Source organism: Oncorhynchus mykiss, chromosome 4, assembly GCF_013265735.2.
Source record: "Oncorhynchus mykiss isolate Arlee chromosome 4, USDA_OmykA_1.1, whole genome shotgun sequence".
In the NCBI taxonomy this organism is placed as follows: domain Eukaryota; kingdom Metazoa; phylum Chordata; class Actinopteri; order Salmoniformes; family Salmonidae; genus Oncorhynchus; species Oncorhynchus mykiss.
Window position 1 is genome coordinate 4043492 of NC_048568.1, and position 70864 is coordinate 4114355.

At 40.7% G+C, this 70864-nt stretch overlaps 1 protein-coding gene across 1 annotated transcript; it reads left to right on the forward strand.

Annotated features, from left to right (window-relative positions):
* Positions 1-48209: 48209 nt before the first annotated feature.
* On the forward strand, positions 48210-57778 carry LOC118964421 (zinc finger protein 664-like). The gene is made up of 2 exons (XM_036975492.1): positions 48210-48782; positions 53833-57778. Exons 1-2 carry the CDS (start codon positions 48455-48457, stop codon positions 54717-54719), a joined length of 1215 nt encoding a protein of 404 aa, XP_036831387.1. The 5' UTR covers positions 48210-48454; the 3' UTR covers positions 54720-57778.
* Positions 57779-70864: the final 13086 nt, after the last annotated feature.

The window sequence follows — 70864 nt, forward strand, 5'->3', positions numbered from 1 at the left end:
TTAACATAGTCTCGGCCTAAGGGACTTCAGGTAAACATTGATTTGATCCTTTGGGATTAATATATCAGACAGGTGCTTCACTTTACCTCAGGAGCAATGCGACAACCTATTACCAGCAAGTGTTGACACATGGTCGCCTCAGCAATGCCCTTTATATTCTGTTAAATATGATCCAGAGGGATTTCTGTCTCTTCTGGGACATATTGTCTTATCTTTTAATAAAATCCAGCCATACGTTTGTGTCATACAGGGATAGTTGTCTGTAGTTAAGGATAATCAAGGCAAATACTTTTATGTGTCAGTTTGGAGTGAGAAATGGCAAGGACCTCATGATACTATATTGTCACGGTACGTACGCGCCGATATGATATGTATTGCGATTCGATGTTCCAAACATGTTGCTGCTGCACAGGGACAAGAGACAAGATTTTAATCAGTCAAGGAAATAAAAAAAAACTTTTTAAAAGAAGATGGAGAACAAGCTATATGTTGAGAAATAAGAGGTTTTGGCACAGGTACTGCGGACTAGCACTAGCTAATGTTAACTACCGTGTTTTCTTTCTTCGAATGAATACTTGGAGTCAGAGCATCTATATAGAATAGTCAAAACTAATATCGCAATACTCTACTGTATCGATTTAAACATTTTCTCCCCATCACTAGTGTTGGTATAAAATAACTGCATAGATTGATTCAGTAACAAGAGGGTCCTGGTAAGCATACAATATGCCCCTTAAATACCCAGTGCAACCATTTCTCAAAATCAAAACATTTTGGGTAACAATTAAAGTTACTTAATAACCAGGTTTCCCTCCAACCGTTTTATGCAAGTAAAGTATATGTCGGACCAAAAATGTAATGTCAGGCCTGATGGAAACCTTTCAAATGTCGACGAATCACAATAAGCTAGACAAGGTGGGGTCTTGTTGTGTCGGTAAAATGAATTATGCTAGATGTTGGTGTCATGCGCAAATATTAATATAATGACCATCATATCGAAGTAAACTTGGAGTCACGCGATGACGTTGTGTGGTCTTCCCACTACGACTCGTCGGGAAAGCATGCAGTTTATTAGGCTACAGATGAAATAAGTTACGATGAACTTCACAGGGTGGTGAAAGTGTAAGATGATGAGCTTGATGCTCCTTTCCAATAAATATCAAGGGTCTTATTCTGGCGACGTGATAATTGGCTGCCGCTCAAAAAATATCTTGCTCTTTTGTCCTTAATAATCTCATACATGCGCTCTAGCCAATAGTGAGCAGATGGCGCTGTTGGCTAGAGTGCATGTGCCAATACCAGATTGGGCATACTCGCTATATAACACAATTTTTTTTGTGAAAAAACCGTCAGTAGAGTTGAAAATGCGATAGAAACCCATTTAACTTGTATTTTTTATGCTGTGCATGAGAAATTAACCGCAAAATGTATTTTTATGTGCACTACATCACGCGCAGCCTTTTATCTATAGCAAGTACATTTGATGGAAGCATCTTTGGTGGGTAATTGATTTTATCCGTATTTTAGAATATTTGCATGAAAATCTGTCGCCAATTGGATGGAAACCTAGTTAATGTAATAGTTTTCCATTAAAATGGTTGAAAAGAAAGAAAGCAAAAAAAGACAGTCCCACAAAAGACGGTCTGAAAATGGGACAGTCCCACACAGTCCCATTTTGCTGGGACTGTCTGGGCGTTGTCTATATGTGACCTGAAAACTAGCTGTTATTGGCAGAGATTTTAATGTATTTGTATTTATTAGGGATCCCCATTAGCTGCGGCTAAGGCAGCTGCTACTCTTCCTGTGGTCCAAACGCATTAAGGCACTTCGCCAGCATGCACACCGCCCTGCATACCACTGCTGGCTTGCTTCTGAAGCTAAGCAGGGAAGGTCCTGGTCAGTCCCAGGATGGGAAACCAGATGCTGCTGAAAGTGATGTTGGAGGGCCAATAGGAGGCACCCTTTCCTCTGGTCTAAAATTTTTCACAATCGCCCAGGGCAAAGATTGGGGACATTGACCTGTGTAGGGTGCCATCTTTTGGATGAGAAGTTAAACGGGTCACTCTCTTTGGTCAGTAAAAGATCCCATGGCACTTATTGTAAGAGTAGGGGTGTTAACCCTGGTTTCCTGGCCAAATTCATGGTCACTGAATCATCCCCAGTTTACAATTGGTTCATGCATCCCTGTAACTACCTCCCCAGATTGTTGCTGTAAATGAGAATGTGTTCTCAGTCAACTTATCTGTAAATAAAATGAAATCACACAAAAGATACAATTTATAATATCTATAGTGTACCTGTGTTCCTCTCTTCACAATATCGGCTGTTCCATAAAGTGTATTTTTGATTATACTGCTTGCATCAGTTGCCTGATGTGGTATAGCTCTTTGTAATACTGTGCACCTCCTATAGTCTGTTCTGGACTTGGATTGTGAAGAGACCTCTGGTGGCACGTCCTGTGGGATATGCATGGGTGTCCGAGCTGTGTGCTAGTAGTTTCAGCAGACAGCTAGGTGCATTATGTCTCTATCAGTTTTGCACAGAGAGATTTTTTCCCATTCCTCCTTGCAAAACAGCTCGAGCTCAGTGAGGTTGGTTGGAGAGCATTTGTGAACAGCAGTTTTCAGTTCTTTCCACAGATTCTCGATTGGATTCAGGTCTGGACTTTGACTTGGCCATTCTAACACCTGGATATGTTTATTTTTGAACCATTCCATTGTAGATTTTGCTTTATGTTTTAGATCATTGTCTTGTTGGAAGACAAATCTCCGTCCCAGTCTCAGGTCTTTTGCAGACTCCATCAGATTTTCTTCCAGAATGGTCCTGTATTTGGCTCCATCCATCTTCCCATCAATTTTAACCATTTTCCCTGTCCCTGCTGAAGAAAAGCAGGCCCAAACCATGATGCTGCCACCACCATGTTTGACAGTGGGGATGGTGTGTTCAGGGTGATGAGCTGTGTTGCTTTTACGCCAAACATAACGTTTTGCATTGTTGCCAAAAAGTTCAATTTTGGTTTCATCTGACCAGAGCACCTTCTTCCACATGTTTGGTGTGTCTCCCAGGTGGCTTGTGCCAAACTTTAAACAACACTTTTTATGGATATCTTTAAGAAATGGCTTTCTTCTTGCCACTCTTCCATAAAGGCCAGATTTATGCAATATGCGACTGATTGTTGTCCTATGGACAGAGTCTCCCACCTCAGCTGTAGATCTCTGCAGTTCATCCAGAGTGATCATGGGCCTCTTGGCTGCATCTCTGATCAGTCTTCTCCTTGTATGAGCTGAAAGTTTAGAGGGACGGCCAGGTCTTGGTAGATTTGCAGTGGTCTGATACTCCTTCCATTTAAATATTATCGCTTGCACAGTGCTCCTTGGGATGTTTAAAGCTTGGGAAATCTTTTTGTATCCAAATCCGGCTTTAAACTTCTTCACAACAGTATCTCGGACCTGCCTGGTGTGTTCCTTGCTCTTCATGATGCTCTCTGCGCTTTTAACGGACCTCTGAGACTATCACAGTGCAGGTGCATTTATACGGAGACTTGATTACACACAGGTGGATTGTATTTATCATCATTAGTCATTTAGCTCAACATTGGATCATTCAGAGATCCTCACTGAACTTCTGGAGAGAGTTTGCTGCACTGAAAGTAAAGGGGCTGAATAATTTTGCACGCCCAATTTTTCAGTTTTTGATTTGTTAAAAAAGTTTGAAATATCCAATAAATGTCGTTCCACTTCATGATTGTGTCCCACTTGTTGTTGATTCTTCACAAAAAAATACATATACATTTATATCTTTATGTTTGAAGCCTGAAATGTGGCAAAAGGTCGCAAAGTTCAAGGGGGCCGAATACTTTCGCAAGGCACTGTACCTTGCAACCTTTATAAATACGCCTGACGGCAGAGACAATAAGAAGACACAGTGGCAGAATCACTGTATCACATCCGGCCATGATTGAGAGTCCCATAGGGCAGCACACAATTGGCCCAGCAATGTCCAGGTTTGGCCGGGGTAGGCCATCATTGTAAATAAGAAGAGTTAAATAAAGTAAAAAAAATAGAGAGCAACCTCTTTCCGGTGAAATCCACAAAGCATATTGCATGTACTAAACATGACCTACAGCATGGTCAAGAAAGGCAATATTTCCGACATTTTCTGGCAACTAAACTGCTATTGATTTAGAACTATGGAGAGTTACCTCAAGTCACAAAGAAAACAGGAGCTACCTCCACTATTTCTGTCTTTGCTAGGTAAAGCCCCGCCTTATCTCAGCTCACTGGTCACCATAGCAACACCCACCCGTAGCACACGCTCCAGCAGGTATATTTCACCGGTCATCCCTAAAGCCAACGCTTCCTTTGGCCGGCTTCCTTCCAGTTCTCTTCTGCCAATGACTGGAACAAATTGCAAAAATCACTGAAGCTTATATCTCTCTCTCTAACTTTAAGCATCAGCTGTCAGAGCAGCTACCAATCACTGTACCTGTACACATCCAATCTGTAAATAGCACACCCAACTACCTCATCCCCATATTGTTACTTATCCTCTTGCTGTTTTGCAGCCCAGTATCTCTACTTGCACATCATCATCTGCACATCTATCACTCCAGTGTTAATGCTAAATTGTAATTATTATTTTGCCTCTATGGCCTATTTATCACTTCACCTACCTACTCTTCTATATTTGCACACACTGTACATAGATTTTTCTATTGTGTTAATGACTGTACTTTTGTTTATGTTTTTTGTCACACTGCTTTGCTTTATCTTGGCCAGGTCGCAGTTGTAAATGAGAACTTGTTCTCAACTGGCCTAACTGGTTAAATAAAGGTGAAATAAAAAAAATTAAATAAAAAATCCAGCACCATTTCAACATCGTCAAATCACCTTTGCTTTGTCTAATACAGTGACAACTAAAAGATACCAAAGCAATTTAGTCCAATCAACGTAAGCTAAATATTATGTGGCTGTCCATGGTACTGACTTCTGTGTGCGTGTGTGCATACAAGTAGAAAAAACATGTTGACTCATCCTCCTCTCTTTCAAGTTGAGAATATGAAGTATGAAGTCCAAATCTCCATCCATGGCTGATTTAGGAAATGGCCAATTTTAGCTCGCTAGCTAGCTATCCATTGGAGGACAACACAACATGATGCAACAATTCAAGTTGTTTCTGTCAATGATGTATCCTCTCAATGCGATTTGATAGGAGTGACGCCAAATCCAAACTGTCTTCCCTTAACACTTAAAAAAATAAATAATCACAATTGAGCGCACTCACTATAGCTCCATGCTGATAGGCTATTTTTTTTTTTTTATATCGAGGGAGGCCAAATGCTGGCTCGCTTCCCTTTAATTCAATGCTACGGGGACAACAATGTCATACTCTTTTGGACCAGACAGAGATGGCTTACACATGCGGTTTCACATGCTCAGATGCTTTCTCTGGTGAGATACATTCAGCCTATTGTGAATTGAAGGGAAATTATGAAACACGGAGTGACGAAAGATAAATTATTTTATGTTTTTTTCTTGGTACATTTTTTGGGGAAGTCTGGCTTCCCTTGGCATCCATGAACACACTCCACTGGGTGGCAGCCTCATGCAATAGGTATGTTTGTCATCAGCAGGGACTATGGAGTTTTTCCAGGACCAAATAAATATGAAAGGTCTTTTGAATAGTTTTTATTTTTCATTGTGACAATTTCACACAGTTTAAGACTAAGACAACGGGATGGCTTTTCAAGAGATGTTGAGTGTTCCTACGTGATCCAGTCTCAGTGCTGACATAAATCTGTTCAAAAATCGAAGATATGACTTGAATATTGCTGTCCATCAATGATCCCCAACCAAATTGACTGCGCATGAGATATTTTGCCAAAAACAATGTGCCTTCAGAAAGTATTCATACCCCTTGACTTTTTGAGTACAAGGTGGGATTAAAATTTATTTAATTGTCTTTTTTTTGTCAATGTTCTACACAAAATACTATGATGTCAAAGGATAAAAAATTCAAACATTTGTAAAAAAGAATCGTGAAAAATTACATATATCTTGATTAGATAAGTATTAAACCCCCTGAGTCAATACTTGCTAGAATCACCTTTGTCAGCTATTACAGCTGTGAGTCGTTCTGGGTAAGTCTTTAAGAGCGTTCCACACCTGGATTGTGTAACATTTGCCCATTATTATTTTCAAAATTCTTCAACCTCTGTCAAATTGGTTGTTGATCATTGCTAGACATTCATTTTCAGGTCTTGCCATAGATTTTCAAGCAGATTTAAGTCAAAACTACAACTCCAGAACATTCACTGTCTTCTTGGTAAGCTTCAGTGTACATTTGGCCTTGTGTTTTAGGTTATTGTCCTACTGAGAGGTGAATTCATCTCTCAGTGTCTGGTGGAAAGCAGACAACCAGGTATTCCTCTAGGATTTTGCCTGTTCTTAGCTCCATTCATTTTCTTGTTTATCTTCTTTCGGATCAGTGGGACGCTAGCGTCCCACCTCGACAACATCCAGTGAAACTGCAGAGCGCCAAAATCAAATATTTATAAATATTTAACTTTCATAAATCACAAGTGCAATATATCAAAATAAAGCTTAACTTGTTGTTAATCCAGCCGCCGTGTCAGATTTCCAAACATAAACCAATTTCTAAGGACTGTTGACATCTAGTGGAAACCATAGGAACTGCAACCAGGTTCCTCATAAATATAGTTTCCCATAGAAAACCAATTGAATACACACTGACCTCAAATTGTTTTTTTCCTGGATGGTTTGTCCTCGGGGTTTCACCTGCCAAATAAGTTCTGTTATACTCACAGACAGAATTTTAACAGTTTTAGAAACTTTTGTGTTTTCCATCTAAATCTACCAATTATATGCATATCCTAGCTTCTTGGCCTGAGAAACAGGCAGTTTACTTTGGGCACGCTTTTTATCCGGACGTGAAAATACTGCCCCCTATCCCAATGAAGTTATCCTGAACAACTCCCCAGTACCTAACGATTACAAGCATACCCATAACATAATGCAACCACCACTATTCTTGAACATATGGAGAGTGGTACTCAGTGATGTGCTTTATTGGATTTGTCCCAAACATAACCCTTTTTTTTCAGGAAAAAAAGTGAATTGCTTAGACACAGTTTTTGCAGTATGACTTTATTGCCTTGTTGTAAACAGGATGCATGTTTTCACTCTGTCAACTAGGTTAGTATTGTGGAGTTAGTGCCAGCTGTAGACTTTTTTAAAAGTGAGATTTGGTTAGGGTGACCCCCACCAAGAGAGCAATTTTTTTAGTGCCCCCCCCCTCTTGATGGCAGACAGAAAGATGTACTTTTGAAAGTGTATTTATTACACATGGGCTGTAGAGAACATTTTGTAGTTTTAAATAAAGTTTTCTGCAGCTCTACTCATTTTGCCATGGGGCAGAGAGACATTTTTTCCAACTAATTTCATTTTGTCACTAGCTATACTTTTCTCATTGCCTTCAATCACCTTTTCTGGAACACTGAATGATCTGTCATTTTTCCTGATAGTTAAGGATAAGAGACTAATGGTTCCTAACTTAAAATAAGGACAATTTTCACATCCCAAACATTTATAACCTCTGAAAATGTTATGTAAGACTGCTCTCTTTTGTCATCCATTTCTCCTCTTGGCACAGTTTGTAGGTGGCACATTACCAGGGCCACTATAATTTGTCTTGGTCCAGATTTACTTAAGGTTTGCGGGGCTGCATAGCCTGTTTTGGATGTAGAGCTGAATTTTAATACATTTTAATACTGTCGAAGGAAATCCCCAGCTCCCGACACCTCAAGGTACTCACAGATAGAGAGCTGCAGGTTAGCACTGGGTAGCTTCCTATACCTCTAGTCTCTTAATAGAAAATCAATGGGCCTCTAGTCAGTGGTGCCGCCTTCTGCTCTCTGTCTGCAAGTCCCTTCCGTTTGACCGCAATTTCTACTGATGCGATTAATGGTCACCCTCGGCCGTGCAAAACTAGTCTGACTGCAGGTTGACAATAATCTCGGAAGAAATTGGATAAAAAGTAATCTGACTGCTCCAAACTCGAATTCACTTATAAACAATGGTACTTTGTTATCCTGTGTGTCCCCAATGTATATTTACCTTTAGATAACACCTATGGTGAATTACTAAACATTTACTACCATAATTTACTGCATATAAAACCAGCAATATGTTTTTGCATTTTGGGAGGCAGGAGCGCAAAATAATAGGAGAGTATGCGGAGATGTTTTACACTACTGCAACTGGTTTATCAACGTTTTGTAACATTGTTTGCCCATGTTATTTAAGATGTGGAAAAGGTCTTAAAATCATGGACATGGCTTCTATTCTATAAACTGCATAATCAAATGAACAACTCGCATCAGTGCTCATTTGCATGTTGGTTCTTAGTAGATCAACCGCAAAATGTATAGTTACTGGCCGCAAATGTTTGGCACTGGCAAGTCATTGCACCCCTCTTCAAAAATCTGGGCCCTTGACTGCTAAACCCACCCCTATACATACCCACGAGTCATACTTCACATAGCAGATTTAATTAGCCACATATTTTTGGATTGATTAGAAGTCTAGTTTTAATGTGGCACATTATTGTTTTCATTATTCGCCTCCATTTTTTGTAATTGAAATTGTAGTGATGTTATAGTTACTCACCTAGCCTATAGAATAGAAAATCAACAATGAAATGATGAAAAATCATCATGTTCTGCTTTAGACATGGCTAGTGTCACACCCTGATCTGTTTCACCTGTCCTCGTTATTGTCTCCACCCCCTCCAGGTTTAGCTTGTTTTCCCCAGTGTATTTATCCCTGTGTTTCCTGTCTCTCTGTTCTAGTTCATCTTCTATGTCAAAGCCTACCAGTGGTTTTTCCTGTTTCCTGCTTTGCCTTGTCTCCTTTTTCTAGTCCTCCCGGTGTTGGCCTTTGCCTGTTCTGCACTCTGTACCTGCCTGCCTGACCATTCTTCCTGCCCTGACCTCGAGCCTACCTGCCACTCTGTACCTCCTGGACTCTGATCTGGTTATGACCTTTTGCCTGGCCTCGACCATTCTCTTGCCTAGTCCCTTTGGATTAATAAACATCTTAATCTCCAACCATCTGCCTCCTGTGTCTGCATTTGGGTCTCGGCTAGTGTCACGATAGCTAGGTTCTAAATATCTGAGTAAGGATCGAACAGCTGAACAGACAAAAACATATTTCCACCAGTGGTAGTATTATATATCCCAACTTGGGTGGTCTCCTCCTTCTCTCTAAACATTACATCTTTATTGCTAGGCAGGTTGTTAATTTATATGGGCAATAAACTGTTCCTTCTCCATCGACCCCGTTAAAAACTTGTTGGGGCAAGGAGTTCACCCCCCCGTTCAGCTGAAACAAGTCCAATACCTCAAATGAAAGATAGACATCTTGTTCATCTACCCATATTGTCAGATTTTTTAAATGTTTTACAGCGAAAACACAATATATATTTATGTTAGACCACCACCAAACCAAAGAAAAAACGCAGCCATTTTTTCCAGCCAAAGATAAAATCACAAAAGCAGGATTAGAAATAAAATGAATCACTAACCTCTTGAAAATCTTCATCAGATGATATGACATGTTTCACAATACATTTATGTTTTGTTCGATAATATGCATTTTTATATCCACAAATCTAGGTTTACATTGACGCCATGTTCAGAAATTCCTCCAAAATATCCGGAGAAATTATAGAAAGCTACGCCAGATAACAGAAATACTCATCATAAACTTTGACTAAAGATACATGTTATACATAAAATTAAAGATACACTGGTTCTTAATGCAACCGCTGTGTAAGATTTTTTTTAAACTTTACGGAAAAAGCCTAACATTGCAATAATCTGAGATGGCGCTCAGACGTAACCGCCATGTTGGAGTCAACAGAAATACGAAATTACAACATGACTATTCCCTTACCTTTGATGATCTTTCATCAGAATGTAGTGCAAGGAGTCCTAGTTCCACAATAAATCATTGTTTTGTTCCATAATGTCCAATACTAGTGTCCAATTAGCTGCATTTGCTATCACTTTCAGCTCACGTGCCCAAAAACTGACTGCTGGTCCAAGATAACTCGCACGAAAACTTACAAAATATATATTCCAGGTTGAATAAACTGGTCAAACTAAGTAGAGAATCAATCTTCAGGATGTTGTTATCATATATATCCAATAACGTTCCAACCGGATCATATGTTTTCATCTGGGGCCGAATGGAACAGCCGTAGCACCCACAGAGAAATGCGCCACAGCAAAATGGCATTCTGTCGGGACACTGACTATTTTCCCTCCCATTAGGTCAAAGTTCACAGCAAATGCTCCATTACATTTTCTACTAAATGAGGACATCTAGTGGAAGGTGTAGGAAGTGCTTCCAGATCCATATCTTGTTGGGAAAGGAGGGGGCAATGAAGTCAAAGTTGCCCCAACTTTCAGAATTTCACTTCTTGTTTGGAAGATTGCCTGCCCTATGAGTTCTGTTATACTCACAGAAATAATTCAAACAGTTTTAGAAACTTCAGAGTGTTTTCTATCCAATAGTAATAATAATAAGCATATATTAGCAATCTAGGACAGAGTTTGATGCAGTTCACTATGGGCATGCAATTCATCCAAAGTGAAAATACTGCCTCCTATCCTCAACAAGTTAACCTCTTGGTACTAGGGAGCAGTATTTTCATTTTTTGAAAAAAACGTTCCCGTTTTAAACGGGATATTTTGTCAGGACAAGATGATAGAATATGTATATAATTGACAGCTTTGGATAGAAAACACTCTAACGTTTCCAAAACTGTAAATATATTGTCTGTGAGTAAAACAGAACTGATGTTGCAGGCGAAAGCATGAGAAAAATCCAATCCGGAAGTGCCCCAGGTTTTGAAAGTGCTGAGTTCCAATGACTCCCTATTTGGCTGTGAATGTACCATCAACAAGCTTACGCTTTCTACGTATTCCCCAAGGTGTCTACAGCATTGTGACGTAGTTTTACGCATTTCTGTTGAAGAATAGCCGTAGGCGGCCACATTGCGTAAGTGGTCACATGGTGGCTCCGAGAGAGATTCTCGCGTAAAATACAGAGGTAGCCATTATTCCAATCGGTCCTCCTGAAAAACGAATTGTCCCGACGGATATATTATCGAATAGATATTAGAAAAACACCTTGAGGATTGATTATAAACAACGTTTGCCATGTTTCTTTCGATATTATGGAGCTAATTTGGAATATTTTTCGGCGTTGTGGTGACCGCAATTTCCGGGCGATTTCTCAACCAAACGTGAAGAACAAACGGAGCTATTTCACTACAAAAATAATATTTTGAAAAAAAATGAACTTTGGCTGTCTACCTGGGAGTCTCGTGAGTGAAAAAATCCAAAGTTCATCAAAGGTAAATGATTTAATTTGATTGCTTTTCTGATTTCCGTGACAAGGTTGCCTGCTGCTAGCAAGGCATAATGTTTGTCTAGCATTGGCTGTAAAGCATAATTTGAAAATCTGAGATGGCAGGGTGATTAACAAAAGGCTAAACTGTGTCTCAATATATTTCATTTGTGATTTTCATGAATAGGAATATTTTCTAGGGATATTTATGTCCGTTGCGTTATGCTAATTAGTTTCAGGCGATGATTACGCTCCCGCATGCGGGTTGGGGAGTCACAAAAGGTCATTGAAATAATTCTTAATTCAACCTGAAAAGTTATGAAATTAAAAGCTATTTTATCATGCATACTTGCATGCCTTTGGTATGTCATAGAATAAAGCAAAGAAGCTGTAAAAAGAGATGAATTATTGTTTATTCTACAAAGATATTCTAAAGTGGCCAGGGCACATTTTTTGGTACCCTTTATAAAAGAGAATAAATAATTTGATTTATAGTGATATTTCAAACTATTTAGTTTCTTTAATTCGTTTCACATGTTTCCAATCTTGTAATCAGTCATTCAGCCTATTTAAATGGAGAAAAGTAGTCACTGTGCTGTTTGGTATCATTGTGTGCACCACACTTAACATGGACCAGAGAAAGCAAAGGAGAGATTTGTCTGAGGAGATCAGAAAGAAAATAATAGACAAGCATGGTAAAGGTAAATGCTACAACACCATATCCAAGCAGGTTGATGTTCCTGTGACAACAGTTGCAAATATTATTAAGAAGTTTAAGATCCATGGAACTGTAGCCAACCTCCCTGGGCAAGAGGAAAATCGACCCAGATTGAACAGAAGGATAGTGTGAATGGTAAAAAAAGAACCAAGGATAACTGCCAAAGAGATACAAGCTGAACTCCAAGGTGAAGGTACGTCAGATTATGATCGCACCATTCGTCGCTTTTTGAGCAAAAGTGGGCTCCATATAAGAATATCCAGGAGGACTCCACTTTTGAAAGAAAAACATATAAAAGCCAGACTGGAATTTGCTCAAATTCATATCGACAAGCCACAATCCACCTGGGAGAATGTCCTTTAGACAGATAAGTCAAAAGTGGAGCTTTTTGGCAAGTCACATCAGCTCTATGTTCACAGATGAAAAAAATGTAGCTTTCAAAGAAAATAACACCATACCTACAGTGAAACATGGAGGAGGCTTGGTTATGTTTTGGGGCTGTTTTGCTGCACCTGGCACAGGGTGCCTTGAATCTGTGCAGGGCACAAATAAATATCAAGAATATCAAGGAATTCTGGAGCAAAACGTACTGCCCAGTGTCAGAAAGCTCTGTCTAGGTCACAGGTCATGGGTCCTCCAACAGGATGACCCAAAACACACAGGTAAAAGCACCTAAGAATGGATAAGAACAAAACATTGGACTATTCTGAAGTGGCCTTCTATGAGTCCTGATCTGAACCCTATCGAACTTCTACGGTAAGAGCTGAAACTTGCAGTCTGGAGAAGGCACCCATCAAACCTGAGACAGCTGGAGCAGTTTGCTCAGGAAGAGTGGGCCAAACTACCTGTTAAGGGTAACAACAAATTTGAGCACGTCTGTACTATCCAAAAAGAAGACATCTCCTTAAAATGTTAATATTTGATAGCATTCTTAATTCAATATACGGTTAGTCTACGAATTAATGATTAATATGTTGGATTCACGTCTCCATCTCAACCCAGAAGAATCGAAGTAAAAAAATAGCACTAAGTCAAATCAAACTTTAAATGCACTTCAAATAAAGTTAGATTTTAATTTAATCCTATTCAAATTAGATTTTTGGTTGAGATGGAGAGGTGAATACAACATTAACAATTTGAAGATTAAATTTGAACTCAACCAAACATCCTTACAACCAAGGTTATTCGTTTTGATGATACCAACATAAACAAGTATACCATCTACATGTACGGAGGGGTAAATACTTGTAACAACATTTGTGGAACTATCTTCCAGAGTTTGGTGGTTTTGTAGAGTCGTTCTGATATTGTTCAGTGGTGTACCTGTCACAATCGTCGTAGTGAGGAGACCAAAGCGCAGCGTGATGTGAAGACATCTTTTAATGAAAAGACAGAAAAACACGAAGTACACTAAACAAACAAACAAAATAACAAGACGAACGTGACCGCTATCAAAACTGAGTGCAAACATGCAACATCACATAGACAATAACGGCTCAGGACAGACGGGAGACTCTAGCAGCTCAGGACAGATGGGAGACTCTAGCAGCTCAAGACAGACGGGAGACTCTAGCAGCTCAAGACAGACGGGAGACTCTAGCAGCTCAAGACAGACGGGAGACTCTAGCAGCTCAGGACAGATGAGAGACTCTAGCAGCTCAGGACAGGAGGAAGGCTCTGGCAGCGCTGGACAGGCGGAAGCACCTGTAGGCAGAAGACGGAGAGACAGCCTGGTGCGGGGGGGCTGCCACCAGGGGGCTGGTGCGGGGGGCTGCCACCAGGGGGCTGGTGCAGGGGGCTGCCACCAGGGGGCTGGTGCGTGGAAGTGGCAATGGATAGACCGAACCGTGCAGGCACACTGGAGCTCTTGAGCACCGAGCCTGCCCAACCTTACCTGGTTGAATGCTCCCGGTAGCCAGGCCAGTGCGGCAAGGTGGAATAGCCCGCACTGGGCTGTGCTGGCAAACCGGGGACACCATGTGTAAGGCTGGTGCCATGTACGCCGGCCCGAGAAGACGCACTGGAGACCAGATGCGTAAAGCCGGCTTCATGGCACCAGGCTTGATGCCAACTCTAGCCCGACCGATATGAGGAGCACATGCACTGGGGAGACTATGTTCTCCACTCGTATAACATGGTGCCTGCCTGGTCCCTCTCTCTCTCCGGTAAGCACGGGAAGTTGGCGCAGGTCTCCTACCTGGCTTCACCACACTCCCCGTGTGCCAAGTTCCAATAAATTTTTGGGGCTGACTCTCGGTGCTGCCTCCTCATACCAGCACCTCTCTGCCTTCGCTGCCTCCAGCTCTGCCTTGGGACGGCGAAATTCCCCTGGCTGTTTCTAGGGTCCTTCGCCGTCTAGAATCTCCTCCCAAATCCATGAGTCCTGCGTTCTTTGCCACTGCTGCTGCTGGCCATTACCACACTGCTTGGTCCATTGTTGGTGGGTTATTCTGTCACGATCGTCGTAGTGAGTAGACCAAAGCGCAGCGTGATGTGAATACATATTTTTATGAAAAGACGGAAAAACACGAAGTACACTAAACAAACAAACAAAATAACAAGACGAATGTGACCGCTATCAAAACTGAGTGCAAACATGCAACATCACATAGACAATAACCCACGAAATATCCAAAGAAGATGGCTGCCTGAATATGGTTCCCAATCAGAGACAACGATAAACAGCTGCCTCTGATTGAGAACCAATCTAGGCAACCATAGACATACATAAACACCTAGATGGTAAACAACATCATAAACCTACAAAACTCCTAGACAGTACAAAAACACATACATCACCCATGTCACACCCTGACCTAACCAAAATATATAAAGAAAACAAAGAATACTCAGGTCAGGGCGTGACAGTACCACTAATGGTAATATAATGGTAATATAATAAACAAAGCCCGTGGGCTCCTAAGCCTGTGGCCTCCTCCCTTCCAGCCAGCTGTTCTTTAGTGCAATTGGTCTATTATTTACTAATACGTGTGGAGCTGTAACAGCCTTCCCTCTGGGCACACACTGGTTGAATCAACATTGTTTCAACGTAATTTGTCAACGTATTGTGACATGGAATTGATGCAAAAAATGAATTGGATAACAAAAAAGTCATCAACCAGTACTCTTTTCATTTGATTTCAACCAGTGGTCTAAACATTGAAATGAGTGTGAACCTTCAACTTAATACATTGATTTAACCTAACTAGCAGATTATTGCATTAATCTAATTTCAACATAAGCAAAGGAACTATGTATATATTGAATTTGTGTTGAAAATTCACAAATATTCTTATATTCACTGGGTGGTGGAAATTATGTTGAATTTTATATTTGATAAGACATTTTATTTGACCTTGTTTCAATGTTTATAGCAAAATGGTATGTTTTGAATCAACATTATTGTTTCAACGTCATGCCATCAACCTAAAAAAATAGTTATATTGAAAATAAAATGTGAAGCGGCAGTCCAACGATTCCTGCCTGAACAGTGATTCTTGCTAGTATATGAGGGGTAATGCACTCCAGTGAGAGTCTAGTATGGAAGTTGACATTGATCAGCTTCCATACTCATCTGCGTAGACTACCTAAATAACATTGAATAGTTGAAAGTAACTAACTTTTCTTACCCAAGCTGTATGTGAAAGTAAATTAGGAGGTTGGGTCTACAATGACATTTGATTTGCCCAACAAAGGACACCATCATTTCAACGTGTAACTAGGTATATTATTATTCATCCATGGTTGGTTGGATCTTTGGAAGTTTAGAAGTCATTATTACACTTTTAGTCATTTTACCTTTGATCATTACTATTGTATTCTTGATGTTATACCTTTCAATGTCCATTGCTGGTTTCTGTCCCATAATCTTGTTGTGCTCCGTAACTGCAAAGTGTGTCTGCTCCCTCATGCTTGTGTACCCAAAATGCCTCGACTTTGGGATTTTTTCAACAGGGCACTGCGGAATGACTCCAGATAACCTACGTTTTACAAAAAGAAAAGGTAAAAAGAGAAGAGGGGTAGACTAAATTGATGACATGGTCTGGAAGGTACTCTGTGGTCCTCAGGCTACCTCTAACCACCTGTAACCCCATAACACAAACACAAACCACACAAATATAACCCAATTCATGTTTATGCCATGCTTATTGTAAACTGAGCTATAAATATTAGCAGTCAGCTTGTTAATATTTTGGCCAACTTACCTTCACCAAGTGCAGAGCTAGGGGTTGGAAGCGCATGTTGGTGGAATCAGATTCTGTGCCACCTACAACAAAATACAGAACAATGCACAATTTAACCAACCCACTAATTGTATTGATCTCCTATTAGACTGGCTAGCTAAGCATACCTAACACGGACATTTCAATATTGTCAGCTTGCGATTAGCTAACTATCAACACTAAATTGGCAGCAAGATTGCTAGCGAGCTGGCTGGGAACCAACTTACCAATCATTTTCAATTTATAGACATTCATTATTGCTACCAACACACAAACAGAGTGAGTTAGATATCTTGCCAATTCTATTTTTAGTAACAGAGTGTTTTCCAGACAAAGGTGTAATAGATATCTACCAAATGGAGATACCAAATAAGAGTAACGTGTAACATTAGCTAGCTTACATTAGCTAATGTCAGTGAAAGATAGAACAAACAAACATGTTCCCAATCAGTTCTGCCTGAAAATCCCTTTGATAATCTTTGGTTACTGCATCATTCTTAGCTGCAAGCCACTAGCAGAATCGGGGGGAATCTCTGGTAGGTAGAACGGTGAAAGGTAAGACATTTCCATATTTGTTTTAATTAGCACAGCCAGGCACAGAACCACACGGCATGATGACAAACATTAGTGACGAACAAACGCTTTCAAAAAAATCTTGCCTAGAGAAGTTCTGAGATTACTGATTATTATTGAAGTTTGTGTGCATGCCCCTTCTACCTAGCGGGCGGTATCAGCATTCACTAGGAATGCCGGACTTTGTGGTTCACAGCAGACCAATAGACAGTGACTCGAAACTTCATGATCCTACCAGTGAAATTAAAATGTGCAAGTTCTAGCTTGTGGTTTGGGTAATTGTAATGTTTATGACAAAAAGGTAATGTTGTTAATATAGTAATGACTATATGGCAGAGCCAGGGGGAAATTCCCCTTTAAGGCATTTATCCTACCAGCACAAATATGTCCCAGGAAGTTTGCCACAGAATCAAATGTTTGGTTGGTATTGTCATTAGACCCTGCAACAGTGCGAACGTAAGCCCTGGTATTTACAACAAGTAACTAGCTAGCTAACTACGTTAAATATGAAGTTGTCGCTCAACAGCAAGCTTACCAGGTATCAGCTGTTAACCCTGTAGCTAATGTTACTGTTCGGACAATCAGCTATGACTCCAAGTCCTCCTAAAGCTCTTAGCTATTTAGCTAAAGGTACGGCAGGCTGCAAATAAAAAACTGTTTTCAAAGATGTACAATTAAATAGTCAATAATTTTAAGGAGAACAAAAAGCTACTTCAAATAAATGTTTGTTCACTTTCAGAGAGAACTATCAAATCTTGAAGAAGCCATTTTATCCGGTTCAAATCAAAATTGCACCGAATACAACCTTACAGTGAAATGCTTTCTTACGAGCCCCTAACCAACAGTGCAGTTTCAAAAAATATGGATAAGAATAAGAGATAAAAGTAACAAGTAATTAAAGAGCAGCAGTAAAAAAAATAACTATATACAGAGGGGTGTCGGTACAGAGTCAATGTGCGGGGGCACCGGTTAGTTGAGGTAATATCTACATGTAGGTAGAGTTATTAAAGTGACTATGCATAGATGATAACAACAAAGAGTAGCAGCAGTGTAAAAGAGGGGGGAATGCAAATAGTCTGGGTAGCCATTTGATTAGATGTTCAGGAGTCTTATGGCTTGGGGGTAGAAGCTGTAGACTTGGTGCTCTGGTACTGCTTGCCGGGCGGTAGCAAAGACAACAGTATGACTAGGGTGGCTGGAGTCTAACAATTTTTGGGGCATTCCTTTGACACCGCCTGGTATAGAGGTCCTGGATGGCAGGAAGCTTGACCCCAGTGATGTACTGGGCCGTTCGCATTACCCTCTGTAGTGGCTTGCGGTCAGAGGCCGAGCAGTTGCCAAACCAGGCAGTGATGCAACCAGTCAGGATAATGTCGATGGTGCAGATGTATAATATCCTTTTAAGGATCTGAGGACCCATGACAAATATTTTCAGTCTCCTGAGGGGGAATATGTTTTGTCATGCCCCCTTCACGACTGTCATGGTGTGCTTGGACCATTTTAGTTTGATGGTGATGTGGACACCAAGGAACTTGAAGGTCTCAACCTGCTCCACTGCAGCCCCGTCGATGAGAATGGGGGCATGCTCGGTCTTCTCTTTCCTGTAGTCCACATGCATCTCCTTTGTCTTGATCACATTGAGGGAGAGGTTGCTGTCCTGGCACCACACGGCCAGGTCTCTGACCTCCTCCCTATAGGCTGTCTCGTTTTTGTCGGTGATCAGGCCTACCACTGTTGTGTTATCAGCAAACTTAATGATGGTGTTGGAGTTGTGCCTGGCCATGCAGTCATGAGTGAACAGGGGGAACAAGAGGGGGCTGAGCATGCACCCCTGAGGGGTCCCCGTGTTGAGGATCAGCGTGGCGGATGTGTTAATACCTATCCCTACCACCTGGCGGCGGCCCGTCAGGAAGTCCAGGATCCAGTTGCAGAGGGAGGTGTTTATTCCTTAGCTTATTGATGAGCTTTGAGGACACTATGGCGTTGAACGCTGAGCTGTAGTCAATGAATAGCATTTTCACATAGGTGTTCCTTTTGTCCAGGTGGGAAAGGGCAGTGTGGAGTGCAATAGAGACTGCATCATCTGTGGATCTGTTGGGGCGGTATGCAAATTGGAGTGGGTCTAGGGTTTCTGGGATGATGGTGTTGATGTGAGTCATGACCAGCCTTTCAAAGCACTTCATGGCTACATACATGAGTGCTATGGGTCAGTAGTCATTTAGGCAGGTTACCTTAGTGTTCTTGGGCACAGGCACTATGGTGGTCTGCTTAAAACATGTTGGTATTACAGACTCGGACAGGGAGAGGTTGAAAATGTCAGTGAAGACACTTGCTAGTCGGTCAGCGCATGCTCGCAGTACACGTCCTGGTAATTTGTCTGGCCCTGCGGCCTTGTGAATGTTGACCAGTCTAAAGGTCTTACTCACATCGGCTGTGGAGAGCATGATCACACAGTCTTCCGTTACAGCTGGTGCTCTCATGCATGTTTCAGTGTTATTTGCCTCGAAGCAAGCATAGAAGTAGTTTGGCTCATCCGGTAGGCTCGTGTCACTGGGCAGCTCTCGGCTATGCTTTCCTTTGTAGTCTGTAATGATTTGCAAGCCCTGCCACATCCGATGAGCACCAGAGACGGTGTAGTACGACTCGATCTTAGTCCTGTGTTGATGCTTTGCCTGTTTGATGGTTTGTCAGAGGGCATAGCGGGATTTCTTATAAGCTTCCGGGTTAGAGTCCCGCTCCTTGAAAGCGGCTGCTCTAGACTTTAGCTCAGTGCGGATACTGCCTGTAATCCATGGCTTCTGGTTGGGGAATGTACGTACGGTCACTGTGGGGACGACGTCATCAACGCACTTATTGATGAAACCAATGACAGATGTGGGGTACTCCTCAATGCCATTGGAGGAATCCCGAAACATATTCCTGTCTGTGATAGCAAAACAGTCCTGTACCTTAGCATCTGCTTCCTCTGACCACTTTTTAATTTATCTAGTCACTGGTGCTTCCTGCTTTAATTTTTCCAGTGCATTGTGTCTGTAATATTCCCGAAATGTGCACAGTGTGTAGCAAATTCTATTAGATGAAAAGCCAAAATTACTATGATATCCGGACATTTAAACCATGCTTGATTTTCAAAAATGTACATACTATAAAACGTTATATTTTTGCATACGCAAACAGCTTACACATTAGGACATATAGGCTCACCCATACTTAGAATGCGTCATCTAACGCACGATTGCATTGTTTCCTGCAATTAATTTATCGGTAGCACATCCCCATATCTTATTATCAGCTGAATTACAGCTCTTGTCAGACACACAAGGGTCTCAAAACACATTCTCTTCCTCAATAGTCTGACGAGAATTCTACTAGATGAACATCCGAAATGAGTATGATATCCTGGCATTTAAAGCATACTACATTTTTGAAATGTCAAACTATAAAAATAAAAAAATACGTACCCAAATTCCGTACTATTTAGAATGCAATATTCTACTAGATGAAAAGCCAAAATGAGTATGACATCCTGACAATATCGCAAGTAGTTATAAAATAAAAATAATTCCACATTTGTAGTATTTAATATGTAGCATAGTTTCATGCTGTACAACACCCTTGATTTACTTTACCACTAGGCTACTCATAAAATGTGCTTATGGGATAGGGTTATGCAAGCATTCAAACTGATTACCCTGGAATTCAGAATCCTGTACGTTTTATTTACTTCAAGTCCCTTCCAACAATTCTTATAAATGTCTTGATGAAAAAGGTAAATATTGGCAGGAATTATTTTTATTATCCATGTGATAATAGCATGTCCTTTTACGGTGCAAAACAGCCATTTACCCCCACCAGTCAACCTAATACAACTCTGCTGTATCCATCTGGCCCTGACTGTAGCCATCTGGTGTAGATTGCAGGCTCCCACTGTCACAGGAACATTGATATGGATTGTTTTATGAAGACCTCTGTGCCATGGAGAGGGCAGTGAACCGTAAAAAATTAAAGGTCCCACCTACTGCTAATTTATTTAAACAGAGGCTTTAGCTCCCGGTGCTGCATTAAGTCCATCTGTTCTGGGGGCAGGTAATGTCTGGAGAGAGAGCGCTAATCACTGTACCATTCAAAGTCATTACAGCCAGGATTGATTATGGCTCAACATGCAGCAATACACAGATGTGGGGGCTAATGTTTATGCATGCTAGGAGAGACCTGAAATATCTGGGTAAGGTTGTCAAGCATTTCTATATGAATGAACAGACCTACAATTAAGATTCATTGATAAGCATGTGGAATGTGTCGTAGAGACATTTTGATTCTAAGATACTAATGATCGCGAAAGATACCAATGCTATTACATTGTGTTACAGCCTGAATTCAACATGTATTAAATATATTTTTATTTTCACCCCCCCTACACACAATGAAAACATGGTTTTAGACATTTTTGCAAATGTATTGAAATGAAATGCAGAAATATCTAATTTACATAAGTATTCACACCACCTAGTCAATACATGTTGGAATCCCCTTTGGCAGCGATTACAGTTGTGAGTCTCTAAGAGCTTTGCACATCACCAAATTGGTTGTAGATCAATGCTAGCCATAGATTTTCAAGCAGATTTTAGTAAAAAGTCAAAAAAAGTGTACATTTGTCCGTGTTTTAAGTTACTGTCCTGCTGAAAGTTGAATTCATCTCCCAGTGTCTGGTGGAAAGCAGACACAGGTTTTCCTCTAGGATAACATGATGCAGCCACATCTATGCTTTGAAAATATGTAGAGTGGTACTCAGTAATGTGTTGTATTGGATAAGCAGTACCTTGTTGCAAACAGGATACATGTTTTGGAATATTTGTATTCTGTACAGTCTTCCTTCTTTTCACTCAGTCAAATAGGTTAGTATTGTGAGGATCGACGCTGGAGACGAGAAGCAGGTACAGGGAGTGAACATTTAATAAACGGAACAGGAACAGCATCTGGACAGGGAAAATAAAGACATCAATGATGACACAGGGAACAAACTGAAGAGCAGACAGATATAGAGGGGATAATCAGCAAAGTAATGGAGTCCAGGTGAGTCCAATATTGCTCAGCTGCGTGTAATGATGGTGACAGGTGTGCGTAATGAAGGGCAGCCTGCTGCCATCGAGCACCAGAGAGGGAGAGCGGGAGCAGGCTTGACAGTGCCCCTCCCTCTAGGGTGCCACCCGGCGTACCACCTGGGCAGAACTGACGAGCCGGCCGGCTGAGGCATGGGCACTGGACAAGCTGGCTGACGTGTAGAAGCCCTATGACCCAGCAGAGGCGTGGGAGCCTGGCGAGCCGGCTGAGGCGTGGGAGCCAGACAAACCCACTGAGGTGTGGGAGCCTGACAGGCTGGCTGAAGCATAACGTGGGGGGGGCACCTGCCGAACCAACCCAAGGTAAGAAGTCCTCTCAAATCAGCTAAGGTCAGGAAGCCAGATGAGTTAGCTGAGGCACCCGTGGTTCCATCGGCAACAGCACCCAGACCCGAGACCACCAACCAAAACAAAAGCTCCTTGATGCTTCCTTAAGTGGTGTCAACATTCTGTGAGGATCTACGCTGGAGACTAGAAGCAGGTACAGGGAGTGAACATTTAATAAACTACGGACATGAAACAGAACAGGAACAGCGTCTGGAGGGAGAAAAAATAGCGACATCAATGCTGACACAGGTAACAAACTGAGGAGCAGACAGATATAGAGGGGTAATCAATAAAGCAATGGAGTCCAGGTGAGTCCAATATCGCACAGCTGCACGTAATGATGGCTTTATTTTTTTTTTTTACCCATCTACCAAATAGGTGCCCTTCTTTGCGAGACATTGGAAAAGATCCCTGGGTTTTGTTGTCTTCAGAAATCATGTTAAACACTATTATTGCACAAATTGTCACATCCTGACCTTAGTTCCTTTTTTATGTCCCTATTTTAGTTTGGTCAGAGCATGAGTTGGGGTGGGCATTCTATGTTTTTGTTCTATGTTGTGTATTTCTGGTTTTGGCCTGGTATGGTACCCAAACAGAGGCAGCTGTCAATCGTTGTCTCTGATTGAGAACCATACTTTGGGCAGCCTGTTTTCTCATTATGGGTTGTTTATTTTTTATTTTTTTATTTTTTTATTTCACCTTTATTTAACCAGGTAGGCTAGTTGAGAACAAGTTCTCATTTGCAACTGCGACCTGGCCAAGATAAAGCATAGCAGTGTGAACAGACAACACAGAGTTACACATGGAGTAAACAATTAACAATTAACAAGTCAAAAAACACAGTAGAAAAAAAAGAGTCTATATACATTGTGTGCAAAAGGCATGAGGAGGTAGGCGAATAATTACAATTTTGCAGATTAACACTGGAGTGATGAATGATCAGATGGTCATGTACAGGTAGAGATACTGGTGTGCAAAAGAGCAGAAAAGTAAATAAATAAAAACAGTATGGGGATGAGGTAGGTAAAAATGGGTGGGCTATTTACCGATAGACTATGTACAGCTGCAGCGCTCGGTTAGCTGCTCAGATAGCAGATGTTTGAAGTTGGTGAGGGAGATGAAAGTCTCCAACTTCAGCGATTTTTGCAATTCGTTCTAGTCACAGGCAGCAGAGAACTGGAACGAAAGCCGGCCAAATGAGGTGTTGGCTTTAGGGATGATCAGTGAGATACACCTGCTGGAGCGCGTGCTACGGGTGGGTGTTGCCATCGTGACCAGTGAACTGAGATAAGGCGGAGCTTTACCTAGCATGGACTTGTAGATGACCTGGAGCCAGTGGGTCTGGCGACGAATATGTAGCGAGGGCCAGCCGACTAGAGCATACAGGTCGCAGTGGTGGGTGGTATAAGGTGCTTTAGTGACAAAACAGATGGCACTGTGATAAACTGCATCCAGTTTGCTGAGTAGAGTGTTGGAAGCAATTTTGTAGATGACATCGCCGAAGTCGAGGATCGGTAGGATAGTCAGTTTTACTAGGGTAAGTTTGGCGGCGTGAGTGAAGGAGGCTTTGTTGCGGAATAGAAAGCCGACTCTAGATTTGATTTTGGATTGGAGATGTTTGATATGAGTCTGGAAGGAGAGTTTACAGTCTAGCCAGACACCTAGGTACTTATAGATGTCCACATATTCCAGGTCGGAACCATCCAGGGTGGTGATGCTAGTCAGGCGTGCGGGTGCAGGCAGCGAGCGGTTGAAAAGCATGCATTTGGTTTTACTAGCGTTTAAGAGCAGTTGGAGGCCACGGAAGGAGTGTTGTATGGCACTGAAGCTCGTTTGGAGGTTAGATAGCACAGTGTCCAAGGACGGGCCGGAAGTATATAGAATGGTGTCGTCTGCGTAGAGGTGGTATATATATTTCTCTGTATATATATATATTGATATATACAGAGAAAAGAGTCGGCCCGGGAATTGAACCCTGTGGCACCCCCATAGAGACTGCCAGTGGACCGGACAGCATGCCCTCCAATTTGACACACTGAACTCAGTCAGTGAACTCAGTCATCAGAAAAACCGAGGCTACTGAGTCTGCCGATAAGAATATGGTGATTGACAGAGTCGAAAGCCTTGGCAAGGTCGATGAAGACGGCTGCACTGTACTGTCTTTTATCGATGGCGGTTATGATATCGTTTAGTACCTTGAGCGTGGCTGAGGTGCACCCGTGACCGGCTCGGAAACCAGATTGCACAGCGGAGAAGGTACGGTGGGATTCGAGATGGTCAGTGACCTGTTTGTTGACTTGGCTTTCGAATACCTTAGATAGGCAGGGCAGGATGGATATAGGTCTGTAACATTTTGGGTCCAGGGTGTCTCCCCCTTTGAAGAGGGGGATGACTGCGGCAGCTTTCCAATCCTTGGGGATCTCAGACGATATGAAAGAGAGGTTGAACAAGCTGGTAATAGGGGTTGTGGGTAGTTGTTTTCTTTTTTGTGTTGCTGCACCTTACAGGACTGTTTCGTTTTTGTTTCACTCTCTTTGTTATTTTGTTTAGTGTTTCTCTTCCAATAAGTAACATGAACACTTACCACGCTGCGCATTGGTCCGATCCGTCATACTCCTCATCAGAAGAGGAAGAAAATCGTTACACACATTGAGTCCATGCAACTTATTATGTGGCCTGTTATGCACATTTTTACTCCTGAACTTATTTAGGCTTGCCATAAAAGGGGTTGAATACTTACCGACTCAAGACATTTCAGCTTTTCATTTTTTATGAATTTGTAAAAATTAATAAAAACATAATTGTGACTCATTTCAGGAGACTAGGCGTATGTCGCGGGTCACTACTTCACAGGAAAGGCATTTGAATGTAAACATTTAGGCAGAAATGCCTTCTGGAACATGTGAACTTTCATGTGCCTTAATAACAAACGTGTATGCCATCTATAAATATGAATAAAATTGTTAAATTAAGAGCCTAGTTGGTTTAGCCACAGAAAAAGAGGCAACCTTCCCGCTAGCCTTGATTGGTTGAGATAATGAGTGGGATGACATGCCGAGAGATGAGTTTGGATTGGACTGCCATGTAGCGCGCTTCTGTCTATAACATGGACTAGTCAGTAAGTGTTGGTAATCCTTTCTAATGTGGCTTTTTTTTAAGATATCAAGTAGTTGAACTGCATAAGTGTTGCTCTCCACTTTCTGGTGGACCGAGTTTTGAAATCAGTGAAATTAGAGTGTTGGATAAGGAGATGGAGAAAATTCTAGTGTTTGATGGCAAATATGCAGAAGGAGTCAAAAAGAGAACGCACAGAAGGCTGTTGTATGAAACACCTGTCTCTGGATTACATCTTCAAACTAAGAGCAACCATGGCATCCGTGACAGAGAGGGAGAAGTGTCCATCCATGTATATGGACGGGTAAGATAGTCTACCTAGCTACATTTTCAGATATTACACATTTCTAATTTTGTCAAACACTAGAATCGTACATTTTATCTGGAGTGCCAGTGTGCTCTGGACATTCGTAAACTCAGAGCATTGTCAGACTGGCCGAGGAGTTGGTTTGATCTGAGCATTCTCACCTAACAGCAGTCAAGAACCCAAGCTAACTGGCCAACGTTGGCTAGCTTGCTAGCTACTGTCTAGTGTGTGCCCTGCTAGGGCAAGTAAAATGGTCAGAGTGAGTTATTTTCTCATTTGTGTAGGGAAGTAGCTAGCAAGCTAGCCAACATTATCCAGTTAGCTTGGGTGCTTGACTGCTGTTGTTAGGTGAGAACACTCGGATCAACCCCACTCCACGGACAGAGAGTCCAGTGTGCGCTTTGAACACTCAGAGAGTGAAACGCTCTGAATTTACAAACGGACAATATGTCAATGCTCTGAGATTACGAATGTCCAGAGCACACTCTGGTACTCCAGATTAAATTTACGAACACACCCATAGTATAAATCTTCTTAGGGCTAGGTGTTCCGTGAGCTGACAACATCCGGTGAAATTGGAGGACGCAGAATTAAAATAAATATTCGTAATATTAAACATTCCTGAACATACAGTGTCTTATATCAATTAAAAGCTTAAATTCCTGTTAATCCAACTGTGTTGTCAGAATTCAAAAAGGTTTTACGGCGAAAGCATACCATGCGATTGTCTGAGGACAGCGCCACACATTAACATATTTTTCAACCAGCACAGGCTTCACAAAATCACAAATAGCGATTAAACAAATCACTTACCTATGAAGAGCTTCCTCTGTTTGCAATCCCAAGGGTCCCAGCTACAACATAAATGGTAGTAATCCTTCTTTATATTCCAAAGAGTCTGTTTAGTTAGCGCCATTGATTTCATTAATCCACTCATTCAACATGCAGACAAAGGAGCTAAAAGATACAGCTAAACTTTGTCCAAACAAGTCAAACAACATTTCAATTTTAACCTTTTGCATGTAGGGGGTAGTATTTTCGTTTTTAGATAAAAAACGTACCTATTTGAAATGGCCTATTGCTCAGCCCCAGAAACTAGAATATGCATATAATTGTCAGATTAGGATAGAAAACACTCTAACCTTTCCAAAACTGTCAAAATATTGTCTGTGAGTCTAACAGAACTGATATTGCAGGCGAAAACCTGAGGAAAATCCAATCAGGAAGTGCCTCTTATTTTGAAACCTCTCTGTTCCTATGCATGCCTATCCTCCATTTAAATTGATATGAACCATATTCCTTTTTCTATGGCTTCCCTAAGGTGTCAACAGTCTTTAGACATAGTTTCAGGCTTTTATTTTGAAAAATTAGCGAGAAAGATCACATTGCGTAAATGGATAAACAGAGGGGGCTCTCAGAGTGAGTTTTGCGCAACAGAGTAAAGCAGCCATTGTTTCTCCCTGTCCTATTGAAAAACCTACACTCCCGGTTGCTATATTATCGAATGTATATTTTAAAAACAACCTGAGGATTGATTATAAAAAACGATTGACATGTTTCTGTGGACATTATGAATGTTATTTGGAATTTTGGGATTTCTGAACATAACGCGACAAACAAACGGAGGTATTTTGGATATAAAAATAATCTTTATGGAACAAAAGGAACATTTATGTGTAACTGGAAGTCTTGTGAGTGAAAACATCCGAAGATCATCAAAGGTAAACGATTCATTTGATTGCTTTTCTGATTTTCGTGACCAAGCAACCTGATGCTAAGTGTACTTAATGTTTTGTCATGTGATCGATAAATTTACACAAACGCTTGGATTGCTTTCGCTGTAAAGCATAATTTCAAAATCTGAGACGACAGGTGGATTAACAAAAGGCTAAGCTGTGTTTTGCAATATTGCACTTGTGATTTCATGAATATGAATATTTTTAGTAATATTATTTGACTTGGGCGCTATGCTATTCAGCGTTTGCTGATGACAATTATCCCGCTTAATTAAGGGATGGGTAGCGTCAAGAAGTTTTAATCCTCAGGTACTATAAAATGTAAATAGACTATAATATTTCACACGGGAAGTAGTATGTTGAATAGGAAAGGACAATTTGTAAGCGTGTGCCTTCTCCATCACACACCGAAAGACTGATTTGCTTCAGGTGGTCCCATAACGAAAACTCCAAATACTTGTTTGTTTTTTAAAAGACAAGCCTGAAACTTTGAATAAAGACAGTTGACATCTAGTGCAAGCCGTAGGAATTGCAATTTGGGTGACGGAGATACATAGAAACAATAGGTCTCCATAGTAAGAGCCTGGGAGCTGAAAAAAAATGTATGGTCGGATTTTCTTTGGATTTCTGCCTGCTATATCAAATCAAATCAAATCAAATGTATTTAAATAGCCCTTCGTACATCAGCTGATATCTCAAAGTGCTGTACAGAAACCCAGCCTAAAACCCCAAACAGCAAGCAATGCAGGTGTAGAAGCACGGTGGCTAGGAAAAACTCCCTAGAAAGGCCAAAACCTAGGAAGAAACCTAGAGAGGAACCAGGCTATGTGGGGTGGCCACTCCTCTTCTGGCTGTGCCGGGTGGAGATTATAACAGGACATGGCCAAGATGTTCAAATGTTCATAAATGACCAGCATGGTCCAATAATAATAAGGCAGAACAGTTGAAACTGGAGCAGCAGCACAGCCAGGTGGACTGGGGACAGCAAGGAATCATCATGTCAGGTAGTCCTGAGGCATGGTCCTAGGGCTCAGGTCCTCCGAGAGAGAGAAAGAAAGAGAGAAAGAGAGAATTAGAGAGAGCACACTTAAATTCACACAGGACACCGAATAGGACATGAGAAGTACTCCAGATATAACAAACTGACCATAGCCCCCCGACACATAAACTACTGCAGCATAAATACTGGAGGCTGAGACAGGAGTGGTCAGGAGACACTGTGGCCCCATGCGAGGACACCCCCGGACAGGGCCAAACAGGAAGGATATAACCCCACCCACTTTGCCAAAGCACAGCCCCCACACAACTGTATCAGTTATGTTATAGTCTCAGACATTATTTTAACAGTTTTAGAAACTTCAGTGTGTTTTCTTTCCACTGCTTCTAATTATATGCATATCCTGGCGTTATGGGGTATTGTATGTAGGCCAGTGACACAGAATCTAATTTGATCCATATTAAATTCCGGCTGTAACACTAACAAAATGTTGAAAAAATCAAGGGGTGTGAATACTTTCTGAAGGCACTGTATGCCATGGCATGCATGCCAAATAGTACGTCAGAAAAAAAAGTTAAAGAAATGTAACCAGTATATCCAAACTTTTTCAGTCATATTCACCCCATCTAGGATCACATATGTACTTTCTACTGACTATGATCCGAAATCTAATCCCTCCGCTCAAGTGGGCCCTTTTTAAAATGCAGTGTATGATATTGTCAGATTGGGTTAGCATGAGTATACTGAGGCAATTATCTTGATCAAAGAAAGCCTCATTGGAATTTAGTTCGCTCTCAGGGCAGTGGCGTTCAATCTCCTACTGTAAACTATTTGAAGGACTGAAATACTCAGATTAATACAAGGAAAGATCATAGCGTTTTAGCATTATGAATGCTGTGGTCACAGGATAAGTAGATAATATTCATACTATGTCAGTCACCTCAATTGACTCAAAGATCAACAATCGCCCTGGTTATGACACAGCCACCTCATTCTTCTCTCTGCAGAATGTTAAAACACAATACAAAGACATGTCTACAAAATTCCCCTGCAAACGGCTACTATTGACAATGATCTGAATAATCTGTCAAAGTCAATGGGCTGGGTGAGGTTTACAGACAGAACTTTGAGATGAGGAAAGGGCTTTTGACTGTGTATGGTTGTGCTTAGATAGTAATAGTATTGTTGTGTATGAGAGCGATTGAGGTGCTATTTCTCCTCAATCTCCCATACATCTTCTTTACTCCACCCAGCCCATTCACCTTGTTAACTGATCTTTCCTCTCAAAAGCTGTTCCCAATGTCTCCTCATTGTCCCTAAGCAATAAGCTAGCCGGTACCTTTCAGTTGATACCTTTACATCTCTTCCACAAATAGTGTAAAATGCAAACACCACAACCATGTCTGCCAGGAGATGTGCAGTCGAGGTTAGAGTCCCGCTTCTTGAAAGCGGCAGCTCTATCCTGGTTGGGGTATGTACAGTCAGGTCCATACATATTTGGATCTTGACCAAGTTATTATCAATTTGGTTCTGTACGCCATCACAATGGAAGTACAGACTTTAATTTTACCTTTCTGGCGCAGGGGTCCCGCTAGCGACCCACCTCAACATCCGGTGAAATTGCAGAGCGCCAAATTCAAAATACAGAAAACGTAATATTAAACCTTCATGATAATACAAGTGTCATACATGAATCTTTAGCTTAGAATCTTGGCAATCTAAACTCCTCGTCGGATTTCAAAAAGACTTTACGGCGAAAGCACAGCATTTGATTATCTGAGGTCAGCGCCCCACAACAGCATATTATCCAAACAAGCACAGGCGGCACTAAATCCCAAATAGCAATAAAATAAGTGACTTACCTTTGAAAATCATCCTCTGATCACAATCACAAGAGTCCCAGGAACACAATGAATGGTCATTTTGTTCTATATAGGTCGTTTAGTAGGCTACATTGAGTTCAGTAAATCCACTCGTTCAGAATGCAGACATAGGAGTTCCAAAAGTTACCAGTAAAGTTTATCCAAACAAATCAAACAACATTTCTAATCCAATATTAGGTACTCTAATATCTAAATAAACAATAATATTTCACACGGAGCTAACTATTTTCAATAGGAAAGGAAAAGAACGCGTCGCGCTCCTTCGGTCACGCACTCAATGAGACTAGTTTTGCCATGGGACTTCCTGAGGATAAACAATCATTCCTTGTTGCTTTTTCAGAATACAAGCCTGAAACCATGAATAAAGACTGTTGACATCTAGTGGAAGCCATAGGAACTGCAATTTGGGAGGTGGAAGTCTTTGGTTTCAATAGCTTAAGCTTGGAATTGGCTGGCAGGTCTACAGAAAAATCAGTTCTGTTATACTCACAGACATAATTTTAACAGTTTTAGAAACTTGAGTGTTTTCTATCCAATACTACCATGCATATGCATATCCTAGATTCTGAGGCCTGAGTAACAGGTAGTTTACTTTGGACACCTCAGTCATCCAAAATTCTGAATACTGCCCCCTATCCCTAACAAGATGTATTTTAAGATTTAATTTGAGAGTATTTACAGTACATCCAAATCTGGTGAACAATGTAGGAATTACAACACTTTTTATATGTGTTCCCCCCAATTTTAGGGGTTCAAATGTAATTGGACAAACTAACAATCATAAATTAAATTGTGAGTTTTAATACTTGGTTGCAAATCATTTGCAGTCAATGACTGCCTGAAGTCTGGAACCCATATACATCACCAGATGCCGGGTTTCCTCCCTGGTGATGCTCTGCCAGGCCTTTGCTGCAGCTGTCTTCAGTTCCTGCTTGTTCTTGGGCGTTTTGCCTTCAGCAAGTGAAATAACATGCTCAATTGGATTCAAGTCAGGTGATTGACTTGGCCACTGCAGAACATTCCACTTCTTTGCCTTTAAAAAGTATTGGGTTGCTTTCGCAGTATTAAAAAATATATATATAATTTAACCTTAATTTCAACCCTAACCCGGACAACGCTGGGCCAATTGTGCGCCACCCTATGGGACTCCCAATCACGTCCGGTTGTGATACAGCCTGGAATCGAACCAGGGTCTGTAGTGACACCTCTAGCACGGAGATGCAGTGCGTTAGACCGCTGCCTAAGGTCATTGTCCATCTGCACTGTGAAGCAATGTCAAATGAGTTTTGAAGTATTTGGCTGAATCTGAGCAGATAATATAGCCCTAATTCATCCTGTTGCTTTTGCAGCAGTCACATTATCAATAAATACAAAGGAACCAGTTCCATAGGCAGCCATACATGCACACACCATAACACTACTTCCACCATGATTAACAGATGAGGTGGTATGCTTCGGATCATGAGCAGTTCCTTCCATTCTTCATACTGTTCTCTTCCCATCATTCTGGTAGAAGTCAATCTTTGTCTCATCTGTCCATAGGATGTTGTTCCATAACTGTACAGGCTTTTGTCGATGTTGTTTGGCAAACTCTAATCTGCACTTCCTGTTTTTGAGACTTAACAATGGTTTACATCTTGTGGTAAACTGTCTGTATTTACTCTGGTGAAGTCTTCTCTTGACTGTTCAAATCAAATCAAAAAAAAATATTTGACACAGATAATCCTACCTCCTGGAGGGTGTTCTTGATCTGGCCAGCTGTTGTGAAGGGGTTTTTCTTCACCAGGGAATAATTCTTCTGTCATCCACCACTGTTGTTTTCCGTAGCTTACGGGCCTTTTGGTGTTCCTGAGCTCACCAGTGCATTCTTTCTTTTTAACCTGTTGCGACTCTAGGGGGAGTTTTAAACGGGATATTTTGTCAGGACAAGATGCTTGAATATGCATATAATTGACTGCTTAGGATAGAAAACACTATAAAGTTTCCAAAACTGTAAAGATATTGTCTGTGAGTATAACAGAACTGATGTTGCAGGCGAAAGCCTGAGAAAAATCCAATCCGGAAGTGCCCCATATTTTGAAAGCGCTGCGTTCCAATGAGTCCCTATTGAGCTGTGAATGTGCTATCAACCACCAGATTACGCTTTCTACGTATTCCCCAAGGTGTCTACAGCATTGTGACGTAGTTTTACGCATTTATGTTGAAGAATAGCCGTAGGCGGCTACATTGCGCAACTGGTCACCTGATGCCCCCAGAGAGATTCTCGTGTAAAATACAGAGGTAGCCATTACTCCAATTGGTCCTACTGAAAAACGAATTGTCCCGACGGATATATTATCAAATAGATATTTGAAAAACACCTTGAGGATTGATTATAAACCACGTTTGCCATGTTTCTGTCGATATTATGGAGCTAATTTGGAATATTTTTAGCCGTTTTCGTGACTGCAATTTCCGGGCGATTTCTCAGCCAAACGTGAAGAACAAACGGAGCTATTTCGTCTACAAAAATACTATTTTGGGAAAAAAGGAACATTTGCTATCTACCTGGGAGTCTCGTGAGTGAAAACATCCGAAGCTCATCAAAGGTAAACAATTTAATTTGATTGCTTTTCTGATTTCCGTGACCCAGTTACCTGCTGTTAGCAAGACAAAATGCTATGCTAGGCTATCGATAAACTTACACAAATGCTTGTCTAGCTTTGGCTGTAAAGCATATTTTGAAAATCTGAGATGACAGGGTGATTAACAAAAGGCTAAGCTGTGTCTCAATATATTTCATTTGTGATTTTCATGAATAGGAATATTTTCTAGGAATATTTATGTCCGTTGCGTTATGCTAATTAGTGTCAGGCGATGATTACGCTCCCGCATGCGGGATGGGGAGTCAGTAGAGGTTTTAAGAATGTACCAAATAGTTGATTTGGCCCCACCTAATGTTTTTGCTTCGATATTTCAGCCTAATGATGGCTTACTTCACTGGCAGTGACAGCTCTTTGGACTTCATATTGGGGGTTAACAGCAACAGATTACAAATGCAAATACCACACTTTAAATCAACTCTAGACCTTTTTTTCGGCTTACTTGTAAATTAACTAATGAGCAGCCAATTGTCCAATTACTTTTGGTCCCTTTTAAAAAGGGGGACCACATATAAAAAGTGTTGTAATTCCTACAACGTTCACCCAATTTGGAAGTAAATACCCTCAACTTAAAGCTGAAGGTCTTCACCTTCAGCTCATATTCATTAATTAATTTCAACTCCAATATTCTGTGTTAGACATTTCAAATAATAATAACTTGTCAATGTCCAAATATTTATGGATATACTGTATGTATGGTCACTGTGGGGACAACATCATCAATACACTTAATAATGAAGCCGGTGACTGATGTGGTATACTCCTCAATGCCATCAGATGAATCCCAGAACGTATTCCAGTCTGTGCTAGCAAAACAGTCCTGTAGCTTAGCATCTGCGTCATATGACCGCTTCCGAATTGAGCGAGTTACTGGTACTTACTTGTAAGCAGGAATCGGGAGGATATAATTATGGTAAGATTTGCCTAATGGAGGACGAGGGAGAGCTTTATATGTGTCTCTGTGTGTGGAGTAAAAGGTGGTCTAGAGGTTTTTTTCCTCCGGTTGTACATGATTAAAGAACTGAGAATAAACCCTCCTCACTCACAGCTGCCCATGTTGTCCCTTAAAACCTCTAGTGACTCCCTATCCGGCATGAGGGCGCGTAATCATCGACTGGCACTAATTAGCATAACGCAACAGACATAAATATTCCTAGAAAATATTCTTATTCATGAAAATCAAAAACAAAATATATTGAGACACAGCTTAGCCTTTTGTTAATCACCCTGTCATCTCAGATTTTACAGCCAAAGCTAGACAAGCATTTGTGTAAGTTTATTGATAGCCTAGCATAGCATTTTGTCCAGCTAGCAGCAGGTAACTTGGTCACGGAAATCAGAAAAGCAATAAAATTAAATGGTTTACCTTTGATGAGCTTCGGACGTTTTTACTCACGAGACTCCCAGGTAGATAGCAAATGTTCCTTTTTTCCAAAAATATTATTTTTGTAGGCGAAATAGCTCCGTTTGTTCTTCACGTTTGGCTGAGAAATCGCCCGGAAATTGCAGTCACGAAAACGCCGAAAAATATTCCAATTTAGCTCCATAATATCGATAGAAACATGGCAAACTTTATTTATAATCAATCCTCAAGGTGTTTTTCAAATATCTAGTCGATAATATATCCACCGGGACAATTCGTTTTTCAGTAGGACCGATTGGAATAATGACTACCTCTGTATTTTACGCGAGAGTCACTCTGGAAGCCATCAGGTGACCAGTTGCGCAATGTAGCCGCTTACGGGTATTCTTCAACATACATGCGTAAAACTACGTCACAATGCTGTAGACACCTTGGGGATTACGGAGAAAGAGTAATCTGGTTGTTAGCCCATTCACTGCTCAATAGGGACACATTGGAACACAGCGCTTTCAAAACATGAGGCACTTCCGGATTGGATTTTTCTCAGGCTTTCGCCTGCAACATCAGTTCAGTTATACTCACAGACAATATTTTTACAGTTTTGGAAACTTTAGAGTGTTTTCTATCCTAAACTGTCAATTATATGCATATTCTATCATCATGTCCTGACAAAATATCTCGTTTACTACGGGAACGTGATTTTTCCAAAAATGAAAATACTGCCCCCTAGTCACAAAAGGTTCAAGTTTATGATGTGGTTGTTACTGACAAGAAGCACATGGCTGAGCTCTTTAATCACCACTTCATTAAGTCAGGATTCCTATTTGAGTCAGCCATGCCTCCTTGCCCATCCAACATTTCCTAATCTCCCACCCCTTTTAATGCGATTAGCCCCAATGCTCCTCCCTCTTTTCCCCTGCCCCGCTACAAAGTTTCTCCCTGCAGGCGTTCACTGAGTCCGAGGTGCTAAAGGAGCTCCTTAAACTTGACCCCAAAAAACATCTGGGTCCGATGGTTTAGACCCTTTATTCTTTAAGGTTGCTGCCCCTATAATTGCCAAGCCTATCTCTGACCTTTTAAACCTGCCTCTCCTCTCTGGGGAGGTTCCCATTGCTTGAAAAGCAGCCACAGTTAGTACTTTTTTTAAGAGGTGAGATCAAGCTGATCCTAACTGTTATAGGCCTATTTCTATTTTTCCATGTTTATTAAAAGTGTTGGAAAAACCTGTCAATAATCAACTGACTGGCTTTCTTGATGTCTATAGTATTCTCTCTGTAATGCAATCTGATTTCTGCTCAGATTATGGATGTGTCACTGCAACCTTAAAGGTCCTCAAGGATGTTACCATTGCCCTTGATTCTAAGTAATATTGTGCTGGTATATTTATTGAGGCAAAAGGCAGGTCGGGGACAGGAGAGAGTTCATAAACCAGGTCAGAGTCCAAACAGTGCCAGGCCGTAGGCAGGCTCGAGGTTAGGACAGGCAGGGGTTCAGTGAACAGGTCCGAGTCAAAACAGTACAAGGGGATAGGCAGGCTCAAGGTCAGGACAGGCAGAGTGGTCAGGACAGGCAAGGTTAAAAACCAGGAGGGCTCGGAAAAAACAGAGACTGGGAAAGATAGGAGCTAGGAGAAATGCTGGTTGACTTGGCAAAACAAGACGAACTGGCACAGAGAGACAGGAAACACAGGGATAAATACACCAGGGACTAATGGGGAAAACAGGAGGCCCCTGGAGATAGATGGAGACAATCACAAAGATAGGTGAAACAGATCAGGGTGTGACATTGTGTGAGAGATTGTACAGCGTGTTTTCACAATCAGAACGATTTGGAACTATTTCAAGCTGGGAAGATTTTTACATGACATGGGACCCCCTAGCGGCCTGAGGCCGTAAGTAACCGCTTATGTCGCTTATGCCTGGAGACGGCCCTGCTGCTGTCTGTATATAAATGGGCGGACTGTAGGTTGATTCTGCTGGTTCGATTCACCCCATGCATGACAATTCTCATTGCATGTTCTGCTCTGATTATTTAGATGGATGCTGCCAGCGGTTCCGTGTCAGTGAGCATGATTGTGGGCATGATCCAATCCTCAAATATCCAAGGACATCGGAGATGTCATCAATTCCTTAAATCTCACAAATATCAGCATTGGAAATACTGACCAACATTTTTCTACACTTCAGTCCTTTTTGGGAATATAATTGATGTCTATGACTACTATCGGTGCCACATAGGCCATGTTCAACTTTTCAAGTTTTGTTAAATTCCTCCAATGCTGAAACATCTGATTCTCTGAGGTGACATTGTGGATTTTATTTTAAAGGCAGACATTCTTCATCTCTGTCAGGCACCTTTGCAGTTAGAATTAAAATAAATTAAACTACCTTACATCCTCAAGGGAGTGATTAGAAAGTGAGTCACTGATTGTACCTAAACTAATGACTCTGCTGGCCCGAGTCTCATAGGAATTAATGTTTTAATCCCAAGAATAGTGAGGGTAATACATTTGCACTGAATGTTCTCAAGGACGTCCTGCAGTCGTTTACTGCTAGCGTAACACATAAATCTGATTGGTGTGGTTGAAATATCTTGTACTTCATCCAACCTCACCATGACTGTGTTTGAAATTCATTCCACTTACTTCAACATACTTTTCAATGCAGCACGGAGAGATATTCTGATGTGATTTTTGATGAGAATAAAATGCTGACTAACATTTTAAAGTATAATAGTATCCATTTTTTGCAGTGATTTGTCTGAATATTGTTAAATAAGATGATTTATTGCCCAACGCCATCTTGGCAGGACATCAAAAAATCTTTAGGATTCAGTCCAAGTCAGGATTTAGTCCAGAATGTCTAAAGGATATATTGGGTCCAGTTTGGACTGATAGATGTAAATGCAGCTTACACTGCAGATCTATGCTTTAAAAGAAAGAGTTTAGTTCAGTTTTATTTTGCATACCACAATGAAATTCATGAAAGGAGAATTGCCCATGAATCGAAATCATGCAAACTATGCAGGACAAAACAGAAATAAAATGGATAAATCAAAAGGGATTACTAACAATAGTCAAAGATGCATGGCAGACAACGAAAATCAAATCAAACAATTGCTGAAATCAGGAAGTACAAAGGAAGACTCGGTCAGCTTGATCCCCTCTGTCGAAGAAACTTGGAACTTCTTTTTGATATCTTCAGTGATATTGTTAACAAACACGCCCCCATAACAAAAATGAGAATTTAAAACAAGTTCAGCCACTGGTTCGACCATGATCTTGCAGCGTTTCTCCACCTCAAGAATTGCATTTGGCGAAAGGCTTGGCACACGCATACTCAGGCTGACTGGCTCTCGTTCAGGCAAATGAGAAATAAGTGCACTCAGGCTATCCGGAAGGCCAAAGTTAACGAGCAGTTTTCTCTGTGGGTCTAACCCCAAGAAGTTCTGGAAAACGGTTAAATACCTGGAGAATAAACCCTCCTCCTCACAGCTGCCCATGTTGTCCCGTAACTTCTTATGGCTTGGGGGCAGTATTTCGACATCTGTATGAGAAGCGTGCCCAAAGTAAACTGCCTGTTACTCATGCCCAGAAGCTAGGATATGCATATAATTGGTAGATGTGGATAGAAAACACTCTAACGGTGACTCCGGTCATTCCGAACTAGCGACATTCCGGATAGGCTTACAGAAAGATTTTAAAACCATTTTCACAAAAAAGTTCAGATTTTTTTTTTTTCATATTCGTGACCCAGAAACGGTGCCGAGCTAACCTCTCTTGTGTAGGGGGCAGTATTTTTACATTTTGGATGAATGAGGTGCCCAATGTAAACTGCCTGTTACTCAGGCCCAGAAGCTAGGATATGCATATGATTGGTAGTATTGGATAGAAAATACTCAAAAGTTTCAAAGTGTTAAAATAATTTCTGTGAGTATAACAGAATTGAGAACTAACATTTCAGATTTCAAGGCTTTTCGGCGAAAGCAAATGATGCTATTATCTGAGGATAGCACCATAGTAAACAAAGAGAGAGAAGCATATTTCAACCCTGCAGGGGCGACATAAAACGCAGAAATAAAAATATAATTCTTGCCTTACCTTTGACGAGCTTCTTTTGTTGGGACTCCAATATGTCGCATAAACATCACAAATGGTCCTTTTGTTCGATTAATTCTGTCGATATATATCCAAAATGTCAATTTATTTGGCGCGTTTGATCCAGAAAAACATTGGTTCCAACTTGCACAACGTGGCTACAAAATATCTCAAAAGTTACCTGTAAACTTTGCCAAAAGATTTCATACTACTTTTGTAATACAACTTAAGGTATTTTTTAACGTTAATAATCGATAAAATTGAAGACGGGATGATCTGTGTTCAATACAGAGGAAAACAAACTGTAGCTAGCTTTCTTGTCACAGTACACTTCAAGATACCCTCGTTCAAGATGGCCATACTTCTTCATTACAAAGGAAAAATCTCAACCAATTTCTAAAGACTGTTAACATCCAGTGGAAGTGATAGGAACTACAAGAAGGTCCCTTAGAAATCTGGATTCCCAATGAAAACCCATTGAAAAGAGAGTGACCTCAAAAAAAGAACATCTGAATGGTTTGTCCTCGGGGTTTCTCCTGATAAATAAGTTCTGTTATACTCACAGACATGATTAAAACAGTTTTAGAAACTTCAGAGTGTTTTCTATCCAAATCTAATAATATGCATATCTTATCTTCTGGGGATGAGTAGCAGGCAGTTGATTTTGGGCATGCATTTCATCCGGACGTGAAAATACTGCCCCCTGTCACCAAGAAGTTATGGATCATATCACCTCCACCTTACCCGGCACCCAGACCCACAACATTTTGCATACCGCCCAACAGATCCACGGATGACGCAATTGCCATCGCACTGCACACTGCCCTATCCCATCTGAACAAGAGGAATACCTATGTAAGAATGCTTTTCATCGACTCCAGCTCAGCCTTCAACACCATAGTGCCCTCCAATCTCATCACTAAACTAAGCAACAATTTGTTGCCTTCATTAGCCTACTTTATTCCAATATTTCTGTTACTCTGTTATATTTATTCCCATAGTAATTCGTTATGGATCCATCCAGATGTGGTTAAGGCTTATTCCTGTAAGCTCTGGATAAAAGCGTCTGCTAACTGTGTAAACTATAGGAGAATAATTTACATATACTATTTCTCGATGCATGTACATGTATTAGGGATCCTAATATTGGGCCTAAGCTTTCATGGTTAGCCATCTAACAATTCCTGTTTAATGAGGCCAATGTAGTGAAAATAATATGTGTAATGTTACAATTGGTTATGAAAGAGATTAACTACAAAAAACACTCGGAATGCATCAGCTCACCTATCCCATTGTGTGATGTTTGTGTAGAGTTTGCTCCTTGTTTGCGCATTGATAGGGGATATAGATCAAACTTAATTTGGTTTAGCACTTGCTCCTTGTAATTCTAGTAATCAATTATTTCTTAAATAAAACTGTATAATCTTTAGAATCATTTTTATTTACTTAAGCCTTGTCATACGAGCACAATTTATTTTAGAACTCAGCGTGAATTTATAGGCGGCGGTGCATTTCAGGAAGTCGTTCGCGCACACGACGTGTCCGGTCTGGCAGCATGTTAGAGAGATATGATTTTTACACCCAGCCTAACATGCTGACCGGACCGGACATGTCGTGTGCGCGAGTTTAGAAAAATAAATTTAGAAATCCATGTTATTCAGTTATTGGAGGAGAGATGACTAGAAATGACTAGAAATGATTTGGTTGACCGTTTTATGTGTGGATTAAATGATTCCGTCAGATCAGGCCACATCTGAGTGGAATGACCTTAGACACAGAACTCGTCTTTTTCAAGTCCTTCGGTCAACCGTACGGTAATCTCTGTGAGTATGTGGGCCAGATATTTCCAGAGTTCGGCATTGGAAGTAAAGTAACCGTCGGTACAATTCAACGAAGTGTTGCCACATTGAACTTTAACCAAGGGTCGGTTACAGACCGGGAAACTGTGGCTGACCATATGTGTCACTCTCTGGAAACGCAGACACGATACTACCGGTACCATAATTTGCCTCATAACGCCAGCCGGGCGCGGTCACTAATTGAGGGACAAATCAATCCATGATTCACTGATAAATAAAGAACATTTATTTGAAATTCACCCTTGTCTTTGTGTGTCATTTGGTCACGGTTGAGAATGTATGGAGGCCTGGGGATCTGAATGGCCAGGGTGTTATGGGTTACCAGGTGCACAGAGCTGAAGTGACAGGCCGAGATAGAGGGCAGGCAGGCAGGTAGGTGGGCAGACAGGCAGGGTAGAGAGAGTAAGACCAGAGGCATGGAGATATGGAGCTCCCTTGGTAACCAGTTCAATCACCAGATACACATGCTGCACGTAGTGCAATGAGAGAGAAGTGTGACTCTGTCATTGAATTACATTGGGTTACCAGGTGACCTTGGTGGGGGTGTGGAGCCCCCCTATGTGGTCTCCCTAACCCGTGTATGGACACCCAGTCCAGCCCTGGTGGCACCAGGAGCTGCCACCCCACCCCCCATCGTCAACTGGTAACCCGTTCAATCACCAGTTGCACAGAAAAGATGCATTTTTTGAGATGTGAGGACGTTTTTCTGAACTTTTTTTTAAACCTCCATAAATTGACCATTGGCGCTCTCCAGTGACTTTTCCCAGTAGTGGGGTGCTCCAATAGCAGGCATAGAGATTAGGAACTCCGGTAAATGCATTTAAAACCATTTTCCTTTTGGGTTACCAGGTGCCGAAATCCAATCACCAGGTGCACAGAAAACATGAATGGAGATGAATGGAGATGTCTAGACTTGTTTTTTTAAACCTTCCATAAATCACTCAGGCCGGTCCCCATTTGATAAAGGGCCATAGTAGGGTACTCCCATCTCCTTCATTTTGGTTACCAGGTGCTGAACTCCAATCACCAGGTGCACGCCAGTGAAAAGTGGGACCGTAGTTTTTCGACCAATTTCTGTAATTTTCAAAAAATTATAAAAAATACTTCCCGAAGGGCTAGAGTTCCCAAATTTTGGCTCATACCCTCTCTCGTGATGGGCAACAATTACACCATGTTTAAAAAAGTTTGCATTCACAGGAACCTATGTGCCCTGTAACCTGCACTTTTTTTCCAAAACGATTTCCTATTATCCATTTTTATACAAAAACTGTTTTAATTCAATGGAAATGCTCGTCTATATTTGCCCTTTCGTGCAAAAAAAAACCCATCCAGATTTGAGGTGTACTTTTTGAGTTATTAAAGTTTTGGTGTACCGGAATTTGACACCCAAAAGCGCAGCACACGAAAACCCTGTGATTGACATGGCTTATGTGGGCATTTAGGCCTGTCTGGTGATGACACACTCAGTAGACAGGTACCGGCGCGAAATCAGAAACCTGCTTTTTGACAACAAGAGTTCCATGTCCTAGAGAGACGGGGGAGGTGCCAAACTGCTCAGCCCGGATAGAAAATGAGAAACAGACACTTTTGTGGAATGTGAGCCCCTTGGAACCACGGTACTTTTGACCTTTTCCGCCAGCGACCGATTTAGTGGTTTGACCAGCCCCTTCGGTGCCCGATTTGTCCTATCTTTTGATCCATGTTTCCCAGCTTGGTGGTGGGAGGATATTGAGCTCTGTCCTGGGCAGGTGCTCTATCCCAGCTATCACCTTGTGGGTTTGGGTCATCAATGACAATGGTTCTGGTCTTATGAAGGTGCCCATCCCTTCGGTGACCGCTTGGTTGTTTAGCCCCGGTGAGGGCTAGCTCTCCAGTCCAGTCCCCCTCTTTGTTCACGATGCGTCTCCATGGTTCTTCTCTGTTGTCCAAACAGTTTAATTTCCTCTGACCGATTTGCATTCGTTTTCCACCTGGGAGGGCCCCTATCGGCTGACCTTTGGCTGGTGTTCTGATGGACGGTTCCTCCCGCCCCATGTGGATTGCTCCCGCCCCTATTTCGATACGTTCCAGCCGCGCACCTTTCGTGCGAGATCCAGCTGACCCGTCTGACCCAGTGGCCCTACATTGGTGTTCCGGTATGGGGAGTGACACACCCAGGCTACGATGCATGTGGTGATGGTCATCCCGTAAAGCATCGGCGCCAGAGACACATACTCGCAAACCCTGTCTTTAAAGTTGACATAACCAAGTAGTCTGACCCAAGTGGTCTGGCCAAGGTTGTGGTTCTTGTTGCCCAGTTAATGGCGTTCCGAATCGACCCTCCAGCTAGACAAGAGACCACTGGAGCGGCGCCCCGGCACCTGTGGATTCGGCCATGGGCAGTTCAGGGCCTCCCGCTGGGAGCACGGTGGATTGCACCAGGGCCTCCTCCCCTAACGGGATAGGACCGGTCCCTGGTTGTTCTTTGCTTAGTGTGCCCAGGTACAACCTCTATGCTGTGAGTGGCTACCTGGTTGATCCTGCCAGTAGCATATGCTTGTCTCAAAGATTAAGCTATGCAAGTCTAAGTACACACGGCCGGTACAGTGAAACTGCAAATGGCTCATTAAATCAGTTATGGTTCTTTTGATCGCTCCATCCTTACTTGGATAACTGTGGCAATTCTAGAGCTAAAACAAATCAAATCAAAATCAAATCAAATTTTATTTGTCACATACACATGGTTAGCAGATGTTAATGCGAGTGTAGCGAAATGCTTGTGCTGCTAGTTCCGACAATGCAGTAATAACCAACGAGTAATCTAGCTAACAATTCCAAAACTACTACCTTATACACACAAGTGTAAAGGGATAAAGAATATGTACATAAAGATATATTTATTTATTTATTTTATTTCACCTTTATTTAACCAGGTAGGCAAGTTGAGAACAAGTTCTCATTTACAATTGCGACCTGGCCAAGATAAAGCAAAGCAGTTCGACAGATACAACGACACAGAGTTACACATGGAGTAAAACGAACATACAGTCAATAATACAGTATAAACAAGTCTATATACGATGTGAGCAAATGAGGTGAGAAGGGAGGCAAAAAAAGGCCATGGTGGCAAAGTAAATACAATATATTAAGTAAAATACTGGAATGGTAGATTTGCAATGGAAGAATGTGCAAAGTAGAAATAAAAATAATGGGGTGCAAAGGAGCAAAATAAATTAATTAATTAAATACAGTAGGGAAAGAGGTAGTTGTTTGGGCTAAATTATAGGTGGGCTATGTACAGGTGCAGTAATCTGTGAGCTGCTCTGACAGTTGGTGCTAGTGAGGGAGATAAGTGTTTCCAGTTTCAGAGATTCTTGTAGTTCGTTCCAGTCATTGGCAGCAGAGAACTGGAAGGAGAGGCGGCCAAAGAAAGAATTGGTTTTGGGTGTGACTAGAGAGATGTACCTGCTGGAGCGTGTGCTACAGGTGGGAGATGCTATGGTGACCAGCGAGCTGAGATAAGGGGGGACTTTACCTAGCAGGGTCTTGTAGATGACATGGAGCCAGTGGGTTTGGCGACGAGTATGAAGCGAGGGCCAGCCAACGAGAGCGTGCAGGTCGCAATGGTGTGTAGTATATGGGGCTTTGGTGACAAAACGGATTGCACTGTGATAGACTGCATCCAATTTGTTGAGTAGGGTATTGGAGGCTATTTTGTAAATGACATCGCCAAAGTCGAGGATTGGTAGGATGGTCAGTTTTACAAGGGTATGTTTGGCAGCATGAGTGAAGGATGCTTTGTTGCGAAATAGGAAGCCAATTCTAGATTTAACTTTGGATTGGAGATGTTTGATATGGGTCTGGAAGGAGAGTTTACAGTCTAACCAGACACCTAAGTATTTGTAGTTGTCCACGTATTCTAAGTCAGAGCCGTCCAGAGTAGTGATATTGGACAGGCGGGTAGGTGCAGGTAGAGATCGGTTGAAGAGCATGCATTTAGTTTTACTTGTATTTAAGAGCAATTGGAGGCCACGGAAGGAGAGTTGTATGGCATTGAAGCTTGCCTGGAGGGTTGTTAACACAGTGTCCAAAGAAGGGCGAGAAGTATACAGAATGGTGTCGTCTGTGTAGAGGTGGATCAGAGACTCACCAGCAGCAAGAGCGACCTCATTGATGTATACAGAGAAGAGAGTCGGTCCAAGAATTGAACCCTGTGGCACCCCCATAGAGACTGCCAGAGGTCCGGACAGCAGACCCTCCGATTTGACACACTGAACTCTATCAGAGAAGTAGTTGGTGAACCAGGCGAGGCAATCATTTGAGAAACCAAGGCTGTCGAGTCTGCCGATGAGGATGCGGTGATTGACAGAGTCGAAAGCCTTGGCCAGATCAATGAATACGGCTGCACAGTAATGTTTCTTATCGATGGCGGTTAAGATATCGTTTAGGACCTTGAGCGTGGCTGAGGTGCACCCATGACCAGCTCTGAAACCAGATTGCATAGCAGAGAAGGTATGGTGAGATTCGAAATGGTCGGTAATCTGTTTGTTGACTTGGCTTTCGAAGACCTTAGAAAGGCATGGTAGGATAGATATAGGTCTGTAGCAGTTTGGGTCAAGAGTGTCCCCCCCTTTAAAGAGGGGGATGACCGCAGCTGCTTTCCAATCTTTGGGAATCTCAGACGACACGAAAGAGAGGTTGAACAGGCTAGTAATAGGGGTGGCAACAATTTCGGCAGATCATTTTAAAAAGAAAGGGTCCAGATTGTCTAGCCCGGCTGATTTGTAGGGGTCCTGATTTTGCAGCTCTTTCAGAACATCAGCTGAACGGATTTGGGAGAAGGAGAAATGGGGAAGGCTTGGGCGAGTTGCTGTGGGGGGTGCAGTGCTGTTGACCGGGGTAGGAGTAGCCAGGTGGAAAGCATGGCCAGCCGTAGAAAAATGCTTATTGAAATTCTCAATTATGGTGTATTTATCAGTGGTGACAGTGTTTCCTATCTTCAGTGCAGTGGGCAGCTGGGAGGAGGTGTTCTTATTCTCCATGGACTTTACAGTGTCCCAGAACTTTTTTGAGTTAGTGTTGCAGGAAGCAAATTTCTGCTTGAAAAAGCTAGCCTTGGCTTTTCTAACTGCCTGTGTATAATGGTTTCTAGCTTCCCTGAACAGCTGCATATCACGGGGGCTGTTCGATGCTAATGCAGAACGCCATAGGATATTTTTGTGTTGGTTAAGGGCAGTCAGGTCTGGGGAGAACCACGGGCTATATCTGTTCCTGGTTCTACGAGATGAGTATGTAAACAAAGAGGCATAGTTTAAAGTGGCTAGTGATACATGTATTGCATAAAGATGCAGTAGATGATATAGAGTACAGTGTATACGTATACATATGAGATAAATAATGTAGGGTATGTAAACATTATATTAAGTAGCATTGTTTAAAGTGGCTAGTGATGTCTGCCCTATCAACTTTTGATGGTACTTTCTGTGCCTACCAAGGTGACCACGGGTAACGGGGAATCAGGGTTAAATTCCGGAGAGGGAGCGTGAGAAACGGCTACCATATCCAAGGAAGGCAGCAGGCGCACAAATTACCCACTCCCGACTTGGTGAGGTAGTGACGAAAAATAACAATAGGCTTGCACAGATCCGGAGGACCTCAGGAACAAACATGAGGTCGAATTGTGCTTCTCACCCTAACGGTTCTCTCACTGTCACCCAAAAGCAAATGAAATTTAGGGCCAGGCTTCATTTTGGGCCTACTTTTTCTCATGGTCGCTGTGGGCATCTCATTGAACTCGGCACAGCCTAGAGATTATGGGAATGCCATTGCAGGCTCTGTGTGTCTTTAAGCACCGCACTTTGTCACTCCATCCTGTGTGTGTGTGTGTGTGTGTGTGTGTGTGTGTGTGTGTGTGTGTGTGTGTGTGTGTGTGTGTGTGTGTGTGTGTGTGTGTGTGTGTGTGTGTGTGTGTGTGTGTGTGTGTGTGTGTGTGAGCTTTTCTTTGACATCTGTTGGGAGAAATGACTGACTTACAGTTCATGACGGTTGCCTAATCACACATATGAAGTTTTGGAAAGATGTGACCTTTTTAACCCTTCACCAATTTGACATTGTACGATTTCTCTTAATTGACACCGTAGGTTCCTTTACTTTGACGTGAAGCGGAAAAATTGTTGCTCTATTTTCATTTTGGACCTTTAATCCCAGAAAAATGGCCATAACTCAAAAACTGTTGAGGCCTACACGCCATCTTGTTCGGGGCCATCTGCCCATTATGCCAAACCTATGCTCACTCAAGTTTCGGCCTCGAATATGGAAAAGTGTTTATTTCTGTATTTCAATGTTGCAACTTGCTGAAAATTGTCCACAGTGTTCCTATCATCTAGTTCAAACAGTCATGTAAAAAAAATGTACATCCAGAGTGCATCAAACACGATTTAGACCTTGTTTATGGAAAAAAAAATATTTCTGTATTTCAATGTTGCAACTTGCTGAAACTTGTGCACAGTGTTCCTATCATCTAGTTGAAACAGTCATGCAAAAAAATGTACTTACAGTGTTCATCAAACATGAATTAGACCTTATTTACGGAAAAGTGTGCAACTTGCTCAAACTTGTCCACAGTGTTCCTATCATCTAGATTAAACAGTACTGAAAAAATATTTACTAACAGAGTGCATCAAACATGATTTAGACCTTGTTTATGGAAAAGTGTTAATTTATATATTTCAATGTTGCAACTTGCTGAAACTTGTCCACGGTGTTCCTGTCCTCTAGTTTAAACAGATCTACAGAAAAATGTACATCGAGTGCATCAAACACGATTTAGACCTTGTTTATGGAAAAGTGTTCATTTCTGTATTTCAATGTTGCAACATGCTGAAAATTGTCCACAGTGTTCCTATCATCTAGTTTAAACAGATCTACGAAAAAATGTACATCCAGAGTGCATCAAACACAATTTAGACCTTGTTTATGGAAAAGTGTTAATTTCTGTATTTCAATGTTGCAACTTGCTGTATATTGTCCACAGTGTTCCTTCATCTAGTTTTAAACTGTACTGCAAAAAAAGTACATTCAAAGTGCGTCAAACATGATTTTGACCTTGTTGTGTTTATTTCTGCTCAGCATATGTGAGGACTCCTTCAAGATTGTTGGAAAAGCATTCCAGGTGAAGCTGGTTGAGAGAATGCAAAGAGTGTGCAAAGCTGTCATCAAGGCAAAGGGTGGCTACTTTGAAGAATCTAAAATATATTTTGATTTGTTTACCACGTTTTACTACATGATTACTACATGATTACTACATGGTTAGTACATGATTCCATATGTGTTATGTCATAGTTTCATGTCTTCACTATTATTCTACAATGTAGAAAATAGTAAAAATCAAGAAAAACCCATGAATGAGTAGGTGTGTCCAAACTTTTGACTGGTACTGTATATCTCATGAACGTTTTTACATTCAGTTACATGAAGTCACTTTCTTATCACTTCTTCCTTCGGTAAACATGTAAGGAAAGCTTTTTTTAAATCAAAAGGGACGCTGTCAAAAATGTATTGAATTCAAATGGATTTACCCAGTCTACAAAGCACTACAGCCACTCTGTGATGACCAGTTCTGCTCTTTTATTATATATTAATTATATATTAGTTTTATTATGTGGAGGTTTCATTCAGGTCTCTGTTTAATATAATATTAATATAATATTAAACTTTTATGAAATAAATGAAAAATCTAATTTAGTTTCCTGCGTTGCCCACTCCAGTCAGCAGATGGCGATGTGCGCCTTTTCGGTTCAGGCGATGCTGCCAGGGTGACGTATAATCTAGTGGACGGGTCGCTCCTTCAATAACAACAGCTATTCAGACACCTCGGTAGCTTTCTAGCAAACATAGCTACAACATTCACGTTATTTACACTGTTTTGGTGTATATTAGTCGATGTGTATTAAACACACTTCTGTTGTATGTACTTGTTGGCCCATTTAATTATATATTTACGTTGTTTGTCAGCTAGCTGGTTTGTTAAGTTAGCTTAGATCTAGGCTACTCTCTAATGCTAGATAGCTAACATCTCCGACCATGAGTTCACTAAGCTACTCTCCTCCTGCTAAAGAGGAGGTCGTCTGCTGGACTGAGAAAGAAGCTCTCGTGAAAGAGGAGGAGGAAGAGAAAGATGTCACACTACAAAAACAAGTAGAGGGTGAGGCTGTTACCGTGAAAGAAGAAGAGAAAGATGTTTCAGTGAAAGAAGAGGAAGACGCGTTCAGAGTGAAAGAGGAGGATATTACAGTAAAAGAAGAAGAGGAAGATAAAGAGGAGGATTCAGTTTTTGGAGTGAAAGGGGAGGAGGGGGAGATGTCTGTCACATTGGATGAGGAAGAGGAGGTTGGAGATCTGTTTAACACCAGTAAGTACGGTCTCTGCAGTCGTTGAACCAATATGCAGTACAGGGGTTCTACACTTTAATGTTGTTCTGTAGGAATGGCTGAAGCTACACTGTAACGTGTAGAACATCACGAGTGGACCATCAACAAAACGTTAACAATTGATCAAATGCATCCAATGACAATGCCTAAAATACTGTATTCCTCAATATATTCTATTAGATTAGCCCAATATGTTCTCTTAAAGGGGCAATCAGTAGTTGTTACATCCATTTTGGGACTGATACATTAATAATACCCATGTTTTCTTTAAGAATTCACTTTTAAATGCATCATGAGCTTAGTTCGACTGCCGTACCCCATCAGGACCCAAAATATAAGCTTTTTTATTCCAATGTTTGTCAGTCACCCACGTGGGTATATACCAAGACAGTCGTGAAGAGGGCACAACAAAACCTTATCCCCCTCAGGAGACTGAAAAAATTTGACATGGGTCACCAGATCCTCAATAGTTAATACAGCTGCACCATCGAGAGCATCCTGACCGGTTGCATCAATGCCTGGTATGGCAACTGCTCGGCATCTGACCGTAAGGTACTACAGAGGGTAGTGCGAACGGCCCAGTACATCACTGTGGCCAAGCTTCCTGTCCAGCCATCCAGGACCTATATAATAGGCGGATTCAGAGGAAAGCCCACAAAATTGTCAGAGACTCCAGTCACCCAAGTTTTAAACTATTTTCTCTGCTACCGCATGGAAAGCGGTACTGGAGCGCCAAGTCTAGGACCAAAAGACTCCTCAACAGCTTCTACCCCAAGCCATAAGACTTCTGAACAATTCATAAAATCGCCACTAGACAATTTACATTGACCCCCTCCCCCTTCGTTGCACTGCTGCTACTCGCTGGTTGTTTATTACCTATGCATAGTCACTACGCCCCCACCTTCATGTACAGATTACCTCAACTAGCCTGTAACCCCCGCACACTGACTCGGTACCGGTGCCCCCTGTATATAGCCTCGTTATAGTTATTCTCATTGTGTTACTTTTTATTATTACTTTTTATTTTAATCTACTTGGTAAATAATTTATTTTTCTTGAACTGCACTGTTGTTTAATGGCTTGTAAGTAAAGCATTTCACGGTAAAGTCTAAGTTGGGGTCTTGACGGATTAGTAAAAAACGGTTTGTCATAAAACACTATATATATATATATATATATATATATATATATATATTTTTTTTTATGTTTCTGACACCCCTCCCCTGAGGTGTCTCATTATTGGGATTCATTGCTGATTCCTACCTGTAGCTCACTATGAGGTGTCTAGTGATACAGGTTAAGGGCCCTGTTGGAGATTGGTGGCTGGTAGTGGAGTCAAGGGAAGAAGCAGGGTTGGACACGGTCATGTTATTATTCCACACATGGTCTCTGTGGTTCATATGAACCCCATTCCTGGGAATTAGATTTGATTTCAAATCGCACCTGTCTGTTACCACAGAAGGGTTCCTTCTGTCCCATTCCCAGCTAGGTTACGAGGCGCTTTGTCGCCAGTACCTATGACTGGGTTGTTAGGGGAAACCTCCATGCTTATTATAGAAATTGTAATTAGGGGGAAACTATTTTGTAAACTGAAATAAAATAACAAACCTGTTTGAAAAATGAAAACTATTCCAAAACTATCTTTGACTCCAAAACAAAAATAGGCTAAAATAATAACCAGCATGAATTATGTTCATTTTGAATAATTTAAATCTTAATTTTGGGCAAAAATATAATATATTTTTTTGTGGTTTTAAAGCTTCTGAACCTGGTGGCTGGTAAATGCTACCATGGGATGGCAATGTTTCAAATAGACCTAGCTTGTGTATCACTATCACTTGCTATCACCAGATATACTTTAAGAAATTAGGATATTGGAAACTCCTTTCGATTCGTATTAACAGCTTAAAGAAAATAACATTGGCATGAATTACCCTCTGTGAACAAGAAGCACAACATTACAAATATTTTCAGAGATGTGAGATAATTCACTTGTTCTCTGTAATATTGTGTAGCTTTGCAATCGTAACATTACATACTTTCAAGTAAAATAGGCATGTTTCTCGACTCATACCCTGACTTTAAAAAGGGATTTAGTGAGAAATAGTTCAGGAACTGCGTGTCACAGCATGACAATATGAACGTGATTGGTCGACAGTCTCTTGGACGGGCGTTATATACGCTTTGACATTTTCTGGAATAGTTTTTATTTGAAAACGTTTTTGTTTACTTGCCTGCCTATTGAATTTGGAATGCACTCTACTGTTCATCTCTGAAACTCACTGAGATAATTCCTTTGATACAGCAGTAGCAATACAGGGATATAACATCTACAGAAAATACAGGAATGATGGGGGAGGTGTTGCTGTATACAGTGCATTCGGAAAGTATTCAGACCCCTTGACTTTTTCCACATTTTGTTACTTTAAAGCCTTATTCTAAAATTGATAAAAAATATTATTTTCCCTCTTTCATTTAACTGATTTATTGGCACACCTGCATTTGGGGAGTTTCTCCCATCCTTCTCTGCAGATCCTCTCTAGCTCTGTCAGGTTGGATGGGAAACATTACTGCACAGCTATTTTCAGGTCTCTCCAGTGATGTTAGATCGGGCTCATGTCCCAACTGCGTTGCCCCAAAATCATCTTCTAGTGTACCCACCTAAAGTAAATCTTGGTCAACCAAGAGTCGCCTGTTCTTTCTACCAAACAAATGGTTGACATGTTATAACGTGATTTTTTTCATTTATAGACACATCCCCAAAAACTCAACTATATGTACTGAACTGGTCTGATGCTTTAAGCAGGCTGTTTGATTAAATAATTAAGACATAAAAATGACTCGGGAGCCAGAGCTCAAGATAACCTAACCAGATGGGGAAAGATTCTGCTGTTGTGATCATGAAGTTTCTGGTAATGGGCTACACCAGCGGTCGGCAACATTTTCCACTTGGAGTGCCAAGTTAACTTACCATTTCTACCAACCCGTTACGATTTTCATAGGTACATTTCCGTGGAACAGATTTATTAATTTATAATAGTATCTCAAAATCATTGTTTGTGATTAAGCTACATTCTATCTAAATGAAAATTATACAAATCTAAAAGTAACTTTTATTGCCATTGCCAACTATGTAAAAATAGCCTACATAAAGCCAACAAATAAAAACATTGCAGCCTGCAGGTAGAAAATATCCTGATAAAAATAAATATTTCACATTTGCTGCACATGGCCTTTCTACAACGAACTTGAAACATTATATCAACTATCAACTGGGTCAGCCCAAAACTCAAGATAGCGAGCTTGCAACATTGTATAAAATATTCTGGTATAGTTCCCCGCGCCAGTGAGTTTGGGACAGACACAGCTGTCGGCTATTTGTGCAAGGAATAAGAAGTAATCGGGTATTTTATGATATTTCCACTGGATCAGAGCATCGTTACATCTTTCCCTTTTATGCCGAGTGGTATCGAAAGGGCAATATTTTATGAAAATACTTTGAGGAACTATTGTCATTCGCAATTGATTTTGATTAGACTTTGTTTACTTGCTGTTTGAGGTGAAGAAAAATTACTTTGAGAAACTCCACAACTCATTAGTGGTGGTGCGTTAAGACAATCATAAATACTATCAGACATCCCCAAATGGGCACATTTATAGGCCTACATTTGCGCGCAGGCCAGGTAGACTAGTCCTACTTCTATCAAATCCAAATGTATTTGTCACGTGCCCCAAATACAACAGATGTAGGTAAACCTTACATTAAAATGCTGACTTACAGGCTCTAACCAACAGTGCAATTTCTAAGTTAAAAAATGCTCTCGAACTATGTAACATTTAGTGGCTATTTATGTTACGCTGGGAAAACAGTTTATTTATAATTTCAGAGTTTGCTAAATCCAATGGTTCTAACCGAGAGTCACCTTAACTTTATAGACAACACCCAAATGGATACTGTCATTAACGCGGTTCTTCAATAATTAGACATTCTTAATACTGTCGCTGTTTAGTTACAGTCACATGTTCAACTATCATCACCTGATCCAGGAAATCATTTTCTGAATGACAGTCACATGACAAACATCACGACATGCAACAACAACCAAAGTGCTTCTTCATTCATTACTCTGGTAAAGACAGTTAGGCCGTGCTCCACGTTGGATCCAACATCCCTAACAAATTGATGTTTATAATGTGTTATTGTCTGCTTGATTTACAGTAGGGTCTCGTTAGTCTGTTTGGACACAGAGATACTTAGCTCATAAGCAACCTGGAAATGGAGGCTATATTTGATGTCAGCCTATGAGAACTCCCCTGAGTTTTCCCCCACGGTGGTGAACTAGTGAATAGATACAGAGCTTAATGTGAGTTTCACTCCTTAATGTGAGTAGCACTCCTGATCTTGTGCTGATAGTGCACTGTAATATTCAGAATACATTGTGAAAATTTAAAATCTTCGCTCACCATTTTTGCTCCAAACAGATATACTAAATCCATAAATAGTGGTTTCCTCATTACCAGATATACTACATCCATAACTAGTGGTTTCCTCATTAGCAGATATACTACATCCATAACTAGTGGTTTCCTCATTAGCAGATATACTACATCCATAACTAGTGGTTTCCTCATTAGCAGATATACTACATCCATAACTAGTGGTTTCCTCATTAGCAGATATACTACAGCCATAACTAGCGGTTTCCTCATTAGCAGGGAGGAGTTTCTGCAACCAAATTGTGTGTACTTTGCCCTCATGCCACAATTTTAGCAAACACAGAAAGTGGCCTATATTGGAAACCAAAAGTCATCTGGCATACTGCTTAGAGTTTCAACAACATGAATAACTAATTTCAACCCATAATCATCGATGTTACTACTATTGTGAAATCAAGACAAAATATGACTATTGTTGCTAACTTGACTGTCTTCATTGGAAAATTTAACAGACGTCAATTGTTGTAGAACTAAACAGTGGATTTCTGCTGTTGTGGGCCTTTAACCATCTGTCTGACTTTGTCGTTCACACAGGAGAGACACGGGACTATCGTGGATCCTCTTGGGAGGCTCAACAACATCATGATTCTGACGAGGCAGAGAAGAGTCTCTTCAGATCAGAACTCCTCAAGAAACACCAGCAGAGACCCACAGAGAAGAAATCTCATTGCTGCTCTGACTGTGGGAAAATATTAAACTCTTCACCAGACCTTAAAATACATCAAAGAATTCACACTGGAGAGAAACCTTACGGCTGTGATCAATGTGGGAAGAGTTTTTCTCAGCTAAAAACCCTGAAAACACACCAGAGAATACACACTGGAGAGAAACCTTTTGGCTGTGATCAATGTGGGAAGAGTTTTTCTCAGCTAAAAACCCTGAAATCACACCAGAGAATACACACTGGAGAGAAACCTTTTGGCTGTGATCAATGTGAGAAGAGTTTTATTTGGCTGCAAACCCTGAAAACACACCAGAGAATACACACTGGAGAGAAACCTTACGGCTGTGATCAATGTGAGAAGAGTTTTACTCAGCTAAACAACCTGATAGTACACCAGAGAACACACACAGGAGAGAAACCGTATAGCTGTGATCAATGTGGGAAGAGTTTTTCTACATCTAGCTATTTAACTATACACCAGAGAATACACACTGGAGAGAAATCTTTTGGCTGTGATCACTGTGGGAAGAGTTTTATTTGGCTACAATCCCTGAAATCACACCAGAGAATACACACTGGAGAGAAACCTTTTGGCTGCGATCAATGTAGGAAGAGTTTTACTCAGCTAAACAGCCTGATAGTTCACCAAAGAACACACACAGGAGAGAATCCGTGTTGTGATCAATGTGGGAAGAGATACTCTGATAAAAGATCTCTGATTAAACATCAGAAAATACATGAAGTAGTTGTTTCATGATACATGAAGTAATTGTTTCATGATATCAATGAAATAATGTCACAATGTAGAATGTTTTTAATATTGTGGAAGTATTTTAATAATGTCACAATATAGAATGTATTAACATTGTAGGAGTATTTTAATGAATGTCAGAATGTAGAACCATAAACATTTGCCCAATGTTCAATTGATTTTAGTCTCAGGGGAAAAATCCAGGCTTCTTAATTGAAAGAGTACTATTTATGAGATTCAACAAAATGTGACTAACAAAAATAGAGTTGTGTTACATTTACCACATTGGTTACCCACTTGAATCAAAATGCAACTCTTCAATGTTTAGGTTTTCAATATATCCCAAACTGTTTCTGCATATTGGTTATTGATTTGGACACATTAAAACTATGTTTTGACATTGCGCAATTCTCACCTACCAAAATGTAATTCAAAAGACATTGAAAAGAAGACTATGCCCGACGTCCAATTTCTGTTCGGTTGTAAGTTGAAAATGAAAGTTGAAAATATGTATTTTCGGGTCGTTTTTTCAATGATTTGAAAACAACTTAATTTCAATGTACTTGCAGCCTATACACATGGATGCAGTATAATCAATTGGTCTATAATGAATTTTATTAACAATCTTACATCACTCCATTATTTCTTTACAACATCCAAGTGCTAACTGTCTTTATTCCACTACTGAAGAAGCATGTCTCAAATCACCTAGTCACATTTCAAACATCCAGCCTGACAAAAGATACATTTTATTATTCCATGCCTCACCACTAAGTTAATTATTGCCAATACATATTAACAAAGGGGTGTACATTTGGTTTTGATATTTCATATTTACAATTCATGTAACATTTAGTAATAATTATTTATGCAACCAACTGACAATTGTTGGGTACAATTATATTGACATTGATCCCTGATAGTCTAAAAGCAAGATAACATTCTCAGATGTGCCAACCCAAATGAACTAGAGCATGACATTGGGGACTGGGCCCAGATCCAACAACATGCCTATCGAGTGAACCCTGAAAAAAGAGAGAAGCTCCACAGTGAGGTGGAAAGTTACTACGGATATCGCAGGAGTTTCCTCTTGAAATCAGACATGTCTGTGGTAAGGTCAACTTGCTTGCTGATTGTCTCACGAGTCGGCAGTCCAATTTTTTTTTTTTTAACTGCACTGTTGGTTAGGGGCTCGTAAGTAAGCATTTCACTGTAAGGTCTACACATGTATTCAGCGCATGTAACTAATACAATTTGATTTGAGTTTTGTTTGGGCTCGTTCCAAGGGGACGAGAGTTCTAGAAGCTAGTGAGTTTTAGGAAGACAAGAGTTCTAGAAGCTAGAGAGTTCTAGAAGAGTTTTAGGATTCTATAGAAAGAAAAAGGAGAAAATAATGATACGATTGTATTTTATTATTTAGAAATACGTGTTTTTTCTTGTTTTTAGTTGTTGACAGCAAGTAGACACCATGTTTATATTGGTGAATCATTGTAGTTGATAATAATGTGAAATGGAAGTTGTTTTCTGTTGGTGGTGAGCAAACTTGTCCAACAAATATAGGAAATATTTGTTGTCTTAAAGGGGAAGGTGTTACAGGCTTTGGTTTTTCCATTTATGTTTTGAGGTAGGACTTTAGCACGTAGGATGCACTGACTGGTGTCACCTCGTTAGTCAGTATGTGTTACACCTGTGCTGGCTTGTCCATCTCGTTAGTGTGAAGGTGTTTCACCTGAGCTGGTCCAGGTTCTATTTAAGAGTGTCTGGCTCAGTGCTCCAGTTGTCTTAATAGATGTGGAGAGTCAACTCCTTTTAGTTGCTCCACCTTTTTGGTTTGCTTCCTGTCTTTAAGTTTGGTGTGGGTTTTTCTTTTGTTTGACTCTTCTTGGGCAGATTTAGTGGGTCTCATGGTGGGTGTCTTTTAGGTCCCAGTTGTTGTTACTAGTCAACTTTCAGTGGACACCCCCATAGTGTCTATCAGAACCCCTCCTACAAAACAAGCTTGTAATTTGGTTGGATAATTTAATATTTTAATCAATGGCATTTCCTTAGCATGCTCATTAGTCTTTAAGTTATTATTGTTTTTTAGTCTCATTTAGGTCCCAGTTGATGTTACCAGTCAATTTTCAGTTGATGCCCCCGTAGTGTCTTTTAGAGCCTCTCCTAAAAAACAAGTTATATTTTGGGTTGGATATAGCATCCTATTGTTAATATTTTAATCAATGGCATTTCCTTTCAATGCTCATTAGTCTTTCAGTTCTTTTTTTAATTTTCTTTATTTTTTCCTGTGAAGCCATTGTGTTGCATCCATGTCTGAAATGTGCTGTATAAATAAATCTTGATTTGAACATGTTGCTAAACAAATTAACCCAATGACTGACCAATCAACAGACTCTTTGTCCATCTTAGTATGAAAAACAGTATCAATCCCACTTTTCAAGCCTGCTGAAGGCGTGGTGGAGTGGTAAACACCACCCCCGGCTCTACCAGGGGCTTGAGGTGGTCTCCCACAGCTCTGCTTATGTCATGTTTTGTGGTCTTGCTGTTCCATTTCTTGACTGTCCCTGCAACACAGAAACACATTTAGTCATATTATATAAAACACTCAAAGTAATGGATATGGAGCATCTATGGCCTAAGTTACACCTGGCACCTAAATGTGACTTCTGTCATCTGATCACTCCAAGCTGTATTAGGTCTGGATGCACTAAAGTCACAATGTGATCGCATTAAGTTTAGATCTGCCAGGATGGGCATTGTGTTTGGAATTTGAGCCAGGCCACTGAATATGCATAAGCAATGTAAAGAGATGGGGTGAATCAGTGGGGGAAAGTACATTCTACACAAATTACCTTCAAAATATCAAAGAACAAATGTGTGTGCCTGAGGGGAAATGTACTTTCATATAGCCAAAAGGGGTGGGAAATTACACCAATATCAGTGGACAATTTGCACTAATGTAAATTAACATGGATGATCATCTAAACCATGTGTGACCTCTCACCTCTCTGGCTGTAGAAGTGTTCTTCATAACCAGTCCCTCAACAGCTCTCTGACTGAGCTCCACCCTCACTGGGTCTTCAGAGGAGAGGAAGGCTGAGGAGGGATGGAAGGATGAATGGATCAGTCAGTCAATAAAGTGTAGAGCTGCTGTCTATGCTGTCTGACAAAATCACTATTTTAGTAGTTCATTAACCTGTTACGGATGTTGCGAATTTTTGTTTCCTGCACAGGAAATTTCAGAGCGCCACTCGTAGTACTCGATAAAACTCAAACTTTCATTAAAACACACATGCAAGGTACTCAATTAAAGCTACACTTGTTGTGAATCTAGCCAACATGTCAGATTTGTAAAATGCTTTTCGGCGAAAGCATGAGACGCTATTATCTGATAGCATGCACCCCCCAAAATACCTGAACAACGAGGAAACAGCCTATAGGGAGGAGGTCAGAGACCTGGCCGTGTGGTGCCAAGGAAAACAACCTATCCCTCAATGTGATCAAGACAAAGAAGATGATTGTGGACTACAGGAAAAGGAAGCCCGAGCACGCCCACATTCTCATCGACAGGGCTGTAGTGGAGCAGGTTGAGAGCTTCAATTTCCAACTGCTCGGCCTCTGACCGCAAGGCACTACAGAGGATAGTGCGAATGGGCCAAGCTTCCTGCCATCCAGGACCTATACCAGGCGGTGTCAGAGGAATCCCCCCCCCCCAGTCTCTGTTATCATCTATGCATAGTCACTTTAATAACTCTACCTACATGTACATATTACCTCAATTACCCCGTACATTGACTCTACTTGTTCCTTTTATTTCTTATTCTTATTTCTACTTTTTTTTAAACTGCATTGTTAGTTAGGGGATTGTAAGTAAGCATTTCACTGTAAGGTAACATTCCATTTCAATGTACAGAACCATTGATTAACTACCCAGTTCAACATCAGTTCACCGCCTCACTTCATACTGTATTGGAGCAGCAGCAGCTGACTTGATCGTTGATGCTAATCAGCATGTTTCAATCTGAGAGTAAATAGAGCCGACTACACTCAAAAAATGAAGGGTTCAACTGGAGTTGTTCTCAGATCCCCTAAGAACCGTACGGTTCTTGGCAATGAAAAACGGCCCCAAAAGGTTCTTTAAAGAACTTGTTAGAAGGTGGGATCATCGAGGAACCTCCGTTGTTGCTGGACTTCTTCCGGGAACCTCGCATTTACAACTGAAAACGCTGGTGGCCAAGTTTGGATGAGACAACAGTTAAAAAGGTTAAGTTGGGTTGATGTTTGGTTCTGAATATGTATTGAAATAATTTATATAATAATATAACATACTAATGAATAACGAAGACAATTCTGTTTTTCTGTGAATAGCTTCCATAACATTACTATAGCTAATGAACGTAAATATAGACGTTAACTAATTAAGTAACTAACTAAGGACGGTGACCTGTCCAGACAAGATGTTACAACGACCTGAATCATCAATGGAGGTCTTCCTCTTTATATAAACTGCTACAGCATGCAATACTATTAACTCCCAAGGGGGCATAACGTTACATGTACAATACTATCCCATTTTGGAAACATTACATGTACAATACTATCCCATTTTGGAAACATTACATGTACAATACTATCCCATTTTGGAAACGTTACATGTACAAAACTATCCCATTTTGGAAACGTTACATGGACAATACTATCCCATTTTGGAAACGTTACATGGACAATACTATCCCATTTTGGAAACGTTACATGCACAATACTATCCCATTTTTCGAAACGTTACATGGACAATACTATCCCATTTTGGAAACGTTACATGCACAATACTATCCCATTTTAGAAACGTTACATGTACAATACTATCCCATTTAGGAAATGTTACATGTGAAATACTATCCCATTTTGGAAACGTTACATGGACAATACTATCCCATCTTGGAAACGTTACATGGACAATACTATCCCATTTTGGAAACGTTACATGGACAATACTATCCCATTTTGGAAACGTTACATGTACATAACTATCCCATTTTGGAAACGTTACATGTACAATATTTATTTAATATATATATATCTTTTAACGCTTGTAAGACTATTCTTTGACACATTTTCTCTTCCTTTGAAATTCTTATAGGACAGAACATGGACACAGTGGAATTGAGATCAAGAAGAAGGTACAGATATGTTGTAGGACAGCTGCATTTGAAGTGTGCATTTAACCCACATAGCAATCAATGCAAACTGAAATCTATTAGCATACAAATGTGTGCAAATTATATTTTCAGATCTTGTCAGAAATGAATCAAGTCCATGGAATGGATATTGATAAAATTATATTTCAAGGACTAGCAGAGGTAGAGAGGCAAGGCAGGGGTGAGGACATCATCCTGCTATTTTGACAGTCCCTGAAGGACAATACAGAAGAAGTATTTGCTCTTATTTCTTCCTTTCTCTAATGTATTTTGTAATAAAATTAGCAAGTGTAGTAAGATAATCGCTCTTCTTTACTAGGACTGGAGACCACAGCAGCGATCCTGCTCTTGCCCTACCTATTCAGTGAGGACCTGAGTGGCTTTTATGTCCGTGACAAGGTATGCTTATGTGTAACAGGGTTATATTGGTGATTCCCCTTTCCACTTTATTGTTGAGCCAATGGGTTTTTGGTTTTAGTTTTGTCTTGCCTTCACCTACTCAACATGGCATCTTATTGGCTGGTTTGCGTAGCTTATTTACGAGGGAGGATGTTTCAGTTAGAATCGTCCCAGTGAACAAGAACCAAACCAGTGGTAAGTTGTTGGTTGCAAAGCACTACGTCAAAAGTGATTTTTATCCTTCCTAGTGATGATTTAAATGTACAATATATCAATTTGTTTGCAAATGTTATGAGAACACCACACATAAGATTTTGGTGCATATTTGTTACGCATTTTGTTGTAGAGAATTCCAGCTAATACTAGCTAGCAACTTACTGTGTCTGGTGGGGGGGTTCTTATATTTTGTACAGTGTGTGAGTGCAGAGTTGGATGGTGAGCTGTGCATTGCATGACGTGCAATTTAGTGCTGTTTCTATCAGAATTAAGCTCCATGGCTGGTGCTACAAGTTGGAGTTCTTGTCAATGATTGATTGTACACAACGCAAGAAGAGTACTGTTACATATGCACCAATCATCTGTTTCTTCATAAACATAGGTGTGCATGCTTATATAAAACTACAGATGAATATTTGTTCTGTTCTTTGATAATTGTATGTGTATTAATCTTTTCTTACTTTTGTTGACACAGATTTCACCGCTCTTCACTCCTTTACTACGCATCGGCGGAAATCCATTTCCTCATGAGAGTGAAATCCCGCTGGCCTTTGATGGGGAGAACGAACATCCACGCCCTCGAGGACGTCCCCATGGGACTTGGGGCTCTGCTAGGGCTGTATTTTTTATTTTCCCTCAAATTTCCCCAAAATGTCAGAAAAACACTTATGTTGTTAAGTTACTGTGTTCTGGGGATAAGAGAAGTGGGGTGAAGTTACCAGGGCCGGTCATAAAGATGACAAACTTCCTAACATAACTAAGTGGATATGATATACACACTAAAGCTGAAAAATCTGTATTTAGCATCAAGTCTACAATATTGCTAGTTTACCTATGATTAATTTAGTATGTATGTTGTTTTTATTGTACATCATTATTATATTTTTTTTAATGTCATGAAAATCACTAAACAAAGTAAATGTATTATTTGTTATGGTCTGACATGTCTGTAGATATGTTGCAATTTTGTAATGTGTTTTGTTTGGTGAATTGTTTTGTAAATATTAATTCATATTTGTGGTGCCACTAAATATACAATTCATTATTTAAATCAATATTGTCAATATTGTTATTAGTATTATTAAAATGTGTTTTTATAATAGGAGGGTGGACAGGGAGTTTAAAAAAATACCCAAAAGGTTCTTAGAGGAACCATGATAAGGGGTTCCCACAAAAGGTTCTTCAAATAACTTTTAGGGGTTCCCCCACAGTTTCAATTTGAAGAACCCCTAAAGGATACTCCAGGAATCTTTACTTTTTAGAGGGTATATTGATAAAAGTGACCTTGTCCGAGAGACATTTACATAGTTATACACAGCCCAATATGGGATGACTATTTTGGGGCGAAATAGCGGCCACAACAGACAGACCTGCCCATAATTTAACGTCCTTGGACGTCACGTGCTGAGTGGGTATGACTAAAGTTATTCAATTTAGCTACACTTTGTAGTACATTTTTACACTATAATAAATGTTTCTTATGCCACATCGCCCGTTTTCAAAGGGAGTCGATGGCTTTTAGTGGCTTTTTAGCTTTTTGTCTGAAAGTATTTTCTCAACTGCGATACCAACTCCAGTCAGCAGATGGCGATGTGCGTCTTTCAGGTGATTCTGCCACTGTGACGTATAATCTAGTGGACGGGACGCTTCTTCAACATCAACAGCTAGTCAGCCACCTTGGTTCACTCTAACTTTATGGAAAAAGGTTTATTCAATAAATCTTGCAACTCCTCTCATACTGGGAAGAACCTTATAGGGGCAGTTTTATTTCAAATGTAGTACCCGGACGGAGAAAATCCAATAAGCGTTTTATAGTTACATCGTTTGGGTAACTTACCCTAAAGTCTACACATTCCCATCAGTTTCTGAGACAACTGCCCAGACTTTGTCGACAGTCTAATAATGCTACCTCATCTTTATCAAATGATCCATTAAAGAAACCAACTCAAAACCTACGTTTGTCTACATATGGGTTGTTTAAATTGTATATAATTATATTCCCAGTATTACTTCATCAAATCTCTATTAATCGATTATACACACATACAATTGATCATATTTTCAAATATTCACAGAATCCATATAAAACGTAAGAAATTCTCAAGTACTCACGAAAACCATTCCATTTGCTTTTTCAAGGACTCTCCATAGCTACGAAGAAGCTCTCCAAACTCCCAGCAGAACAAAAAATAACCTTTGTTTCCCGGACAATGACCATGGGTTCCCCAACAGTTCTCTAACCTCCCAGAGACCACGGCAAAATCAAGCCTCCCAGGAACTATAGACCTTCCGCTGCTTTCTAAAATATCATCCCGCTTATTATCCAAATTTCAATCATCTGATTAAGCATATTTCTATATGTTACTATCCAAATGTCAGATTAAGATTAATTTCCACAACTCTCATATCAGTCACACAGCTCTCATATCACAGTCAAACAATGCTATTCCCAAACATAACTAATCAATTAGTTGTTTTTCAACAATATTTTAACATGCAGGAGTATTTTCTCATTTCTATCTCATGGTTAGTTCCTCGGATAATGCAACTCATACATTTACATCTTTCAATACTTCTAAAATGGGGTACAGGTTTAAAACAATAACAGGTTTAAAACAATTACATGTTTAAAATAATTACAGGTCCACCTTACTAGCTTATACTATATCATAAATAGTATTAAATAGTAAACAGATTCTAGTTTTCATCCAGTTCACACAGATAGCTGACTCAGCCCTGTTTACACCTCCAAGGTACTAAAGAAAAAACACTCAGAGCCTACAAAGCTTTTCTAAAAACTCCACTTTGCGTGTTTCGCTCACCTCTTAAAAAAAAAACTGTGTTTGAGATGTGGTATCCACTCGGCTCACTGCCTCTCAGATCAAAGGTGGGTCCATCTGCTCCTTTCCCGAAGTGTGGTCTCCCTGAGATTCCAAGTTAGAGGGATCCCTCGTGCACGATTTACCCAGGTCGTCAGGAGCCGTCACCAAGTGAAAATTCACATCCCTGTCGCCAAATGTGGTGGTTAATTGTTTTTATATCAAATGAGAAGAGACAAACTTATCACACAAGTCAGAGTTATTCTTAAACTAAATCTTTATTCACTTATTAATAAGGGAGCAGGTCCATACAACGAACACATGTAAAGTGAATCAATTGAGTGTGCTACGATAATGATGGCTGGTCGACCCACGGGAAAAAAGTACAAAGGTCTTTTATAGCCAAGATACACCCCTTTCAACCTACATGACGAACAACAGATGTATAGAACAGGTCACAAGGTTAAGATTTGTATTAAAGATACTTAAAACTCTCAGCAGACAGTATCTGCTGTAAAAACAGTACTCTGTGTAGAGACCAGGGTCTGGCCCTGGGGTCATCTCTCCCTGGTACCATATAGAACAGAAACATTAACTCATCCTCTGGAATGTGGTCTCTTTAGGTTTTATCACCCAAAAGACATTGTCAGTGTTATCTCCCATAGGCCCATCCTCAGTAGAACACACAGACACAATAGTTCTAAGAACCCTCTATTCTGTTGCATAAAACAACCATTTGATGCAATAAAAGTATTAAAACATTATTTCAGTTTTGCTCTCAGTGTCCACTGAAAGTTGACTAGTAACAACAACTGGGACATAAAAGACACCCATCATGAGACCCACTAAATCTGCCCAAGAAGAGGCAAACAAAAGAAAAACCCACACCAAACTTAAAGACAGGAAGTGGCACAACTAAAGGTGTTGACTCTCCACATCTATCAAGACAACTGGACTAGCTCAGATGAAACACCTTCCCACTAACGAGATGGACAAGCCAGCACAGGTGTAACACATACTGACTAATGAGGTGACACCAATCGACCAATCGGTGCACTGAAGACACATTTCAGATTAATGCATTCAGTTGTACAACTGACTAGGTATCCCCCTTTCCTACGTTCTAAAATCAAACCTCAAAATATACATGGAAAAACCAAAGCCTGTAAAACCTTCCCCTTTAAGACAACAAATATATCCTATATTTTTGATGGACAAGTTTGCTCACCACCAACAGAAAACAACTTCCATTTCATATTATAATCAACTACAATGCTTCACCAATATGAACATGGTGTCTACTGGCTGTCAACAATTAAAAACAAGAAAAAAAATATTTCTGAATAATAATATACAATCCTATCATTTCTATAGACTCCTAAAACTCAATAGCTTCTAGAACTCGTCTTCCTAAAACTCACTAGCTTCTAGAACTCTCGTCTTCCTAAAACTCACTAGCTTCTAGAACTAACCAATATAAACATAATCAACTACAATGATTCACCAACATAAACATGGTGTCTACTGGCTGTGAACAATTGAAGACAGGAAAAAAAACATTTCTAAATATATATATTTTTCTTATTTTTTGAAAAACCTCACTAGCTTCTAGAACTCTCGTCCCCTTGGAATGAGCCCAAACAAAACTCATCTCCAATAAATTGTGATCCATGGCAACGCACTGGCTAAGCGCAAAACACAAATATTTTTGACTGCCCACCCTTGAGACAATCAGCAACCTTACCACAGACATGACTAATTTCAAGAGGAAACTCCTACAATATCCGTAATAATTTTCCACCTCACTGCAGAGCTTCTCTCTCCTTTTAGGGTTCACTCAATAGGCATGTTGTCTATTTTCAGGGTTCACTCGATAGGCATGTTACTGGATCGGGGCCCAGTCCCAATGTCATGCTCTAGTACATTTGGGTTGGCACATCTGAGAATGAACCCTGAAATTATTAAAGCAGGGCACCAATGTCAATATAATTGTACCCCAAAAATGTCAGTTTGTTGGATAAATAATAATTATGACTAAATGTTACATGAATTGTAAATATAAAATATCACCACCAAATGTACACCCCTTTGTAAATATGTATTGACAATAATTCACTAAAAAAACACTTCAACCAGTAAAATGCTCTTTGGCTATCTTTTCCATCAGCCTGAAACTGATGGATTGTACACCAAGTGTATGCCAAATTGGCCCAAAACTTCACCCAACAACATAGACCTACTGTAGGACCCATCACTTCACCTAACAATAACATAGACCTACTGTAGGACCCATAACTTCACCTAACAACAACATAGACCTACTGTAGGACCCATAACACGGTATATACACTGGACTATATATCATTTATATTATTATTATATTATAATACAGTAGGAAATTGCTCCCAAGGATGAACCACACTTGTGGAGGTCTACCATTTCTTTCTGAGGTCTTGACTGATTTCTTTTGATTTTCCCATGATGTCAAGCAAAGAGGCACTGAGTTTGAAGGTAAGCCTTCAAATACATCCAAATACATCCACAGGTACACCTCCAATGGACTCAAATGATGTCAATTAATCTCTCAAAAGCTTCTAAAGCCATTACATAATTTTCTGGAATTTCCCAAGCTGTTTAAAGGCACAGTCAACTTTGTGTATGTAAACTTCTGATCCCCTGTAATTGTGATACAGTGAATTATAAGTGAAATAATCTATCTGTAAACAATTGTTTTAAAAATTACTTGTGTCACGCACGAAGTAGATGTCCTAACAGACTTGCCAAAACTATAGTTTGTTAACAAGAACAAGTGTATATAAAATGGACAGACTATGTCTATACTGCTCCTACATGTGTAACAACACAGTGCGTTTTGTTACGTTACAGCCTTATTCTAAAATGGATTAAAACACTTTTTAAAAACTCCATCTACACACAATACCCCATAATGACAAACCAAAAACACATTTTTTTATTTTTTTTGCTAATTTATTAAAATAAACTGAAAAATCTACATAAGTATTCACACGTTTACTACGTATTTTGTTGAAACACCTTTGGCAGCGATAACATCCTCGAGTCTTCTGGAGTATGACGCAGCGATAACATCCTCGAGTCTTCTGGAGTATGACGCTACAAGCTTGGCACACCTGTATTTGGGGAGTTTCTCCCATTCTTCTCTGCAGATCCTCTCAAGCTTTGTCAGGTTGGAAGGGGAGCGTCGCTGCACAGCTATTATCAGGTCTCCGATCGTGTTCTAGTCCGGGCTCTGGCTGGGCCACTCAAGGTTATTCAGAGACTTCTCCCGAAGCAACTCCTGTGTTGTCTTGGCTGTGGGCTTAGGGTCATTGTCCCTTTGGTAGGTGAAGCTTCAACCCAGTCTGAGGTCCTGAGCTCTCTGTAGCAGGTTTTCATCAAGGATCTCTCTGCACTCTGTTCATCTTTCCCTCGATCCTGACTCGTCTCCCAGTCCCTGCCGTGATGCTGCCACCACCACGCTTTACGCCAGGCTAGCCGCTTGGCAGTCAGGCCAAAGAGTTCAATCTTGGTTTCATCAGACCACAGAATCTTGTTTCTCATGGTCTGAGAGTCTTTAGGTGCCTTTTGGCAAACTCCAAGTGGGCTGTCATGTGCCTTTTACTGAGGAGTGGCTTCCATCTGGCCATTCTACCATAAAGGCCTGATTGGTGGAGTGCTGCAGAGATGATTGTCCTTCTGGAAGGTTCTCCCATCTCCACAGAGGAACTCTGGAACTCTGTCAGAGTGAACATCGGGTTCTTGGTCACCTCCCTGACCAAGGTCCTTCTCCTCCGATTGCTCAGTTTGGCCGGGCGGCCAGCTCTAGGAAGAGTCTTGGTGGTTCCAAACTTCCATTTAAGAATGATGGCGGCCACTGTGTTCTTGGGGAACTTAAATTCTGCAGCCATTTTTTGGTAACCCTTCCCCAAATCTGTGCCTCGACACAATCCTGTCTCTGAGCTCTATGGACAATTTCTTCGACCTGATTGCTTGCTGTTTGCTCTGACGTGCATTTCCAACTGTGGGACCTTATATAGACAGGTATAATCATAAACAATATGATTTAATGTGGCACAAAACAAAAACACAAATTCTCAGTCAAAAATATAAGTCAGAATATAGCCTTTCTATTCTCTCATGTGATTTCAGGTTCTCTGACTAGGAAAATGCCCTTCCACACAGAGAAAGAGCAGTGACAGGGCTTATTCAGTGTGTATTCTCTCATGCTCCTTCAGGCTCCTTAACCAGATAAAACTCTTTCCACACTGGGAGCATTGGAAAGCCTTTTCTCCTGTGTGTCATCTCTCATGAGCTTTAAGGTCCCCTACTCGTTTAAACCAGTTTTTAACGCTGGGAGCAGTGGTAAGGCTTTTCTCCTGTGTGTGTCCAATCATGCTCGTTCCGGCTCCCTAACTGAATAGAACTCATTGCACAGTGGGAACAGTGATAAGTCTGGTCCCTGTCCTACCAAAGACAGGGTATTTAGTTAAATACTAAAAAAGAGAACTGAATTAAACCTCCATAAAATAAAACTGTCTTCCTGCGAGGCTAGAATCCTCAAAAACCTTAAGTCATTTTTCAGAACATACCATAATTTTCATAACTTGGTGGCTGCCATTATAATTACAATGTACAACATAAAATCTAACCTTGCTTTCATGTTTATAGGCTGAGCAGAGCTCTATAATAGGGAATGGGAAAGAGAGATACTTAGTCAGTTGTACAACTGAATGCATTCAACTGAAGGGTATCTTCCGCATTTAAACCAACCAATAAAACTTTTTCCACACTGGGAACATTGGAAAGGCTTTTCTCCTGTGTGTATTCTCTCATGTCTTTTTAGGTTACCTAACACAATAAAACTCTTTCCACACTGGGAACATTGGAAAGGCTTTTGTCCTGTGTGTGTCCATTCATGCTCCTTCAGGCTCCTTGACTGAATAAAACTCATTCCACAGTGGGAACAGTGATGAGGCTTTTCTCCTGTATGTATTCTCTCATGCCTTTTCAGGTTAGCTAACACAGTAAAATGCTTTCTACACTGGAAACAATGGAAAGGTTCTTCTCCTGTGTGTGTCCACTCATGAGCTTTTAGGTCCACTGATCGGGAAAATCTCTTTTCACACTGGAAGCAGTGGTAAGGCTTTTCTCCTGTGTGTATTCTCTCATGCCTTTTCAGATTAGCTAACAGGGTAAAACTCTTTCCACACTGGGAACATTGGAAAGGCTTTAATCCTGTGTGTGTACTCTCATGAGCTTTTAGGTCCCCTACTCGTAAAAACCTATTTTAACACTGGGAGCAGTGATAAGGCTTTTCTCCTGTGTGCGTCCACTCATGCTCCTTCAGGCTTCCTAACTGAATAAAACTGTCTCCAAACTGGGAACATTGGAAAGGCTTTTCTCCTGTGTGTGTCCTCTCATGGCGTTTTAGGTTCCCTAACCAGCGAAAACTATTTTCACGGTGGGAGCAGTGGTGTTGTCTCTCTGGTTTGGGAGTTTCTGGGTCTGGTTCCCGGGTCTGGTCCCCTGAAGGACTCTTCCTGCTGTCATAGTGAGAGTCTGCTCTTTCTCCTGTCAAAGACAAACAGTATCTAGTTATACAGAGACCTAAATGAAACCTCCAAATGATAAAACTGTCTTCCTATGAGGTTTAATCTAGACTAGATCCCTCAATAAAAGAGCAGAACTGGTCATCACAGAGTGGCTGTAGTGCTTTGTAGACTGGGTAAATCCATTTGAATTCAAAACATTTTTGACAGCATCCCTTTTAAATAAAAAAAAGAAGCTTTCCTTACATGTTTGACTATGGAAGAAGTAGTAAAAAAGTGACTTTTTGAAACTGAATGTAAAAACATTCATGAGATATACAGTACCAGTTAAAGGTTTGGACACACTTACTCATTCATGGGTTTGTCTTTATGTTTGACTATTTTCTACATTGTAGAATAATAGCGAAGACATGACAACTATGAAATAACACATATTGAATCATGTCGTAACTAAAAAAGTAGTAAACAAATCTAAATATATTTTAGATTCTTCAAAGTAGCCACCCTTTGCCTTGATGACAGCTTTGCACACTCTTGGCAGTGTCTCAACCAGCTTCACCTGGAATGCTTTTCAAACAGTCTTGAAGGAGTTCCCACATATGCTGAGCACTTGTTGTCTGCTTTTCCTTCACTCTGTGGTCCTGTTTTTTATTTTTAATAAATGTGACATGTTTTCTACAAACCTATTTTAGCTTTTTTATTATGGAGGTTTTGTGTGTACAGTCGTGGCCAAAAGATTTGAGAATGACACAACTTTTAATTTTCACAAAGTCTCCTGCCTCAGTTTGTATGATGGCAAATTGCATATACTACAGAATGTTATGAAGAGTGATCAAATGAATTGCAATTAATTGAAAAGTCCCTCTTCGCCATGCAAATTAACTGAATCCCCCAAAAAAACATTTCTACTGCATTTCAACCCTGCCACAAAAGAACCAGCTGACATCATGTCAGTGATTCTCTCGTTAACACAGGTGTGAGTGTTGACGAGGACAAGGCTGGAGATCACTCTGTCATGCTGATTGAGTTCGAATAACAGACTGGAAGCTTCAAAAGGAGGGTGGTGCTTGGAATCTTTGTTCTTCCTCTGTCATCCATGGTTACCGGCAAACACGTGCCGTCATCATTGCTTCGCACAAAAAAAGGGCTTCACATGCAAGGATATTGCTGCCGGTAAGATTGCACCTAAATCAACCATTTATCGGATCATCAAGAACTTCAAGGAGAGAGGTTCAATTGTTGTGAAGAAGGCTTCTGGGCGCCCAAGAAAGACCAGCAAGTGCCAGGACCGTCTCCTAAAGTTGATTCAGCTGCGGGATCGGGGCACCACCAGTACAGAGCTTGCTCAGGAATGGCAGCAGGCAGGTGTGAGTGCATCTGCACGCACAGTGAGGCAAAGACTTTTGGAGGATGGCCCGGTGTCAAAAAGGGCAGCAAAGAAGCCCCTTCTCTCCACGACCATTCATGTGTGGGGTTGCTTCTCAGCCAAGGGAGTGGGCTCACTCACAATTTTGCCTAAGAACACAGCCATGAATAAAGAATGGTATCAACACATCCTCCAAGAGCAACTTCTCCCAACCATCCAGGAGCAGTTTGGTGATGAACAATGCCTTTTCCAGCATGATGGAGCACCTTGCCATAAGGCAAAAGTGAAAACCAAGTTGCTCGGGGAACAAAACATTGACATTTTGGGTCCATGGCCAGGAAACTCCCCAGACCTTAATTCCATTGAGAACTTGTGGTCAATCCTCAAGAGGCAGGTGGACAAACAAAAACACACGAATTCAAACAAACTCCAAGTATTGATTATGCAAGAATGGGCTGCCATCAATCAGGATGCGGCCCAGAAGTTAATTGGGGAAGCCCTTCATGTTGGAGGGTGTTTCTACAGTACTATACTGGGGAAGCCCTTCATGTTGGAGGGTGTTTCTACAGTACTACACTGGGGAAGCCCT

Excerpts from the sequence above, each read along its gene's own strand:
- LOC118964421 (XM_036975492.1), top strand. The coding sequence starts at position 48,455 with ATGAGTTCACTAAGCTACTCTCCTCCTGCTAAAGAGGAGGTCGTCTGC. Across the intron at positions 48,783-53,832 it reads TGGAGATCTGTTTAACACCA|GAGAGACACGGGACTATCGT; the intron begins GTAAGTACGGTC and ends TCGTTCACACAG.